The sequence below is a fragment of the Atractosteus spatula genome, chromosome 5 (genome assembly GCF_055471065.1).
Source record: "Atractosteus spatula isolate fAtrSpa1 chromosome 5, fAtrSpa1.hap1, whole genome shotgun sequence".
NCBI lineage: Eukaryota > Metazoa > Chordata > Actinopteri > Semionotiformes > Lepisosteidae > Atractosteus > Atractosteus spatula.
The window spans coordinates 4,501,600-4,572,770 of record NC_142710.1 but is presented as its reverse complement, the minus strand read 5'-3'; the positions used below and the strand labels follow the sequence as shown (position 1 = coordinate 4,572,770).

Here is a 71,171-nt window from a genome sequence, read left to right as displayed (position 1 = left end):
GTCTCTCTACTCCCGTCTCTCTCTCCGCCTAGCCCACAGGCCTGGATCTGTGACTCAGTGCAGCTGTTCTCCGCAGTGGGATTGTGAGGAACGGGAGCGGGGGGCGGGGGTGGGGGGCAGAGAGGAAGAAAGGAAGTCGGGAGCAGGAGAAGAAAGGAAGGCATCTGTGCGGCGGAGAGCTGGCGCCGTGACGAGAGAGAGGGGGCAGGAGAGGGCAAGGCTGCTGAGGGAAAGACGAGGACCAGCCCACGCACTTTCAGACTTCCTGCAGATCCTGCTCCCGCGTGCTGCACTGCTCTTTCTCCCTCTCTCCCATTACTGACGGACTGTCTCCTCTCTCTCACTGTGTCTCCTGTCCTGCTGTGTGTGGTTATTACTGAGGGCTTCTCTGTGATCTCCTCTCTCTCACTGTGTCTCCTGTCCTGCTGTGTGTATTACTGAGGGATTCTCTGTGCTCTCCTCTCTCTCACTCTGTCTCCTCTCCTGCTGTGTGTGGTTATTACTGAGGGATTCTCTGTGATCTCCTCTCTCTCACTGTGTCTCCTGTCCTGTTGTGTGTGTTTATTACTGAGGGATTCTCTGTGATCTCCTCTCTCTCTCACTGTGTCTCCTGTCCTCTTGTGTGTGTTTATTACTGAGGGATTCTCTGTGTTCTCCTCTCTCTCACCGTGTCTCCTGTCCTCTTGTGTGTGTTTATCACTGAGGGATTTCCTGCTGTCTCCTTTCTCTCAATTTGTCTCCTGTCCTGTCTTCATCCAGTGTCTGATTTGTGTTTATTTTGCTGTTCATGTCTTCATTTTAGGGTATTGTGCTATTTGTGAATGGTATTGAATCTGGTGGAACTACAGTATATGGTGGAAACGATTTCTGGTAACATTGTAAATTCCTCTTTCCTTTGGATTTCTCTGTCATTTCCCTTGCTTTTGTTTTGGTCTGATCTTGCTTTCGCTCTGCGCCAGATCTTGGCAGTATAGTGACTTATGAATGCCATTAACACATCGCCTAGGGCAGAAGTGCATAGTGAGAGCATGGTAAAGGGTTACCACAACAACGGAGGGGAATTCATGAGAAAGGCAGCAGGGAAATCATTGCATAAGTGTTTAAAGGAGGGCCTTGGAGTGGTGGTTAGTTCATCACACCAGGGGTTGCAGGTTTGCATCCTCCCTGTGGCACAGCGCTTGACCCGGACCGCTTTCAGACAAAGCCTGGCTGTGCAACAGCGAATGAGAATTTGTGCGCAATGGACTCATCTGGTTAAATCAGGGTTTAATATCTCAAGTGAAGGGAAAGAGCCTAATGGAAACGTGGAGAATGACTGACTGGACACCAGGGGGTACTGGCTCTGCGCCGAGCCTGGGGAAGAGGGAGGGAGTCACAGATGGCAGGGAATTGTGAGACAGAGACAGATTGCTGCATTTAAGCGCAGCGCTCTGGGGGGATCCTGCAAGCGGAGGAAAGAGAGAGCAGGCGAGGCAGGGGGAGGCCCATTATGGCTTATTAAGAGAGACTGCAGCAGTTCAGAGTTATTGACAGGACTAATACACACACGCACACACACACACAGCTCTGCAGTGAAGATGCACAGCTCTGCAGTACAATAATACACATCTACACTCTGGCGAGCAGACACACACTAAATCACAGACACGGTGTGCATACGCGATCACATACACAGGTTTGCAGTACAATAACACAGAAATACGAACCAGCAGGTAAACACAAATTATAGACACACTTCTGTGGTACAGTGTGCATACACAAGCACATCTGCAGCTCTTCAGCACACACACCATCACACATCTGCAATCTAGCATGTATACACACCATAAATCACACACACACTTCTACAATAGAGTGTGCTTACACAATCACAGACACACCAGCAGTACAAACACACAACTACACTCCAGCATGCATATACACAATTCACAGACACACCTCTGCAGTACAAACACACATTTACAATCCAGTCTGCATACACACAATCACAGACACACCTCTGAGATACAAACACACATCTACAATCCAGTCTGCATACACACAATCACAGACACACCTCTGCAGTACAAACACACATCTACAATCCAGCGTGCATACACACAATCACAGACACAGCTGCACTACAAACACACATCTACAATCCAGCGTGCATACACACAATCACAGACACACCTCTGCAGTACAAACACACATCTACAATCCAGTCTGCTTACACACAATCACAGACACACTTCTGCAATACACACATCTACAATCCAGCGTGCATACACATAATCACAGACACAACTGCAGTACAAACACACATCTACAATCCAGCGTGCGTACACACAATCACAGACACAACAGCAGTACAAACACACATCTACAATCCAGCGTGCATACACACAATCACAGACACAGCTGCACTACAAACACACATCTACAATCCAGCGTGCATACACACAATCACAGACACACCTCTGCAGTACAAACACACATCTACAATCCAGTCTGCATACACACAATCACAGACACACCTCTGCAGTACAAACACACATCTCCAATCCAGTCTGCATACACACAATCACAGACACAGCTGCACTACAAACACACATCTACAATCCAGCGTGCATACACACAATCACAGACACAGCTGCACTACAAACACACATCTACAATCCAGCGTGCATACACACAATCACAGACACACCTCTGCAGTACAAACACACATCTACAATCCAGCGTGCATACACACAATCACAGACACAACTGCAGTACAAACACACATCTACAATCTAGTGTGCATACTCACAATCACAGACACACCTCTGCAGTACAAACACACATCTACAATCCAGTCTGCATACACACAATCACAGACACAGCTGCACTACAAACACACATCTACAATCCAGCGTGCATACACACAATCACAGACACACCTCTGCAGTACAAACACACATCTACAATCCAGTCTGCATACACACAATCACAGACACAGCTGCACTACAAACACACATCTACAATCCAGCGTGCATACACACAATCACAGACACAACTGCAGTACAAACACACATCTACAATCCAGTCTGCATACACACAATCACAGACACACCTCTGCAGTACAAACACACATCTACAATCCAGTCTGCATACACACAATCACAGACACACTTCTGCAGTACACACATCTACAATCCAGCGTGCATACACACAATCACAGACACAACTGCAGTACAAACACACATCTACAATCCAGCGTGCGTACACACAATCAGACACAGCTGCACTACAAACACACATCTACAATCCAGCGTGCATACACACAATCACAGACACACCTCTGCAGTACAAACACACATCTACAATCCAGTCTGCATACACACAATCACAGACACACCTCTGCAGTACAAACACACATCTCCAATCCAGTCTGCATACACACAATCACAGACACAGCTGCACTACAAACACACATCTACAATCCAGCGTGCATACACACAATCACAGACACAGCTGCACTACAAACACACATCTACAATCCAGCGTGCATACACACAATCACAGACACACCTCTGCAGTACAAACACACATCTACAATCCAGTCTGCATACACACAATCACAGACACAGCTGCACTACAAACACACATCTACAATCCAGCGTGCATACACACAATCACAGACACAACTGCAGTACAAACACACATCTACAATCCAGTCTGCATACACACAATCACAGACACACTTCTGCAGTACAAACACACATCTACAATCCAGCGTGCATACACACAATCACAGACACACCTCTGCAGGACACACACTTCAGTAGTAAATTTATCGACAAGCGTACACAATAGAGTAGACAACATGCTCTCACACACACAGCTTTACAGACAGAAACACTCTAACACACAAGCACACCACCCCAAAGTGTGACCGCACACAGATCTGCATGGAAGCAGCCCCACAAACTCAGCATTCCAAATCCATCCTTCTTTTTCCAATCCAGGGTCCCAGGGGCGCTGGAGCCCGTCTGGGCAAGCAACGGGCACAAGATGGGGGTACACCCTGGACGGGACACCAGTCCATCACAGGGCACTCACAGACACACACACACTCACACCAGGGCCAAATTACCCAGAAACGAATTAACCTACCAGCCTGTCTTTGGATTGCGGGAGGGAGCCCACGCGAGCACAGGGGGAACATGCAAACTCCACACAGACAGCCCCCCCCCCAGGTCCAGACTTGAACCCAGGGCCCCAACACTGCAAAGCAGCCACTCCAACCACTGCCCAAACCATGCCGCCCAGCATTCGAAATCAATCCGTTAAATCAATCATGCGCATGAGAAAACCGCGACTTTAAAGTGCCGTGAAAGTTGTTTTCCAGCAAAATGTCAAGGGAGAGCTAATTACAGCCTGCAGCGCCCCGCCGGGTACCGCACGTTCTTCCTGTGGCTCACGTCACACACGTGCGGCTTTCTCCTTCCAGCTGGGTCCTCCACTGGCATATTGGCCCTTTCAGATTTTCAGGCACCATTCAACCACACTTATCAGTGGAGGGGTTACTCTCACTTTCATCTGGACGTAACACTGTAAGTTAGATCCTTGCCTTTTACACCAACAGATCACAAAGAGTGAGGGCAAACAGCCTTGTATCTGTCTTACAGATTGTTCTTCCACGGGGTCTCCTCCGAGCGGTGTGCCGTCCCCCATCTTATACATCTTCGACAGCTGGAGGACAGACGTATCATTACGTTTCCTGCTGACGCCGTCGTTGTCAGTCTCCGCCAAGGCACAGGCACTGATCATGGGACTGTAGTGGCTTATTTTGTTGATTGGTGTAACAACTCGTAATGTCACCGCGGCTTAATGCGCCAAAGACACGACCATTGATTAACGAACGGAAGCCCCCAGCTACAAAAGCAGCAGTCAGTGAGTGTCACGATCGTCACCCCTCCTCTTAAGGGCGCTCCGGCCCTTTCGGATTTTAGTTGATTATGTGCACCTGCCCCCTGTTTAGTCTGTCATTATTTAAGCCTGGCATTCCCGCTATTCCTGGCTCAGCATTGGGAGATGGACGCCCGGAAGCCCGCCTACCAGCAGGTCCAGGAGAGACCCGACGGCATCGGCTTCCTCACGGCGTCCTGACCAGCTGAGACCGGGGCTCGGAGCGCCTGGCCTCCTCATCCTCCTTTTATCTTCCTGCTTCCCTGTTCCTGTTCCGGATATTAACCTCATCTGTCTCGGATGGATCCCCCAGTTCCGGGACTCTGGACTGTACCCTGGATTGCCCCCCTTGGACTCTTTGGACTTGTTCACCTGCGCCACGCCCCCTCCTGAGCACTGGATCACCCTCGTCACGCCCCCCGGTCTGTCAACCCCCCCTGATCCTCTACGCCTTTTCCCTGTTCTCCTTCTCCACTTACTTCCGGATTGTACCGTCTGCACAGGGTCCTGAACTACGCTTCACGGGAGCCTGGACAGCGAGGAGCAAGAAATTGACATTCAACAGTTACAGATGTCCTGGCGCTGCTGTGGACTGCAAACTAACCTTTGCCATAAACCGAAATGCCACATGTAAGAACACCCAACGGCGATTGCTCTCCCTAAGGAAACTCCGCTCTTCGAATGTGTGCATTACAACAGGGACTTGATTCTACAGAGCTTTCATCAAATCTGTCCTGACATTCACTGCGGTAGCCTGGTTTGGTGACCTTAATACATGCAGTAGAAACAGCACAGTTATGGGTGATGAAACCACTACAGCTTTCAGACATCCTACGTCAAGCACAAAGCGCAGAAGGACAATGTAATCACTGACTCCCGGTATAATCGCCTCCTGCACGGCGAATTTGAGCTCCTTCCCTCTGGGCATCGATTGAGACCACCTAGATTCAAGAGCTACAGAACTAAGTCATCCTTAATTACTGCTGCAACAGACAAGTAAGTTCAGGATCCCGAGATGAAGTTGAAACAACTGAGTTTCTTGCATGCAAGGAACAATTAGATCAAAGCATTGTTCGGAATAGAGGTTCAAAACTCCCAGTAATACTTCAGCTGTTTCTGATGCAAACTGTTGCCACGGTAACGGGGGGAGGGCACCTGTGTCTGGTGGGCGTTCCCCAGACCTTGACCACTTGGAATGGCCGCTTTTATCTTTCCTTAGTTAGGGGGTCTCTATCCTGCACTTGGAATCTCTTATCAATTCACTCCCACCCCTGCCATAAGTCAAAAGTGCTTAAGCGTGGAATGTCTTGTGTCACAAGACGTCTTTGTGCAGAAGGAAATCCCTTAACCCCTTTTCCACATCTTATATCTTTCTTCATTACTTTCCGCGCAGGCTTGTGCCCCCCCGCCACCCGTTCTGTCCCGCGGCACCTGGAGCGTGAACCCGGGTCTCCGGCGTAACGCAACAGGGAACCAGCCGCCTGAGCTAAAGGAGACCTCCCCCAGCCCAGGCGGCTGAGGTCCCTGCTACACGGCACCGTGCCCAAACTAGCTCTGCTACACCTGCTGAACTTGGACGACTGTCTAGTTACTTTACAGATATGTATTTACTTTCTTTCTCTCGTGCTTGTCCACGGGTTCGTGTTGGGTTAAATCTATGACGTCTTGTGTACAGTCCTTTTTGAACCTGCCCGCCGGGCAAATTTCCCATCGAGGACAATAAGGCAAGCAAAAAACACACAAGACGCAGGGGCAGGGTACAGAGGTCATTCCCACAGTGGGGTAAGACAGTTAGGAGCTCTCTCACCTCCCCGCTAGCTAACTGGATTGTGATTTTTAAAAAGAAAAAACCCCAACCCAGGGTCGAAGCCCACACTCTGGGATGATCCCAGCAGAGGCTGGGCAAGTTTTGGGGGATGCGAGGGTCGGGGCGCGATCTCTTTCCTTCTGTCTGAGAATCCGACACCAGCCCCAGACCTGGGTGGAAACTGTGGCGGCGGCGCTGGGTTGGCCTGGGCTCCGCGCCGGCGGGTGACTCAGAGAGCCGCGGTCCAGACGCCGTCCTTCGTGGGCGCCGTCGGCCGTCCAGCTGTAGTGTGAATTCTGTCTGACGCCCTGACGGCGTGCCCACGCTGATCATAACGACTCGTCACTCAGATGCTCTCCGCCGCAGTCGCAGGCAGACTGGAGCGTGGGTTCTAACAGGGGGCTTGAACTGTAACATCATCAGCTGCTGCAGAGCCTCTGGCAGTGGGACCTGAGTTTGATATGGCGTGAGACGTAAAACCGAGGTCCTGAATCTCTGTGGAGGGCATTTCTCGAAAAGAGTAGGGGTGTTACCCTGGTGTCCTGGCCAAATTACCCCCTGGCATTAACCAATCATGGCTTCCTAATAACTCCCCTCTCTGAACTGGCTTCATCACTCTGCTCTCCTCCCCACTGAGATCTGGTGTGTGGTGAGAGTACTGGAGCATCATCCAGGTGGGGCTGCACACTGGTGGCGGTGGTGGGATTCCCCATTACCTGTAGAGCGTTTTGAGTGGTGTGTTACAAAAAGCGCTAGGTAAGTGTGAGGATTTACTCATTTCTAATCAGTTGCAGAGAAGACCAATGTGTTCACCAGCTTTATTGCAACAGTCATAGGCCACATTGGATGTAGGGTTATATATATCATCATTTATTATTATTATTATTGCTGTTGTTATAATTGTTATTACTATTAATCAGTGAAGGGAAGAGCAGGGTAGCACTAACCTGGAGCCAGATCTCATCATCCCACTATTTCTCCCATCTCACACTCTGCATTGACACATCTACCTCCCTCTCTCTTTCTCTCTGTCCTCAGCTCTCAGTCTTTATCTTGCCCGCTGAGCCTTCTCCCGTTCGCGCAGGTTTCTGCTCTCTCCTTCCCTGCCCAGGAGGGAGCTGCCAAATTTAATCTTTCCATTTGAAAAGCCATTTAAGAGCCTCCCCCCCCCGAGCTGCAGAAATGGTGCTCTTAATGGCTTTCAGACAGCTACAAAATCAGCAATTCGGAAAAATAACCCACGAACAAAATAGCAAGACATCAATTATAAAACATACTGACTGCTCAGCCATTTCTTACAGCCGTTTTCAAATAGGCTTCTACTCTGTATTAAAAAGCGTACTTGGATTGTGCTGTCAGAGGCTATAGAGTGCTAACCATCACCACTTTACTGCAATCTGACAATATCATGACTATACTGGACCACACTGTCACTGTGCTGTAATTATACTGGACCACACTGTCAGTAGACTGTATCAGCCATCACTACTGTACTGCACTGTCACTGTACTGTAATTATACTGGACCACACTGACACTGTGCTGTAATTATACTGGACCACACTGTCACTGTACTGGACCACACTGCCAGTAGACTGTATCAGCCATCACTACTGTACTGCACTGTCACTGTGCTGTAATTATACTGGACCACACTGTCACTGTGCTGTACTTATACTGGACCACACTGTCACTGTACTGTAATTATACTGGACCACACTGTCACTGTGCTGTAATTATACTGGGCCACACTGGCAGTAGACTGTATCAGCCATCACTACTGTACTGCACTGTCACTGTACTGTAATTATACTGGACCACACTGTCACTGTGCTGTAATTATACTGGACCACACTGACAGTAGGCTGTATCAGCCATCACTACTGTACTGCACTGTCACTGTGCTGTAATTATACTGGACCACACTGTCACTGTACTGGACCACACTGACAGTAGACTGTATCAGCCATCACTGCTGTACTGCACTGTCACTGTGCTGTAATTATACTGGACCACACTGTCACTGTACTGGACCACACTGCCAGTAGACTGTATCAGCCATCACTGCTGTACTGTTAGCTGGGAGTGTGTGTGCACATTTACGCCGTTCCTCTTTTTCGCCCATTATAGGGAGGGTGAATGCTCTGCCTGCCTTTATGCTTTCCTACTTTTATTCCGGATTTGGGTGGTTTTTTTTCTGTTTTCTCTCTCTCTCTCTCGCTCTCCTTGGCTGCGAGCGTGCCTTTCAAATGCAAATCGCTGCAGATCCCCTGCACTAATCCCGTTTAAAGGGACAGACAGGGCGGGAGGGGAGGTGGCGAGCCGGAGCAGTGGAGAGGGATGGAGCAAGTGAGGCAGAGGAGGAAGAGGAGGAGATCGCCCTGCCGCTGTCCCTCTCCCCCTTTCTCCCACCTCAGCTCCCTGTCTCTTGCGAAACAAACACAGCGTCAGCCGCTCATTAAGGTTTAACGATGTTCCCCTCGCTCCCGGCTCCCCGAGCTCGTTAGCAGCTAACGAAGAGCCATTTATAATTCACCGCACCCCCGCAGACAGCCCGCTCTCCCTCCAACTCTGCCGCACGATATTCCGGAGAGGGGTGGACAGGAAGAGAGAGAGGGGTAAATCTGGACCATCCCTCTGGGGGAGACCCGGAGAGGGACTCCCGACGGCACACCAACCTCACACACGCAGACCGACACCGTTACTCAGCTGCGCAAGACCCGAGAGTTTGTGTGAAGTACATTCAGATTAGCTCCTGTCCTGCTGTGTGTGTTTATCACTGAGGGATTCTGTTACCTCCTCTCTCTCACTGTCTCCTGTCCTGTTGTGTGTGTTTATTACTGAGGGGTTCTGTTTTCTCCTCTCTCTCACTGTGTCTCCTGTCCTGTCGTGTGTGTTTATCACGGAGGGATTCTGTTATCTCCTCTCTCTCTGTGTCTCCTGTCCTGTTGTGTGTGTCTATTACTGATGGATTCTCTGTGATCTCCTCTCTCTCACTGTGTCTCCTGTCCTGCTGTGTGTGGTTATTACTGAGGGATTCTCTGTGATCTCCTCTCTCTCACAGTGTGTCTCCTGTCCTGTTGTGTGTATTTATTACTGAGGGATTCTCTGTTATCTCCTCTCTCTCTCGTAGTGTGTCTCCTGTCCTGTTGTGTGTCTATCACTGAGGGATTCTCTGTGACCTCCTCTCTCTCACTGTGTCTCCTGTCCTGTTGTGTGTGTGTGTCACGCCCCACACTCTCCCTCGCAAATACCGTTGCATTCCCAAACCCACTGTTTCACAATCCCATTCCGAATTGAACCCGTCACATCCCCACAGGCACCAGATTCCACAGATCCTCACTCCCAAACAAATTATCCAACCACATCCCTTTCCTTTCAGTATTTAAACTTCCCTCGTGCTCACTATTGAGAAGCCTCTTGTAGAATTCTCTTGTGCGCGTTTCTAAGCCTTTCGACTGATCTCCCGGTACCTAATCTTTGCTCCTGCCTTTTGACCGCGCCTTTTGGATTTCGTGTTTGGATTGTCTTTTGGATTTCCCTCGTTACCGAACTCATTGCTTCCCTAATCAACCAAGCCCCTGGATTACGTGTTTTAGATTGTCCCTGTGCTACTCCGCATCCTGCAGGATTCACGGTTAGCATAAGGATCTTCCTATTCTGCCAGCTGGTTTCCTGACAGTGTTTCTTACTGAGAGATTCTCTGTGATCTCCTGTCTCCGTCCAGCACTGTATCACAAACACGGTAAAACAATGTCTCTCAGGTTGCTGTATATCATGCTGGAAATGCTTTTATTTTTCTCAGGGGGTTTAGGGGTTCAGGGGTCTCCACCTCTAGATGTCCCAGCGCCTCTACACCTCTGTCCCCTCGCAGCCCTCTCTCCTGAGTGCCTCCTCTCTCTCTCTCTCTGGTCCAGAGCGGATTCCCTCCTGACCCCTGCGGGTCTCCCAGTCTCTCACTGTCCCTGTGGCCATGCTGTTCCGAAGAAGAGCCGCATGCGCCGTTTGCAAAGCACAGCCACATGGGAGGCACGACCCCCTGGTCTTCGGGACAGTCGAGGAGCTTGTCTAAACCCCTGCCATAGTTCTGGTCTTGGTTTATTGGGAGGAGATTAACGGGATCGGGATTTTGTGGGGAAACACACAAGGATGCCGCGTTCAGGTGTAAACCGTGAGAGGAGGTTGAGAGAAGTGGTTTGGTTTGGTTTTTCTCTCTCTGGGTTTTTGAACTACCTGATCTTGGGGGCATAAAACTATTTGCCGAAAGACAAGGGCGGAGCGGTGGCTCTGCGGCTCAGGAGCTGTGCCTGTGGCTGGGAGGTTGCCGGTTCAAATCCTGTGGCTGGCAGAGGAGCTATGCCTGTGGCTGGAAGGTTGCCGGTTCAAATCCTGTGGCCGGCAGAGGAATCTGACGCCGTGGGGCCCCTGAGCAAGGCCCTTAACCCCAGCTGCTCCAGGGGTGCTGTATAAATGGCTGACCCTGCGCTCTGACCCCCAGCTTCTCTCTCTGTCTGTGTGTCTCATGGAGAGCAAGCTGGGGTCTGCGAAAAGACAAATTCCTTCCCGGTAATGTCTGCCTGTCGAGATTCCCGATTCATTCGGGGGGTTCCAAGGCTCCTGGGAACCCGTCCATCAAAGCTCGCCTGGTCCCCCGAATAACACCACCCAGGAACTAAGTGTCCTGAAAGGCTTAGGGAGTGTTCAGTGAAAATGTGGTTTAACCTGCTTGGCTGAGGGCAGAGGATGAGGGGGCTAAGAGACCCCCATGTAGAGAGAGGGGTGACCAGGGGGCAGCTGCAGAGGTGGAGGTGGGATGCAGAAAGATGTGAGCGAGGAAGAGAAGGGGATCGCGTGCAGTATTTATAGTGTTTTAGGAGAGGAAATGACATCAGGAGCGATTGCGAATGATTGAACCTGGTTGTCGTCATCCCTCCCGAACTTTCTTAACAAACTTTATTTTTCCTCCTCGGTGGGGATGGGCGGTGTGGAACTGGGTGTCTGAGGTTCAGGAGCTGAGGTAACGGAGAGGGATTGTTGCCAACGTCTCCCCTGTCCCCTTGGGTTTTGCGGAAATGAGTGCTTGTGCCCTGGGGCATTGTTCGGAAGTGATTAATGAGGAAGGCCTGCTCTGCTCTGCTGCTCTTTGGCTTGCGCCCTGAAAGGTGACCCCGCTCAGGGAGCGGAGGAAGAGAGGAGTCGTCTGGAGGATCACCGGATTTCACGATCACCTCCGTAACTTCAGCACCTTCCCTTGTCTCTTGTGGATTAATTAAGAGATCGGGTTTGTCATGGTCCTCTCCTTGGGTTTGTTTCTGCTCCTTCTATTGTTTGCAATCACGTTTGAATTAAAATTGGTCTCAATATTAACCCCCCTCTCTCGCTGTGTGTGTCAGAGTGGACACACTTTCTCAATATTAACCCCCCTCTCGCTGTGTGTGTCAGAGTGGACACACTTTCTCAATATTAACCCCCCTCTCGCTGTGTGTGTCAGAGTGGACACACTTTCTCAATATTAACCCCTCTCTCTCGCTGTGTGTGTCAGAGTGGACACACTTTCTCAATATTAACCCCCCTCTCTCGCTGTGTGTGTCAGAGTGGACACACTTTCTCAATATTAACCCCCCTCTCTCGCTGTGTGTGTCAGAGTGGACACACTTTCTCAATATTGACCCCTCTCTTTCTGTGGACTCCAGTGTCCTGACTGCCGATCAGTACAGACCCCAGAACACTGTCAGTAAGAGTAGGGGTGTCCTGATTGCTGGTCAGAACAGATCCCAGGACACTGTGTGTAAGACAAGAGGTGTTTACCTAGGTGTCCTAACTGGTCATTACAAACCCCAGCACACAGTTCTTAAGAGTAGAGGTTTTGGCTCTTCATGACATTCTAGTATCAAGCTGTTTGGTCATTACCGAACCCAGAACACTCTTTGTGAGAACAGGGGTGCTAACCTCGCTGTCCTGGCTGTGTCCCACTGGCTCTGGGGCTGGGGTACACACTGGCCTCCCTAAATTCCCCTCCTAAGTCACACCATCTCCCTGTTTCTGCAATGGATGAGAAGAAGGAACAGCAGCATCCTGAAACTATTATAGCTTCTTAAATATTGAAGGAGACATCAGAGAGCTGTGTGAATCTTGTTTTCTGCTGGTACTGCCCAGTCCACTCTAAGCAGGACTCCTGTACAGGCAGCCCTGTGTCTCTGGGCTGTCCACGGTTGTCTGGCTGTGTCTCAGAAGCGATTTGCCCTGCACTGAGCTGTGAGTTGTCAGTCTGTGTCTCAGGAGCAGCCTGTTCCGTACTGAGCTGTACTGAGCTGCGGGCAGGCCAGTGATCTGTCAGCGATTCGTCCTGCCCCGAGCTGTACGGAATTGCACCGAGACATCTGCGATCAGCTCTGTAACGAGCTGTACTGAGCTCTCCCTCACGATGGCTGGGAGAACAGAGAAATGTCAGCTGTAGCTGCAGGCGAAGCTGACATGAAAAGCGTTTCGGCAAAAGGCATCTGTCACTTCTCAGCGAGCGGCAAGCCCGCAATGCGATTGTGCCTCACAGGCTCTGCTCTGAAGCGGAGGCAATACTGCGCACACAGACCCGGGCCCACATCTCAGAACTAGCTGCGAGTCGCCAGTTCTGCACAGATCGTTAACGAGCAAACTCCGGGTCGGGAAAGACAAGCGAGACAGTCTGGTTACACATTGGTCATGGTTAGTGGGCTGCAAATGAATCAGCAATGGGTCATTATTGACCAACCTGTAACTATTATTATTATTATTAACAATAATAATAATTCTTCCTTACACTTATATAGCGCTTTTCTGGACACTCCACTCACAGCACTTTACAGGTCATAGGGAATCCCACTACCGCCACCAGTGTGCAGCCCCACCTGGATGATGCTCCAGTACTCTCACCACACACCAGCTCTCAGTGGGGAGGAGAGCGGAGTGATGAAGCCAGTTCAGAGAGGGGGATTATTAGGAGGCCATGACTGGTAAAGACCAGGGGAAATTTGGTCAGGACGCCTGGGTAACACCCCTACTCTTTTCGAGAAACACCCTGGGATTTATAATAAGTCAGGACCTCTATTTGATTCTCATCTGAAGGACGGCACCTTTTTACAGTACAGTGTCCCCGTCACTATACTGGGGCATTAGGACCCACACAGACCACAGGGTGAGCGCCCCCTACTGGCCCCACTAACACCTCTTCCAGCAGCAGCCTCAGCTTTCCCAGGAGTCTCCCATCCAAGTACTGACCAGGTTCACACCTGCTGAGCTCCAGTGGGGCTGCCAGCTGTGAGTTGAAGGTGACACGGCTGCCGTTCCTGATGACGTTATCCTGGCCTCTCGGCTGTCCCTGAGATGCCACGTGCAGCAACAGCAGGGATCTGTTTAAAATTCATCCACGCCAGGTCAGGAGTAAGAGACCCCAGGCCAGAGTCGGATGTCTGCACGCACATGAGGCGCACAGCGCGTCGCTGGCTGAGCCGGCGAAGCCCCCTGCAGCGATATCGACACGGCACTGCTCTGACAGCGGAGGGTGTGCTTTCAGGACAGGAGGGGCCTTGAGCGCCTGTTTCTGCCTGGATCTGCATCTAAAGGGATTTAGACCGAGCGCGTCAGGCAGATGCCAGATTTTTTTCTGCCGGTTGATTCTGTACCTCCTCCCACGGAAAATCCACAGCGAGCTGCCCTGAACTTGCAGATTAAACTCCGCAAGAGGCGTGCAAAATGGGGCACGTTGATTTAGTTCAGCCTGATGGCATGGTTAAGAGAGGTCAGGTTTGATTTCTGCAGATCAGATGATACAGCCTGTGGGGATTATAATGCATGTTGGGCTGTTCTGTTGTTTTTAGCTTTGAAGATATTTAAGCTGGATACAACAGCATTTCGTTTTGCACTTGTACTGTACTGTAGACACTACTAGTGTCACTGCTGTCCCTCTCCTCTCACACTCACCCTGAACTCACCAGCACACATACACTGTCACACCTGACTGTACTGTAGACACTACTAGTGTCACTACTGTCCCTCTCCTCTCACACTCACCCTGAGCTCACCATCACACACACACTGTCACACCTGAGTGTACTGTAGACACTACTAGTGTCACTGCTGTCCCTCTCCTCTCACACTCACCCTGAGCTCACCATCACACACACAGTCACACCTGACTGTACTGTAGACACTACTAGTGTCACTGCTGTCCCTGTACTCTCACACTCACCCTGAACTCACCAGCACACATACACTGTCACACCTGACTGTACTGTAGACACTACTAGTGTCACTACTGTCCCTCTCCTCTCACACTCACCCTGAGCTCACCATCACACACACACTGTCACACCTGACTGTACTGTAGACACTACTAGTGTCACTGCTGTCCCTCTCCTCTCACACTCACCCTGAACTCACCAGCACACACACACTGTCACACCTGACTGTACTGTAGACACTACTAGTGTCACTGCTGTCCCTCTCCTCTCACACTCACCCTGAACTCACCAGCACACACACACTGTCACACCTGACTGTACTGTAGACACTACTAGTGTCACTGCTGTCCCTCTCCTCTCACACTCACCCTGAACTCACCAGCACACACACACTGTCACACCTGACTGTACTGTAGACACTACTAGTGTCACTGCTGTCCCTGTACTCTCACTCTCACCCTGAGACACAGTCTTTTCTCTGTCTGCCCTCAGTGTGAACAGTCCCCAGGACCGGGCAGCCACTCTCTCTCAGCATGTCTGCCACAGGTAAAGCATTCCCGCACAGAGGAGAGAGAATAAGCCAAAAACATCTCTCTGTTTACTGCAAGTCAAATGTGATTTCATGGCAAAGCAAATACCCCACATGTTCAGCAGAAGCATAGCCCATTTAAATCAATGTAAAGGGTCACTCTAAGGATTGAGTTTGTCTGGGACTGGGGTCTTAGGCTGGGACAGGAGGCCTCAGGCTGGGACAGGGGGTCTCACACTGGCACAGGGGGTCAGGCTGAGACAGGGGGCCTCAGGCTGGGACAGGGGGTCTCACACTGCGACAGGAGACCTCAGGCTGGGACAGGGGGTCTCACACTGGCACAGGGGGTCTTAGGCTGGGACAGGAGGCCTCAGGCTGGGACAGGGGGTCTCACACTGGCACAGGGGGTCAGGCTGAGACAGGGGGCCTCAGGCTGGGACAGGGGGTCTCACACTGCGACAGGGAGTCAGGCTGAGACAGGAGGCCTCAGGCTGGGACAGGGGGTCTCACACTGGCACAGGGGGTCAGGCTGAGACAGGGGTCTCAGGCTGGGACAGGGGGTCTCACACTGCGACAGGGGGTCTCAGGCTGGGACAGTGGGTCTCTCACTGGGACAGGGGGTCTCACACTGCGACAGGGGGCCTCAGGCTGGGACAGGGGGTCTCACACTGGCACAGGGGGTCAGGCTGAGACAGGGGGTCTCAGGCTGGGACAGTGGGTCTCTCACTGGGACAGGGGGTCTCACACTGCGACAGGGGGCCTCAGGCTGGGACAGCGGGTCTCTCACTGGGACAGGGGGTCTCACACTGCGACAGGGGGTCTCAGGCTCGGCACCAAAGGAGTTTGTCCAGGTCTGCCTGAGCGCAAAATGGGAGAGAGATATTTTCAGAAAGACTGTGCCCCGTGCTTGAGCTTGTTACGTCCATCCATCCATTATCTAAACACGTCCGCTGATTTGGGGTCACGGGGGAGCCGGAGCCTATCCCTGCAGGCAACGGGCTCAAGGCAGGGTACACCCTGGACGGGACGCCAGTCCCTCACAGGACACACACACACACACTCACACTCAGGGCCAATTTTCCCTGAAGCCAATGAACCCACCAGCATGTCTTTGGACCTGGGGAGGAAACTGGAGCACCCAGAGGAAACCCATTTGAACACAGGGAGAACACGCAAACTCCACACAGACAGCACCCCGGAGGTCCCAGCACTGTGGGGCAGCAATGCCCTCCACTGTCCCTCCCGTTATTATTATTCCATTGCAGATAAAAGTGTCCCCACCCCTCCTGTCCAGAGATCACCTAGCCTGATTCCTCAGGGCAGCTGCTCCTGTGACTCCTGGAGGCTGTACTGGGAAGGGGTCTGTCTCCACTGGGCTCTCACTCTCTCCCAAAGGATCCCCGTCCTCCCCCCTCCCCCCTCTCTGAGCAGGAGGGGGGGGGGTTTCTGACACCACTGCAGGCTTGGCCTCCTGCTGCTCGGTTGTGCTGTCGTGCCCGCGAATGTGTGTGTGTCTGTGTGGCGTTTGGACGGTCTGTCAGTGCGCTAGCGCTGTTGCTAAGGAGAAAAATGCATTATAAATAAATGAGTAACCAGACAGAGTTTACAAAACGGGGTCGTCCCACAAGACCCCGCGCTTCCCCGGGGCAGGAGACTCGCGCTTCCAGATGACCGTTTTGCTGCGTGTTGAATTTCGGAAAGAGTTCGGGGGGTGTCAGGGTGGGCCGGATTAAAAAACAAAATGACTTTCCAAACTTCTTCAATCCAGGGCCTCGCTTAATGCGCAGTGTCTCAGATCGTGCGGGGCAGCAGGTGACACAACCCGCACCCGACCCAGAAGGAAACCTCAACAGGGGGTAGCCAGGGAGGGCGATATTGCTAGATCGCGGGCTCTGGAAGGGCTGGTCTCTGATTAGGACAGGAAAGAGGCAAGACGCGTGTTTCCAATACCTGCGGTTTTCGCAACAGTCACACTGCGCTTGAGCGCGTGTAATACTCTGGACAAGAGACCCGCACTTCCGCGCTTATGAGCGATTTTTAACCCGAGACCCGCACTTCAGCGCTTATGAATGATTTTTAACCTGAGACCCGCACTTCAGCGCTTATGAATGATTTTTAACCTGAGACCCGCACTTCCGCGCTTATGAATGATTTTTAACCTGAGACCCGCACTTCAGCGCTTATGAATGATGTTTAACCTCAGACCCACACTTGAGCGCTTGTAGTAAATCCGGGACAAGCGAAACTCGCTTCAGGGCTCGTCATGATCTGGGACGAGAGACCCGCAGTTCAGCGCTTGTCGCGATCTGAGCAGGAGGACCGCGCTCCAGCTCTTGTCGCGATCTGAGCGAGAGATGCTCACTTGAGCGCTCGGCGCGATCGGGACAAGAGAAACGCGCTGTAGCCCTTGTCAGGATCGGGGCTCCCTGAGGCTGAGCAAGCGGTCAACCGGTCCCGTTTGCAGTTCAGCCCGCTCACGGGGCAAAAGAGGGGCACTCAGCCCAGACGCGGCTCTCTGACAAGCGCCGCTGCACGGCAGACAGACAGCCGGGCGGGCCGGAGCCCCCTCCGCGGTTCCCTGCCCGGCTCTGGCCGGACAGTCCGCCAGCCCGGAGGAGCGGAGCCTCCGACCTCCGCCGATGATGCGCTTTTCGCTTCCCCACCCCGGCACCCTCTTCCCCGCGTTTAACTGGAAGGCAAACCGGGTGTCCTACCTCACTCATTCTGAACTGAAGGCTCGACTCCCTTGCCCGTGATGTGCGATTCTCCGACCGCAGCGGCTGGCTGGCTGGCTGGCTGGCTGGGCGACTTTGTGTTCTTGCTGCCGGGGTGTCTCTGGCAGGGGTCCCGGCGTGTAGCTCTCGCCTCTTTCTTCTTCTCCTCCTTCTTCTTTTTTCTTCTTATTTTGAAACACCTCGACGCCCCGCTCGCCGGCAGGCAGTCCAACCCAGCTCTGGGCGATGATACGACGAGCCCTGATCCTCACGGTCAGTGCTTGGCTGACTCGTCCGCTTCTCTCGCGTGTCCGCCCCACGGCGCTGCCGCACTTGTGTTAATGTGGAATACAGCGGCACAGAGCGAGTAAAAAAAAAAAAAAACCTCTCTCGACTCGCCGACCCGAGCGGAGCTGTGCTGAACTGCAATAGGCTCGCTCGCCCGCCCTCTCTCTCTCTCTTTCTCTCTCCGGTCTTCACACGAAATCGCTATCTGGCGCGTCTTTTCTCTTCACAGCTCCTTCAAAAACGTCAGTGCATCTCTATCATGTACCTGCGCGCCCAAAGCGTGGGTCCAAGGACCGCAGCGCCCGCGCTGTGGAATATATCGATGAGTGCTGTTTGGGATCGTGTGGGGATTGTCGCGTCAGACATGTCATTTGATGCACACCGTTAGATACTGTCCCCGATATTGCCCTTGCTGTGTCAGGGCGTGTGTCGGTGCGGGAGCCGGCCAGGGCACTGGGGGGAGAACGGGGCATCCTGAAACGGGTCGGGACTTGCCTGTCGCGACGCCGGGACTTTCCCGCACCGTGGGGAAGGAAGTGCGCGAGGCGGACGCTCCGGCGTGTGCCGGCGTGCCGGCAGATCGCGCGCAGAGTGCAGTGCGCGAGCCCGGGGCCGCAGCGCTGCGACAGTTCGCCGCCTGCCAGCCCGCGCGCCCGCTCGGCTCTTTTTCTCCCTCCAGCTGCAGGGCAACAGCTCTGTCGGGGTGCCCCACGCATTACACTGCCGGCATTCACAGATGTGCTGTACAACGGTAAGGCGGGATCGCTTTGAGAGTCCCTCAGGCAGCGACGGGAGATCACGTACTCGGCTGCGGCTTCATTGAGTTTCCGGCCCCCAGTAGGAGAGTACGATTCTGGGATATGAATGGTTATTTTAAGGATGGAAAGTCTAATCCCAGAGTATTTCTCACAGGGCAGCAGAAAATGCATCTCTCCCGCTGGCAGTGCACAGCTTGTCCTCTCTGGATAGTCAGGTCTGCTTGTGTCCAGTTTGTATGGCCAGGCTGTGGTCACTGAGTCTGTCCTCTCTGGATAGTCAGGTCTGCTTGTGTCCAGTTTGTATGGCCAGGCTGTGGTCACTGAGCCTGTCCTCTCTGGATAGTCAGGTCTGCTTGTGTCCAGTTTGTATGGCCAAGGCTGTGGTCACTGAGCCTGTCCTTTGTGGACATTCAGGGCTGTGTCTAATTTCTATGTCCAGGTTCTGGTCACCGATCCAGTTGAGGTCAGGAGAGCCTAGCTAATAATAATAATCCTTGCATTTATATACACAGTATAGTGCTTTTCTGGACACTCCACTGAAAGAGCTGTACAGGTCATGGGGACTCCCCCTCCACAACCACCAGTGTGCAGCCCCACCTGGATGATGCTCCAGTACTCTCACCACACACCAGCTCTCAGTGGGGAGGAGAGCAGAGTGATGAAGCCAGTTCAGAGAGGGGGATTATTAGGAGGCCATGATTGGTAAAGACCAGGGGGAAATTTGGTCAGGACACTGGGGTAACACCCCTACTCTTTTCGAGAAATGCCCTGGGATTTTTAATGACCACAGAGAGTCAGGACCTCGGTTTTACATCTCATCTGAAGGACGGTGCCTGTTTACAGTCTAGTGTCCCCGTCACTGTACTGGGGCATTAGGACCCCCACAGACCGCAGGGTGAGCGCCCCCTACTGGTCCCACTAACACCTCTCCCAGCAGCAACCTTAGCTTTCCCAGGAGTCTCCCATCCAGGTACTGACCAGGCTCACACCTGCTGAGCTCCTGTGGGGCTGCCAGCTGGGAGCTGCAGGGGGATAGAGCTGCTGGCAAAGAAGCTATAGTTGATCCTTCTATCAATTTAACAGGTGCTGCTGCTCCAGAGAAACCTTGTAGTCACACCCCCTCCACAGGCCCGGGACTGGACACCCGGACAAGACAAGCCACTCCAGACCACCACACTAGGTGCTCCTCACCAATTCTGGTACAGAGTCATGTACCAGGATGGTCGCGGATAGTGTGTGTGTTCCTTTACTCCATCCTTCCATCTTCTAACTGCGTCCAACAGTACAGGGGCACAGAGGAGCTGGAGCCTATCCCAGCAAGCAATGGGTGCAGGGCAGGGTACACCCTGCACACCAGGATAAGGCAGGTCGTCACAGGACACACACACAAACACACACACATACATACACTGTACTCGCAACAGGGCAATCCACCCACCAGCAAGCCTTGGGACAGTGGGAGGAAACCCACACCTACACAGAGAGAACATGCAAACTCCACACAGACAGCAGCCCAGCTGAGATGCTCACCAGTGCGCCACCTGCGTTTCTTTAAATCTCAGTATTAAAAATCTATTGAAAACTAAACGTGAAGCAGACAGATATATATATATAGTATATGCTGTGTATAACGAACTAGAAATACGCCTAATCTGTTTAAGACCATTTCTTCACCCACCCAGTAACGTTTTAAGCTGTAGTAGTGATCAATGATATCACTTTTACGTGTGTTATATAAAAATAAATAAAAAATAACCGGCGATCTATTTAGACCTAAGCTCAGCTGGCGCGTGGGTTACTATGACAGTGGGCACGGAAACGGACTTCCGGTGTATCCGCGCACGCATTTGGCTGCTACGCAACGGCCGCTCGAAAAGCTTTTATTGTTTAGAAAAATTGCGACCCTCCCCCCCCCACTTCATCCCCAGCGGTCTGGAAAATAGCCTCATTAAAATCCGGCCATGTACACCAGAAAATGCGTATCTATCAGTAGATTTTACTACTCCCCATTACCTAGTTAGTAATCCTTTGACATTATGGCACGGATTATTCATATGGTCATAAAATTGTCTGGTTTTTTATTGTTGTTGTTGGATAACGACCTGAGTGGATGCACAACTAATATATTCTCAGCGATAATGTTAGTTTCTCTTTCACGCTTTCCCTAAACTAGCTGAGATAGCAATTGCTTGTAGCTTGCAGTTCATTGAGAAAGAAGACCGGATTGCAAATCTAAAAGTGGTACATAACATATTCCAGCTCAACCTACATCGGCGATGAGCGATGAGGGCAGACTGTTCCCTTTCTGATGAGAGTGTGCACTCCGTCGAACAAGTTGTTTATTGCTGCACTGGCTTTGCGGTAAATTAAAATAATTTAAAAAACAACAACGTCCTAATATTTAACGCTGAACTGAAACAAAATCCTCAGCGACATCTTTTTTTCACAATGGGCGTTGCCTACTTCAGGAGAAAGCGTCGTTTCCGTGCGAGTTATAATTTTATTTCAGCGATGCAAGTATCAGGACGAGTTTATCAATCTGTGGTGGTGTTGCGGCGAGGCTCATACTGTAGTTTTGCGCCGTCACAGCTCGACGTTATGAAGACGGCGATCACTAGAGGGAGCAGATGAGCCCTGGAAATGCGCTTAAACCTACACCACAGCACATCAAAAGTAAAACATACGCTCTCAATTAACACAGCAAAATTATGATGTTGTACTGTACAATACTACACCATAAGCCGTTCCGATGTACATTTTGAACGCGTTTAGGTGTTGTACTTAATATAGGGGATATGTTTAATATTTTAAGTTTTATTTAAAGAGGTAAAGAGAAGTAAAATGCACGCATGAAGTGTTAAGCGTAGATAATGATAAAATGATACAAGAATAACCGTAGCAGTAGTTTTCACGGCAATATACGGCAACCAAAAACTTCATCCTCCATTTTGGCTCTATAATTCCCATAGTTGAAAATACACTGGAACTCCGCTGTGGAGCCGCAATGACACGAGTTTCCTTAATTTTAACCACTTAAAAGGGTCCCGGCCTGCATCTCAAAACTACAATACCCAGGATCCACCGCGGGTAGGCTGGTCCCAGGTTGACAGGATCTTTCGCGTGTATTAAAGTTTTGTTTGTTTGTGTTTTTTTTTCTCCAAAGAGTTATTTCCGGAAAGATTCACCTCCGGAAGAGAAATTTCGGTACGGGGATTAAAAACAGCAACGGTGGCAGCGCAACTAAGAAGGCGACTAAGGCAATCATAACAAAAGCAGCGTGAGGCAGTCGCTGCTCGGGTTTCTTTGGGAAGTCCGGGCGGTGCGGGAGCGGAGACCGAGCTCATGCCGTGCGGGGGGCCCTGAGCGGCGGGTCAGAGCCCAAATCGACCCCGGGGATTAAATCGGGTCGCGGCTGCGGCCTGTGGCTCCCGTTCGTTAAAACCGAGCCGAGGCACGGCGACTTTCCCTCGGCGAGTGAAATTCCTACCCTTCGGGCACAAATAATGTAACCCGGGCTTAGAGATTGAGGTTTAAGTAAAGCGGAAATTCACCACACACAGACGCGCAAGAGAGCAACAGGGATCAGAGGGGCCGCCGGAGGAATCACCTGCGTGGGTCTATTGTGGTAACGAAACACTTCAGATACTCGATTTGCATGATCGTGTTTTGCTTGTCAGTCAGTTGCACGCTTGTTTTAGTAAGAGGCCGTGCTGTTCAAGCTTTAGTTTTAAAGCATTCGTGTGTGTATATATATATATGTGCGTGTGTGCAGGATTTTGGCTAGGATTTTGGGTTGTGTGTGTGCAAGTGGACTTAACTGCGCAGAAATAGAGCTAATTACCCCCACTCCGGTGGTGGTTGTGCTCTCGGGGGGTCACGACTGTGAATGTTTTTTTTGGGGGGGTGGACCCCCAGGGGGTTGTTGATCAGCTAAAAGGAATTATTTCTGTGTCTTCAGGGTTTAAATATAGACGCCGCTGGGTCATGCCAGTTGACGGCGATCGTGTAGACGGTGGGGGGAGGTGTTAAATGGGATTATTATACACGCAGCGGCCTCGTGGGGTCGTCAGCCTTGTTACTGACACACACACACAAACACACGCGTTTGTGTTTCCGTGGAAAGAGGTCTCGCTGACTCTCACTGTGGTGAGACTCGCATGCTCCCGGCTGTTCCTCCTGCAAAACCGACCGCTTGGGCACGTCTGAGTTTTAAAGAAGGCTGCAGTGCTTTTATATATACACCTGTAAAACCATTCACCGAAGCGGCATTTCTGGGGGAGCTCTTGTCTTCTGATTTGTCTTCGCATTGATACTAACGCCTCCGCAGAGAGAGAGAGAGACAGAATTAGCTCGCAGACAAAGTTTGGAAATCCGACATAAAAGCTGCAAACATCAAACGCGACTGCATTTCAGGAGTGACGACTGCTGTTTGTGTTACTATACGAAAACCTTAGCGATACTGACAGCTTCTCTTCCTCCTGCAATAATGATTACTGCTCCTACCACAATACTGCCCTACTGTAGAGCTCACTGCTACCCCTGATATACTGTAGCTCTGCTGCCTGGAGTGTCTTTGATTCTTTCATTTCTACTATCTAGTTTTAGATACTGTAGCTGTTTCTGTTCCTAGGTGTTGTACTCCCTATGTTTTGTTCTGCTGCGTGAAGTATTAGTTTTTATTTTCCAGTAGTCACTGTCTTTCTGATACAATAGTGAAGGTCATTGTCTCTATATTTACTCTCTCTCAGGCTTCCTTCTTCCAGAGGGAGACAAGGCTGTGCGACAGAATGGCCGATAAGGAGGGGAAGAGCAGTCGCTCAAATGGTATGGTGTCTCTAGAGAAAGAGATGAAAGGGTGGAAAGGAATGAGAATGGTGGTGTTGGGAGATCCCCGATCCAGTCAGTCCGGGGGGGTCTCGGGGCCAGGGCCTGGGAGATTCCCGATCCAGTCGGTCCGGGGGGGTCTCGGGGCCAGGTCCTGGGAGATCCCTGATCCCCGATCCAGCCGGTCCGGGGGGGTCTTGGGGCCAGGTCCTGGGAGATCCCCGATCCAGCCGGTCCGGGGGGGTCTTGGGGCCAGGTCCTAGGAGATCCCAGATCCAATCAGTCCTGGGGGGTCTCGGGGCCAGGAAATTCCCAATCCAGTCGGTCCGGGGGTGTCTCGTGGCCAGGAGATCCCCGATCCAGTCGGTCCGAGGGGGTCTCGGGGCCAGGTCCTGGGAGATCCCCGATCCAGTCGGTTTTACAAAAATTGTTTTATAATGTGTGTAATCTCTTGAAGGGGGGAAGAGAGGTCCATAGTGCTTGCATGAAGTACTTCAATCCTTCCATCTCCTTCCTCTCTCTCCCTTCCATGTGGACAGTGCTGCTGCCGAGCTCCACCTCTCTCTTAACCCCCGTCTCTCTTAACTTTTCCCCTTCTCTCGCTAGGCGGCGCAGAGTCTGGGAGGGAAAGCGGGGAGCAGGGTGAGTCCTTACCCCTCCCAAACAGTGAGGGGGGCGGCTCCATTGCCCCTGGACCCAGTCCCAGTCCCGAAACGGGACAAGAAACGGACCCCAGCGCAGGTAACCCACTTCTCGTTTCCCGTCCCTGGCCGGTTTTATAAAACACCGGCCCAAACTGTGGCCACGGGTGACCTCCACCAGGTCACACGCCTTGGCTTTTCTCTCCGCAGCGGCCAAGGAGGCGCGGAACGAGGCGGAGGAGGAAGAAGAGGGAGGTAGGGGCACAAGAGATGGAGGAGAAGCGGGGAGGGAGAACGAAAGAGAGGTAGGGAACGAGGAAGAGGAAGAGGACACGGACAGCATGGACGGCACTGGCCACTACTCCGTGACGGAGGAAGGGGACAGAGAGAGCGAGGGGGGTGGCGGCGGGGAAGGAGGAGGAGGAGGCGGCGGCGTGAGAGGCCGAGGAAGAGAGGGGCGCCGCGTCCGGGTGGCCAGGAAGAGACGCCGAGGCGGGAGCGACAGGGACCGGGACCGGGATAGCGTGATTGGGCGGCTCCTCAACAGAAGCGGGCTTGGGGGGGGAGGAGGAGGAGGAGGAGGTGGAGGAGGAGGAGGAGGAGGAGGAATAGGGGCGGGCCACCATAGCTCCAGCTCGGAGGAGGAGGATGAGGACGACGACGAGAACGAAGAGAATGAGGAGGACGACGAGGAGGAGGAGGAGGAAGAAGAGGAAGAGGGCGACGAGGAGGACGAGCAGGCCCTGGAGGAATGGCTGGGGGCCGACTTGAGAGACCTGGGCGCCCCCGACTGGAGGTCCGTGCCGGCGCTGCAGGCCAGGGAGATCGGACGCGGGGCCGGCTTCACCCGGCGGGTGTGCGGCGCCCGGGGGCTGGTCCAGCGGTTCCAGCTGCAGGGCCGCCTGGAGCGCCACGCCGGCTGCGTCAACACCCTGCACTTCAACCCCAGCGGCACCCGCCTGGCCTCGGGCAGCGACGACCTGCGGGTCATCATCTGGGACTGGGCCCGGCAGCGGGTGGAGCTGGAGTTCGACAGCGGCCACAAGAGCAACGTCTTCCAGGTGAGAGAGTCTCAGAGGAGGAGGGAGGGCTGGGGTGACGGGGAATTGCAGGGCTCTTCGCCTGGGGATCTCCCACATCCTGCTCCCGCTCGCTAGGGGAGAGAGAGAGGGGATACACAGGTCTGAGACTGCAGTAATCTGATAGATCTGCTTTAATTTGCCGGGTGATGTGGTCAAGGTGTAGCCAGAAGACGTTACCACTGCGGTTGCCATGTGCCTTGGGTCAGGGGTTCCCAATCCTGGCCCTGGAGGCCAAACACCCCATTGATCTGTTTTTCCCTGCCCAGCTCTATTACACAGTCGAGCCCTTGATCAGATTAATGATGGGGGGGGCGGTAAATCTGAACTTGTTGACTTTTTTCCAGCTCTCAGACATGCGGGAGGTTGCCTTAACCGGACGAACACGTTGGGGAGGTTATTTTACACGCTTCCTCTAATGGCGTTTTTATTTTTCAGGGTTAGAAAGAATGGGCACCGATGATTGCATTTCAAACTGCAATGAAAGTAAAATGAGCACAGTAGCTTGTAAAACCTCCCATTTACTTCACAAAGTAGATGGAATTTCCAGGTGTGAGCAGCACCGTAATCTGCGATTTAGGATGAGGTAACAAAACTTCTGGTGAGGCCTTATTACATTGTAAACGAGCGGGCTTCTGAATACGTCTCTTTTCGTCCAATAGGAATATCGCTCTCGACTTCGAGACGTTTCTGCCGATAAAAGGAACGTATTTGTTAACTTACTCTGCACGCGGATCACATTGGAACATTTCCTGGGGTGAAATGTCCGCTGCACGACTTGCACTCATTCACTTGTACGTCACGTTGCGTTAGTCATTGCGGAGACTAGTGAGCGGGAAGGGCCCGCAGCGCGCCCCGATTCGCGGGAACTCTCGCTCCCGCCCGTGACGAGAGCAGGGGTTTAGGACAACGTGGCGACATGCAGTCCTTTCACGAAACACATGATTTTGCGCTTTGATTCAAAATGTATGTATTTTTTTTTCTATACCGTCAATGAATTTCTGTTGTTACCGCAATTTAGGAACGGCCCAAGAAATCGAGGCTGCAGTTCCCCGTTTTAAGAAATGCCCCTCGCCTGTAACGTGTGGGGGAAACCAGGTTCACTGGTGCTCGGTGTCCGTTCTGCCCAGTGGCTGAGTGCTCAGCAGCTGATGGCCCTTCTGGGTGTTCGATCGCTCCAGTTAATCTCTTAATTAGGTTACTAAGAGCAGAGGGAACTGGAAAAGTGTCTTTTTTTCCCCTGCTTTGGGTGTTGCGTAGCCCAAACCCAGCTTGAGTGGGCAGAGCCCGGTTCGGTGAGGTCCGTCCTGCTCCGGCTGAGTGCGACAATTGCGGATTACGTTGCATATCAGTCTTATATTCTCCCTTGATTGCTCTCCCCCCCCCCCCCCCCAGATTCAGTGTCAGTGTGTGTGGGTTGACTCCTCTCTCTTTCTCTCTCTCTCCCTCTCCTCCCCCCCCCCCCCAGGCTAAATTTCTCCCCCACAGCGGGGACTCGACCCTGGCCATGTGTGCCCGCGACGGGCAGATCCGGGTGGCGGAGCTGTCAGCCACGCAGCGCTGCAAGAACACCAAGAGGGTGGCCCAGCACAAGGGCGCCGCACACAAGGTACCAGGGCGTGCAGGTGCGGCGGCACTTGGGGGGCAACCCAACCCCCCTCAGTCCCCCCCCCACTCCCCAACTCTGTCATCTGCATTATTCTGCGGAGCATCGGCTTCATTCCAAGGCAGTAAAGGGGGAGATTGGTTCAGGTCCAGGCTTGCCCATTTCCAGCCCTGTAGCCTGCAGGTCTCACTTTTCAAATCTGACCTATGTTGTCTATAACAAGAGTTCTGTCCTGATCCCGAGAATCCACACTCCTGGTTCTCATTCCTACCCAGCTCACAGGTCCAGGCATCCCAGTCCTTCCAGTGGAGATCCACACTCCTGGTTTATATTCCAGCCCCACTCTGTTACTCTGTAACTGACCCCTTTATTCAGTCCATAGCAGGACTGATTTGAACTGCATGGCTCTTAAATGTGCCGGAGGTCACCTTTTAACTTAACTTGCACTTCGTATTGAAAGTAAAACTTTGCAGGAAGAAAAAAAAGAAAGCAGTTTGCAAATCTGCAGTTGAAAAGATTGGTCGGTTCAATTAAAGCTTTAACTTGGCAGCGCACTGGAATGAGAACTGGAGGCGCCTGGTCAAACAGAGCCAAACTAACAGGATGGCAGAACCCACTCGAGTATCAAAGGGCTTGTAACCATTAGATGACTGGATTAACAGTTAACCAAACGGATGCCTACGGCAGTATGAGAGCATCTGTCGAATGAGTCAGTGATTTTTTTTAAGACAGATGGGCTATCTTCCTCAATAACTAGGTCTTCCAGGAAACAGACGGGTTGGTGTTTAAGATTTCACTTTGCAATAATCTGATGAACTAAAAGCCAGGCAGCGGCCTCCTGTTGTCCTGCAGTATTGAGGAACGAAACCAGGGACACATTGTGGAAATTGAGGGGCATGTAGGCCTGAGGATAGGAAGGTCTTTACACCAAGGGAGGAGGGTGGGTGCCTGGAACAGGCTGCTCATCTGTGCTTTTGGAGACGATTCCTTCGGGTCTTGAAAGAAACGGGCCGCTGCGGTTAGTGCCTAATGAGCCAGGAGGGCAGCATGGCCTCTTCTCCCCTCTTAATCTTCAGTTCTTGTGTTCTTAGTGAGTATGTAGGGCAGGAAAACAGAAACGCCAAGATCCAGCTCGCTCATTCCCAGCCCCCCCCCCCACTTCCTCCCTACCCTACCTCTGTCTCCCTCTCAGCTAGCCCTGGAGCCGGATTCTCCCTGCTCCTTCCTGTCGGCCGGAGAGGACGCCGTGGTCTTCGGGATCGACCTGCGACAGGACCGGCCCGCTACGTGAGTCCAAGCCGCGTGCTCCCGCCGTCTTGACAGTCTGGCCGCGTGCCTGCTGGCCCAGCCCCGAGGCCTTAAGCGGCCAAGCCAGTAGGGAGACAGTAGCCGATTATATCTCGATGAAGACCCAAACCGAAGAGGTACCGTAGGACGTACGGAAGCACGTTGCTGCCACCAAGGGAAAAATAAAATCGCGATAATTACGTCGGTGTATGTACATCCTGTTACGTTGTGCATTGAACGCCTGTAGAAGCTAACCATAATCCTGGCTGGCCCTTTCGGTTTTAATGATCGTGTCAGTGTCCAGCGCTGCAGAATTTATCCAGGTTTACTTTCGACTGGGGTTTAGTCGTAATGAAATCTTGCCATTTTTAGCAAATCGGAACAGATTCATTGTAAGTATGAGGACCAGTTTTGTGGGGTTTAGAGATCAAAGCAATGATGGTTCCCTTATGAACAGTTATACGGGCAGTCAGTTCCACTGCCTAAAACCGCAAGTCCGCATGTAGCGAGATAGGCATCATATGACAATTGTGCTATCGCGCGATCACATAAAGTCCGCGAGAATTACCATCTCGGAATTCCGAGATGGGGGGGGCAAATTTTTTTTTTCCTTGGTGGCAGCAATGCGCTTCCGTAAGGCTGGAGCAGCTGGGGTTAAGGGCCTTGCTCAGGGGCCCAACGGAGAAGGATTCCTATGCCGGCCGCAGGATTCGAACCGGCAACCTTCTAGCCACAGTGCCGCCGCTCTGCCCTTAATGAACCGGAAGGCGGAAGCGGTCTGTGTTTCTGATCGAAGCGGGGGGCCTTGTTCCGCCTCTGAAGCTCCTGTTGAAGTCGGTTCTCGGCGAGTCTTGTCTGCGCTCCGGCCCGTTCTCTCGGGGGGTGAAGAGGTTAACCTCCCGTTACACCCCCACCTCTCTCTCTCTCAGGAAACTGGTGCTGGTGAAGGAGAGCGACAAGAAGGTGGGCCTGTACACCATATTCGTCAACCCCGCCAACACCCACCAGTTTGCGGTGGGGGGCCGAGACCAGTACGTCAGGTGAGACGGCCCTGCGCTGGCCTCATCCCAGTCGCAGCTTCTCCAGTGCCCTACCGACTTTTCTGCTGAGGCAGGAGGACGAGTTCCGGTTCCTACAGTTAATACTGGGACAGTTTTCCAACACTCTTTGGGAAAATGTTGGAAAATATATCACCCTGCAGCTCAGAGCTGGCAGCCCCACTGGAGTTCAGCGAGTGTGAGTCTGGTCAGTACCTGGATGGGAGACTCCTGGGAAAGCTCAGGTTGCTGCTGGAAGAGGTGTGAGTGGGGCCAGTAGGGGGCACTCACCCTGCGGTCTGTGTGGGTCCTTATGCCCCAGTACAGTGACGGGGGCACTATACTGTTAAAAAGGCGCTTGGATGAGACGTAAAACCAAGGTCCTGACTCTCTGTGGACTTAAAAATCCCAGGGTATTTCTTGAGAACAGTAGAGGTGTTACCCTGGTGTCCTGGCCAAATTTCCCTCTGTCCTTTACCCATCATGGCCTCCTAATAATCCCCCTCTCTGAACTGGCTTCATCACTCTTCTCTTCTCCCCTCTGAGAGCTGGTGTGTGATGAGAGTACTGGAGCATCATCCAGGTGGGGCTGTTATTGTAATTACATCCCAAAGTGCCCCACCCTATTCCTGCATTTGTCCCTAATCCTAATACTTGCCAAAATCTGGCTCCTAACTAGTGTTTCTTTCTAACCTAACTGTAAATCAAACTTTCATCCTAACAAAATGTCTCTTCCTCTCTCCTGGCTCAAGCTGCAACACCAACATGTACATCTAGCCCTGCCTGCAGTCCTCATGCCAATCCTACCTGTATGTTCACCTCTTCACTTGTTCTCTTGGTCTGTCCAGGATCTATGACCAGAGAAAGATCAGTGAGAATGAGAATAACGGGGTTCTGAAGAAGTTCTGTCCCTCTCACCTGGTGTCCAGTGAATCCAAGACCAACATCACCTGTTTGGTTTACAGCCATGATGGAGCAGGTGAACTCCCAGTCTGTAACCTGAGAATAAATGTACTGGAGTGTCCAGTCAGTGTGTCTGTATGAACCCCTCTCTCTCAGTGCAGTGTTAATGTACTGGAGTGTCCAGTCAGTGTGTCTGTATGAACCCCTCTCTCTCAGTGCAGTGTTAATGTACTGGAGTGTCCAGTCAGTCAGTGTGTCTGTATTAACCCCTCTCTCTCAGTGCAGTGTTAATGTACTGGAGTGTCCAGTCAGTCAGTGTGTCTGTATTAATCCCTCTCTCTCAGTGTAGTGTTAATGTACTGGAGTGTCCAGTCAGTCAGTGTGTCTGTATTAACCCCTCTCTCTCAGTGCAGTGTTAATGGACTGGAGTGTCCAGTCAGTCAGTGTGTCTGTATTAACCCCTCTCTCTCAGTGCAGTGTTAATGTACTGGAGTGTCCAGTCAGTCAGTGTGTCTGTATGAACCCCTCTCTCTCACTGCAGTGTTAATGGACTGGAGTGTCCAGTCAGTCAGTGTGTCTGTATGAACCCCTCTCTCTCAGTGCAGTGTTAATGGACTGTAGTGTCCAGTCAGTGTGTCTGTATTAACCCCTCTCTCTCAGTGTAGTGTTAATGGACTGTAGTGTCCGTATTAACCCCCCTTTCTTCTCCCCTGCAGAGTTGTTGGCTAGCTACAATGATGAGGATATCTACCTGTTTGACACAAATCACAGTGATGGAGCTGACTACTGCCGCAGATATAAAGGTCACCGTAACAACGCCACAGGTTAGAAGGGATGAGGTTGAGGGAGCTAAAGAGAACTTATACACCTGTGTGCTGATAATGTCCGTGTGTCTGCATTAACCTGCTCTTTCTTGCCCCTCAGTGAAGGGGGTCAATTTCTACGGCCCGCACAGCGAGTTTGTTGTGAGCGGCAGTGATTGTGGCCACATCTACCTGTGGGACAAGACCTCTGCACAGATCATCCAGTTCATGGAGGGGGACAAGGGGGGCGTGGTGAGTGACTGGCCCAGGAGAGTGACTAACTGTAGGCGGGACTCCAAGCGCTCTAAAGGCACAGTGGAAAGTGTGTGTATTTGGAGTGGGTGGCTTGGCAGAGGGTGGTTGGGTAGCTTTCTTGACTGTATATCAGTGGGGTATGATCTCGGAGCTCTTCTTTCCTGCTTCCCCTGTCTTCCACCTCCATCTTTCTCACTCTCCTCTTGTCTCTCTGCGTCTCCCATCTCTCTCCAGGTGAACTGTTTGGAGCCCCACCCTCACCTCCCGGTCCTGGCCACTAGTGGGCTGGACCATGATGTTAAGATTTGGGCACCCACCGCTGAGACCCCCACTGGGCTGAAGGGGCTGAAAGAGGTACTGGGCGTTACAAGGCGGTCTTGGTCTACACCAGGGGTGTCCCCTCCCGGTCTTGGAGCATCAGTGTGTCTGCAGGTTTTTCCATCCCAGCTCGGCTCTTCGCAGGCTGGTCACTGGCCTGGTGCTTCTGCTTTGAAGGACCTCCGAAGGTCTGCAGACACTGTGACCCTCCAGGACCGGGATTGGACTTCCCGATCTTGGCTGGGGGCGGTTTGAGGGATTCTCATTCTTGGTGGGGTTTAATTCAATTCAATTCAACTTTATTGTCATTATACATACACAGGTGCATAGTATAATGAAAAGTGTTTCTCATTAGTCACTCAGGTTTAGTATATAAATAGGACAGAAGATAAGACAATAGACTAACACAGTAACAATAACAATTAAAACCGTGCAAAATCCGCAAACAGAGAAAATATAACAGGACTAAAACGGTGCAAGGTAATTCAGGGAACAGTGCAAGAATAGTATGGTGATTAATAAATATTACAAATAATACAGTTTTACTGAGCTATCGGAGGGACAGTACAATTTCGGTTTACATGTTGTGGTGTTGGAGTACAGTCTTTGTGGGTATAGGAAGAAGTTTATTTGTATAAATTGTGTATAAATTGAAATGCACGGCTGTAAGTACGTCCTTCGCGGCCGAGTGTGATGGCCGGCGTGCTCCTCCGTGTCGTGGTGCAGGTGATGAAGAAGAACAAGCGGGAGAGGGACGAGGACAGCATCCGGCACGGCGACCAGTACGACACGCAGCTGCTGTGGTTCCTCATGAGACACATGAGGAACAGGCGACCCCAGAGGGTGAGTGTCTCCGCGTCTTGTTCGTGACCCAGGCTCGCGTCAGCTCAGCGATCACTCTCTCTCTCTCCCCATCCCTGGTTTGCTTGACCATTTTCTTTCCCCACTGTGCGCTGCGATCTTGGCGTTTCTTGCGTCCCCAAGGTAAAAAACCACTCCGCAACGGTAGCGATGCAAGAGGTTGCGGGAGGGGGTCAGGGAAGATTTGAAGCAACACGATCGCGGACGGCCATCCGCAGAGCCAATTGTTGTTTTTTTTGCTTCTCCACACTTGTGTCTCTCTCAGGCCCGACGGGGTGAGGCTGGGGCGGGCGACGGCGATTCGGACGAATCGTGGAGCTCGGCGGACTCCTCTGACGAAGACTCCACGGGTCCCGATCACGTCCAGTGCATGTCCTCCTGAGAGTGACCGACCGCCTGACCGACACCCCTCTGACCCAGAGACTGACGGACAGGCTGTAGCGCACACACACACACACACACACACGCACCGTCTGACTGGCTCGCACACACCACACGTACGCACACGTTTTTCTGTCTCGGTGGCATCTTCCTATCGACTCCTTTTTATTTGCTTCGCTCTGCTGAAATCAAACTTGACGTGGGGTGAGAGGAGGCAGAGACCCATAGCAAACAGCTTTGGCACTTTAAGATTTAAAAGAGGAGCACCCCATGGCTCATCAGATCCTTTCCGTTGTTGGAACTCTTTTTTTTTGTTGTTTTTTTCAGGGGTTACTGTCTCGGGGGTGTGGGGGGCGTTTTTCTGGGATTTGTTCCCTGATTGGTGATTAACTGACTGCCTGTCTGATACACTGACTGCATGGTCGACATACTAGAGTGACACCCTGCCTGTGCCTGCTTGTCACATCAGACGGGCTAACCACACACACACACACACACACACACACACAGGACAGATGTTCCGGATTCGCTGCCTGACCCAAGACTGCTGACATGACGCCGGGAGAGGAGCAGAGGAAGGGGAGAGGAAAGGAAGACTGTTTTTCGTGCCCACAACCAGCACCCTTCTCTCTGCCTGTAGCTGCTCGCGCCCTCCATCTCTCAAACTGTCTTTCTCTGCCGCTCTGGTTGTGCTTGGAGGAGTTACGCGTAAGTGATTGGCGCTTGTCGTAGAAGAGACTTGCCACCCCCACCCCCCCCATAAAACCTCAGCCCATTGGATGGCTGGAAATTCGGGCAACGCTGTCCGTCCGTTCATCGATTCTGGACCTGGCTGGCTTGTTGCCTTCTTATTTGCTGTTGTTTTTTTAAGTCCCAACTTCTTGACCCCTTTTCAGTTTTGCTTCTCAGTCACCCCTTCCCCCGTCTTCTCCGGGGCTTGACTCTCGTTCGAGGGCTGCTTTAGGCCTCTGGCTCTGCAGAGGGGTCCGTCGCCTTGCCACCTGGGTTTCAACCCCCTGAACATGCCCTGTGGAACAGGATGCCTGCCACCACTCTCCCCGAAACGCAGGGACTTATTTTCAGCGGGAGAGAGCAACTGTGGCGTGGCCGCCCAGAGACCCTGCAGGCTCTGGGGTGCGGGCAAGTGGACCCTCTCTCTGTGCCTGCGCCGTGACGGCCAGAATGCAGTCCGTTGACGGCGTTCGTTTCGAACCTGCGTGGGGTGGGCGGTGGGGGGGTCTTGGCCGCAATTCTGCCTGTGCCACGCCGGCCTGAAAAGGATGGGAGCGCTCGGACTTGATGTGGCGGCAGAGCTCGACCGCTTTGCTGAACCCATGATGCCAGCATTAATTTTTTTGTTTTTGTGAAGTTGTGGATGAGCTGTACTGCCTTGCTTTCGAAAATTTTACAGACGTGATGACAGCGCTTATTTTGAGGTGACAGGTGAGTGTTGGATGGGTTTCTCGGTTTTCTTTCTTTCTGTTGCCTCAGTTCTTTACGGGAGTGTGATTTTGAATGTCTGGACGAGCCAGTTTCGCTGCAGTATTCTGATGGATCTGACAGTTAACTATTGTTGAATTTGAACCTAAATATGACCTAGACTGAGTTTCTTTTCAATATTCTGTGGATCCATAATGTTCATCGGACATGACAGTAATTCCTCTCGGTACCAATCTGCTGACCTGGGCGGTTTTGATTTCAGGTTAACTTAGAGAGCACAGACCCAGTTCAAAAAGTTGAAGAAGTTGAGGATATCAGGGCTGAATTCACCAGCACACACATGGCACCCCTGACTTCTGTAAATATTGTCAGTGCCATTGAATTCACTCCCTCCACGATTGGCCCTGAATTCACCAGCACCCACACTGTGCCCATCTGACTGATGTAGATACTGCTAATATTGCCATCTTTCTCCTTTCACAATCTACTGGACTGACCAGCGCGCACACTAACTATGGCCGATACTGCTAATTCTTTTGCCCATCTCTCTCTTTTCAGCCCTGAACTCACCAGCACACACACACCGTCACACCTGACTGTACTGTAGATACTACTTAGCGCCTTGCTCTCCCAGTCGTATCATTGCCCAGTGCTGTTTCAGATGGTGGACACTCAGGAACCTTTAAGGAGCACTTGAAGAAACTCAGCCTAGTGCCGTAGCTACTGTTGGAAACTAACACTGAGACCATCGTCTGGTAGTTCTGCCTATATACAGCATATGCTTTTTTTCAGGCTTCCGCGGTTTTGATTGAATGAGACCTTCTGAATACACAGGAACCTGAAATTTGTCAGGAGAGGAGGGCCAAAAGGGGAATAGTGAGGTCGATTTGCTTATGAAGTTTTGTTTCTTCTTTTTTTGGGGGGGAGGGTGGGAGGGGGTTTGGAAAAACCTTTTGTACAATAAAACAACAGAAAAATATATATACATGTAAAAAAAAAGACTTTACCTAATGATGTTTGTCATTTAAAGATAAAATTCATCACAGATTGATATTAATGTATAAAAAGGAAAAGTTTATATTATATATAAGGAACAAAGTGAGTTTTAAATGAAAACAAAATACATATACCTTTGATATGGCTCTCTGACCATTTTGATGCATCCACCTAAATAGTTAATTCAACTTTTATTTTTCTTTAAGCGTTTGATTTTCACGATGGCTCCATTCAGATCTCACTTTCTTTCCTACAATTTATTTAAGCTGCTTAATTCTGTGTTCTATCCTTTCCGTTTGAAACATTGTACTTCTCGCTCAATAAACAGGAGAGAACATGCCGTGTGCTTCTGGGAGTGTTTTTATTCCGATCCCTCGGTGAAAGGGGGTTTTCTTGGAAGCGGAGGCAACAGCGGGACAGGAGACGAAAGCGAAAGGTGGTGATGGAGAGGGCAGGAGACGCAGAGGCAGAGGCAGAGAAGCGTTGTGGAGAGGCAGGGGGTCTGGTGTTGAGACTTCACGGTGGACATCTGTCCTTCCCTGCAGAACAAGAGCCAGGTCAGGTAGAAATTCAGCTCCGTAGCAAGATGTCATTGAATTATTTAATTTTTTTTACTGCTGGGATGTTTATAAATTTGCTTGCAGCTCCTTAAAAGGTCAAATGGTAACCGATCTCAACCCTGTAGCAGTTTCTGAGCTTCAGCACTCTACCCTCACGCAGCAGAGACTGAAATGATGCATTTCTCCTTTCCTTTGCCTATTTCCTTATTGTATCCTTTGTCGGTATGACTGGGGCGGAGCAGTGACACTGTGGCTAAGGATCTGCACCTGTGGCTGGAAGGTTGCCGGTTCAAATCCCGCAGCCGGCAGAGGAATCCTACTCCGTGGGGCCCCTGAGTGAGGCCCTTAACCCCAGCTGCTCCGGGGGTGCTGTATAAATGGCTGACCCTGCGCTCTGACCCCCAGCTTCTCTCCCTGTCTGTGTGTCGCATGGAGAGCAAGCTGGGGTCTGTGAAAAGACAAATTCCTTATGCAAGAAATTGTAAATGGCCAATAAAGTGATCTATCTAGTATATAGACAATTTTCCATCTGCTAGTGTTTCTTGTTCCTAGTAGAGGGCAGTATTGCAGGGGCCTTAGGTTTTCACCCTTACCTTTTGCTCCTATTCAATGATAGTCATCTCTCCACAGATGCTGTGCTTCATTATCTGCGGATACACAGAGATTGTAATACATTTTCCACCAAAGTTTCCTGCATTAGAAAATGCTTAGTATATATTGAAATAATAGCTATACTTCAATATGCTGGAGGAGCACTTTTTTTTGTCCCCCCCCCCCGTGTGCCGTAAGTCTCTGTCAGGGACTTAAGGTAGAGAAGAGGACCCCCTGCACAGCAGAGCAGTTGAACTAAGGGGGGAACTTTAAGGAGACCTGGGGTGGCACGGTGACGCAGTGGTTGGCATTGCGGCCTTGCAGGCTGGGGCCCCAGGTTCAGTTCAGTTCCTGGAGCGTGTTAGTTCTCCCCATGTTTGTGTGGGTTTTTCCTCTGGCTGCTCTGCTTTCCTCCCACAGACCAGAGACAGGCTGGTAGGTTCACTGGCTTCTAGGCAAATTCCCCCTAGTGAGAGTGTGTGTTTGCCCTGCAATAGACGGGTGTTCTGCCCGGGGTGTACCCTGCCTTGTGCCGTTTGTTTGCTGGGATGGGCTCTGGCTCCCTCTCACCCCTGCACTGGATGAAGCAATTTAAAAAAAATGGATGGATGGAGAAACAAAAAAGTCCCGTTGGTGTTCGGTGGGCACTAGTCTTTTCTTCACCCCCGTCACCTCAAATGAAGTCAATCCCATTGAGGTAGGTTATGACATGGATCGTATGAACAAGATCGTTTTAGCTGTTTACACACTTTCTTCCAAAACACACTTTTCTTGGAGCCTTTCAGGATGTGCTGTAGTGTGCGATTCTCACTGCCTTAAGCGAGGGCTTGGTGGAGTGTCGACAGGGCTGTGCACCGCACCAGAGGGGAGTTCTAACCTCCTTGCGTTCCGTTTTATCTTGGGTCACATGCAGACACCACAGCATCTTGGTCAGAGCAGCTTCGGGGGTGATGTCAAATCCAGACAGGACACCTGCCTTCTCCAGACCCTGAGAGAAAGAAACAGAGGGACTAATAGGGACACGGACACTTGGACAAAGAGAAACAGGGGGACTGATAGGGACACTGACACACAGTAATGAGAAACGGGGACCAATGTGGGTGTGGACACATGGAGAAAGAGAAATGGCGGGACCAATAGGGAGATGGACACATGGATAAAGAGGAAGTGGACTTACTACAGACATACTGAAAGTGAAATCTTGTACATGCAGAATTAGTGAGACAGAAGCAGTTAGAAGGGGTTACGCCAAAGACACCAAGAGGCAGCTGGGAGTCGTACCGTTCCAGTCTCGTAGATGGGGCGCACGGAGCCCTTGTAGACCTGCGTGCAGTTGAGGATGAGGACCCCTCTGTCCGTCGCTGCTTTCAGGGCGTCAATGAACCAGTCATCGTCTGGGGCGTTCCCGCTACCGTAAGTCTCCAGAATCACCCCTCCGTCGCCAGCCAGAACACTTTTCACCTGCAAGACAGGCTGACTTACTTTACACCATAAATATACAATTCTGCGATTGTCACATTGCACAACCCAAAGACAGGTCTCCAGTACATTATAAGAGGGCATTACTGCTCCTCAAAGGGGAACCCAATTTCTCAGACCGGTTTTAAACATTTTAAACATGTAGCAAACATTTCACCGCAGAAATGATCGTATGTGATCTGCATGCAGAGTTATCAAGTAATTATGCAGTTTTTGTCGGCACGAGCAGCACAGAGTTTAGAGCAATACTTCTATTGGATTAAAAGAGATGTATTCACAAGCCTGCTTATTTACAATGTAATAAAGACTGCAACGCGTCACCAGAAGTTTTGTTGTTCTGCCATGTTCTGAATGGCAGAACATGGCACTGCGCATTTCTGGAGGTTTTGTCTATTTTGTGACGTAAATTGGAGGTTTAACAAGTTTCTGTTTTAGTTTTATGTTTATTGTGGTTTGAAAAGCACTTACCATTTCTGATACTTTAGAATCCAGAAATATAAAAGTAGCATCGCAGTTCTCTTTTAAACTTTGCTACTGCAGACTGTGAACTTTGCCCAACGATGCAGTAACTCTGGCCTGTTGTGCAACATTCTGAATGTGTAAAGGAACAAATAAGAGTTTATTCCCTGCTGAAAAGAGAAGAAAAGTAACACAACGTTTTGGCTGTGGAGTCTTCTTCAGGTGTGTCTCCACAGCCAAAACGTTGTTTCTTTTCTTCTCTTTTCAGCAGGGAATAAACCGTTCCTCTGCAGCTCCCTACGCGAGCTAATTCTGAAAGTGTATCTGTACTAGGGGCAGAAGGAAACAAGGGCTGGCCGAAAAGTGGCAAAGAGGTTAGGTATATGGATGTCCATCACTCTGTCAAAAAATGTGCATCTACACTCACGTAATTCTCAGTGATCCCAGGGAAAAGACGCAAGATCCGAACATCTGGAAGTGATTCCCAGTCACAAATGGGCAGCCAATTGTTCGAATCTGGGAAGGGCTTGGCATTCACTGCAACACAGACAGGCAGCCAGTTGGGAGAGGTTGTGGTTGTGGAATAAAACCATTCTAGGATATTATTATTGATATCCTGGATATTGCAGAAAAAAACAAATCCGTTTGATGGGTTAGAGGGAACCTCAGGCAGAGTCCGAATAGATTCAGGAACTAATGTTGCTCCTCCACTCTATGTCTTGCACAGACAGTCCTTCCCCCAATGTGACCTTTGTTGAAGAAAAGATCAAATTGACAAATCAAATCCTAAAAAGTGTTGAGAAAGCAAACCCAGCAAACTATTTCACCATCAATAATGAGACAAAGAATCTAATATGAGCTTGGAAATGAAGAGGAAGTTAATTTAAGACTGAAGTAATTCTTTAGACAAAGGGCAGCTGATGTCTATAATAAGCTGTAAAACACGCTGTTGGAAAAACTGAGAGATCAAGAGATGGATGAATGAGACAAATTAACTTAATTGGCCTAAGTGTAGAATTTCTTCTTGCCATTTGCAACTTTTTCACTTGTTATGTTCCAACTCTTATTGGTCAAAAGTAGTATTTCAAACCCTTAATGGCACTGGTATCCATCCAGTCTCTAACCATTTCTTCCAATTCAGGGTCATGGGGGTGGCCAGAACCTATCCCAATAAGCAACAGGCACAAATCAGGTTACACCCTGGATGTGGTGCCAGTCCAGAGCAGGGCAGCCACAGATACAAACACAGTCACACCAGGGCCCATTTTCCCAGAAGCCAATTTAATCTACAAGTATGTCTTTGGACTGTGGGAGGAAAGTGAAGAAAATCCATACAGAGAGAACCTGCAATCTCCACTCAAATAGCCCTCCAGGTCTGGCATTAAGCCCAGGGCCCCAGCACTGCCAGCCACTGTGCCAACGACCTAGTCAACCCAATGACCCTCTTCAGACTCAGCAGTGAAAAACACGTCAGATCCAGAAAAGGCATATGCAGTATGTATCTATATTGTCTCATATAATAGTATGGTTTGGGGCAGAAAAAAATAAATTTGTGATTAAATGGACGTTCAGCAATAACAGACACTCTTTCCACCCATTAGTCGGTTAAACAGAGGGGTTGCTGTATGTGACGCTCCATTACTCGAGGCAGAGCTGGAAAACGCCTCTGCCAAGATGCTGTGTGAACTAAGGGGTTCAGCCCGCGTCACCCGCCACACAGGGGCCTTGGTAACTCTCACCCTTGATGGTGACCCCCATCTCCACCAGCGGCTCCACGTTGGGGGAGTTGAAGGCGTCAAAGGCGTCGCAGTCGTACTTGGTCACGCGATTCCCTTGGTAGAGCCGGTTGTTGAAGAACACGGACACCTGTAGGGGAGGGAAAACGGATTCAACAAACACCTTTCCCTACGTCTCCTTTGTGTATGAAATGTGTCTGACAGGAAAGTGCAGCGGCTCCTCTTTCTAAACACGCGGGCGCAGGGGGATGCAGCCCAGCCCTACGGCAGAGTCTTAAACTTCTGCCAATTCCAAACTGGGTGGGGGGGTATGTTGAGAATCAATAATCGTGCCCAGAAGGAGAGAAAGATGGAGCTCCAAAGGGCAGAAAGTGCCAGTGGAAGTCTGGGAAGGAAGAGAAATAAAGAGAAGAGTGTGGAGGAGAGACACCGTTCCTCTCACCAGCTGTAGTGCGGGGTCACGGCAGTATCCGCCTGCGATCAACAGCGCCCCCAGGATGTTCTCGACGGCATCGCTGCGGGGCTCGAACAGGGACCTCTGCCCGGATTTACGGGTACAAGCACACGGGAGAAACAGCAGGTGAGCTGGACATACTCGTCTGCCTCTTCTGAATGACTGACCTCATGTCATGGTCCTGTCACAGCCACACACAATCAGACACAAGCCCCTTCTCATTCCCGCAGGCGCAGATGAATGAACAAATCATCCAATCAGTCACCACCGCGCCAGAGTACTTTCACACCATCTCGGTGCTCAGTATTGGCTTCCCCACTGAAGCTCCCTGCTTTAGAGATTCCTTGCTTCCTGTCGGCATTTTGCTTCCTGATCCTCCGGCTTACTGACTCGAGTTTTCTACGGCTACGACTTTGGATACTCCCTTTGAATAAGTACACCTGGCTTTCATTAAAAACCTGTTCCTCAGGTTAAACCGATCACCGCAGAGGGTCCAACCATAATTTTGGCTTTCGCAACGTAACAGGTCCTGAACTAACCCCAGACCTGAACTGAGCCCCAGAACACCTGCAGAATGGTTTTCTCACCACGTGACAGCGACAGTATTGCCAACAAAGTGCTTGTGAAAGTTAATAATGAGGAATATAAAGTGGTAATCCTCTGCCATCATTTTCTTTTCATTTTATAGGCAGAACAAGGGGTTTATAATTTCCATTCTCAAGTGCCAGGTGGGGGAAGCGGGAGGGGAGTCTTGTGGTATCCCTTCCAAACACATTCATTGCTCGGTTTATGCCAGTGAAGGCCCATCTCTAGCCCTCAGGCAGGTAGGGAATTTTCAGACACATATGAATTCTGATGGACTGTGACCCCAAACTGAGGTTTCTTACCTGGGCTCCTGTCACCACCACCGGCTTCTTCAGCCCCCACAGCAGGAAGGACAGAGCGGAGGAGGTGTAGGCTAGCGTGTCCGTGCCGTGGAGGAGGACAAACCCATCATACTCCTCTGCATTTTCCTGCAGGAGAGATGACACCGGCAGGGGCAGAGGTCAAGGGACCTGGAGAATCTGGCTACATAAGTCCATAGTCTGACACCTGCTAAACTACAGTGCAGGACTACACAGGACAGGGACAGCAGTGACACTAGTAGTGTCTACAGTACAGTCAGGTGTGAGAGTGTCTATGTTCTGACGTGTTTAGGGCTGACTGATCTACCAGGTAGATAAAAGTGTAGGAAATTTCAGTTTACTAGCTGTAGTACCATCATTGGTTCTACAAATCACTCATTGCACAGATCTTCCAGACAACACTCTCGGAGTACATTCTGAAAAGTTTGAACTGTTTTTAGGGGTCAGTAAAGCAATAAAGACATACCTGAAGGCATGGAAGTAGTGTGTGTGTATTTGGGAGTAGAGGGTGACAGGAGGGTATTAGAATGGGGTTACCTTGATTTTATTGGCAAAATAAACCCAGAGCTTGGGAGTCATCTTGGAAGAATCAATGGGGTTGTCTTCCTCTTCCACTTTATAAGAAATCTGCAGTTTTGCAGGACAGTCATCTGTGGCGAAAGGACTGTAACGAGAAGGAGAAAAAATGATAATGAACATCGCTAATGGCCATTCCATGTGACTACCAGTAACAAAGATAACATTGATCATCATGATGATGTAATCATATTACTGCAATAAACTGTAGTACCATTGTAGGACAAGGGCCTGCAATGCTATTTAAAGGATAACCACAGTCCCAATATCTCAGACGAGTTATTAAATCTTTGCAACAACATGAACAAATTGTGACATAATGAGGCCCTTCCTGCTCACTAGTGACTATAATGACTATTATACTGCGATGTATGAGCAAATAAGTACAAGTTGTGCAGCAGAAATCTCACCACAGAAATGATACAATGTGACCTGCATTGGGTTAACAAATAAGTAATACCTGTTGGTTAAACCGTCTTGAAGTCGAGAGCAATAATTCTATTGGATTAAAAGAGATGGATTCGTAATCCTGCTTCATAATTCCGCTTCGCCTCACCAGAAGTGTTGTTGCCTCATTCTGAATCGCAAAACATATTGCTGCTCACACCTGGAAATTTCATCTATTTGTTTATGTAAACTGGAGGTTTTACACAACACATTTTAACTTTTATTGTGGTTTGAAATGCACTCATCAATGCTGACTCTTTCCAGCCCCCAAAATATAAAAATAGCCTTGCATTTAATTTAGCTTGATATCAGTAATAGAGAATAAGCAATTGTATCCTTGTTAGGGAGCTGTAAACTCTAACAGTATTATTGTAATGTTAACAATGTCTTACGGCAGCAGAAACCAGTGTCCATCCTTCTTGTTGAAGAGCTCGGGATGTCTGCGGAGCTCCTTGGTGAAATCGCCCTTCTTGGCTGGATGTTCCCCTGGGACACAGGAGACAGGAGCACTGGCCTGTAACCCCAGCCTGGTCTGACGCCAGCGACAGTGGGGTTGGGGTTCGCCCTGGGAGTCGTTTTCCACCCAGCTGCGCTCTCGGTTCCACAAATGAACCCTGATCTGACCCAACAGCAGACAGATTTCACCCTCTACAACCATCTTCAGATATGAAATATCGTTAAACCTTTAACCACTCTTAACCACTTTTTTAACCCCGGCAATGCAGTGATGTAGCACTCACATGCCCAACTTTCCAGTAGACAGCAAATAACTTGCAAAAGGTTCTTAAAGAAGCAACTCTATTCCAGCTAAGTAAAGAACTCAACCTGGTGTGTCCGTGCCTACATGTCTACTGAGCTCCCAGCAATGTTCCTCCTAGACAGCTGCTCAGCACAGCAATGGCAGCAAATTACTGTGAATGGCTGAGCTTTTACACTCCTCGCTGGGGATCCAGTCCCACCTGCACAACATCACCAGGGCTTCCCCTCATCCTGCAGCTTTTCCTGGACCTGACAAGTACCCATAACATTATCCCTGGGAAAAGGGCGAAATTAGCCAATTAAGATCTAACGAGACCCGTTTAACTCTCGAGCATTTGATGATTTGAACCACTTGAACCACTAACCATTTGTTAGACCACAAGCTAACATGCTGGCAACACAGATCCCCTGCCTGAAGACCAGAACTCTGAACCTACAACATCAGGTAGCTGCTGTAGAAATCTGGATCATTACTCCCAGACGTGGCTTGAGTGCTCTCTAAGCAGGCACCTGCTGTATGTGACAGGTCAGAAATAACTGAAATGGAGAAGTAACATTTTCAGGAACAGCCACTGGGCCATAAGTGGAAGTATGTTCTATGAGTCCAGTACGATTGGTAATGGTCTCTCATAAACCCCCATTCATGGTAATAACATGGGGTGAGCATGGCTGTAGTTGGACTATAGAACTCTCTGTAACACTGTTGGAGTTCAGGACACTGTGGGGGATATACCTTGTGTGTGTCTTCTCTCAGTGTTCTCCTGTAATGGACTATTGTGTCACAAATCAAAATTCATCTCCGATCTTCACTGACCTGCACTGTGATTTCTTGCAGCTCTACATTTTGGCGTAGACAGCAGGATACATCCGTGTGATTTTGGTTGCTTGTCCGATTCCTATTCCCAGTGGAGGGTAAGTAGACATTTCTGTCACAGATTAAATACTACCCTCTCATAGGCCTAGTGGAGGCTGGAATTAATACTAAGAACTGGTAGGTTTATCTCAGAACTATACGGATGATGTCCCTGTGTATTTCAGTGCTGCTTCGAAAAGAGGCAGCCAAACAATAAATAAAAGAACAAGTAATAGGTTTATTCCCTGCTGAAAAGAAAAGAAAGAAAACACAACGTTTTGGCTGTGGAGCCTTCTTTAGATGCCACACTTGGCTCCTCAGCACAATACTGTTTCTCATTAAAAGAATCCTGTTTCTTGTAAAGAGTAGGGGTGTTACCCCAGTGTCCTGGCAAAATTTCCCCCTGGTCTTTACCAATCATGGCCTCCTAATAATCCCCCTCTCTGAACTGGCTTCATCACTCTGCTCTCCTCCCCACTGAGAGCTGGTGTGTGGTGAGAGTACTGGAGCATCATCCAGGTGGGGCTGCACACTGGTGGTGGTAGTGGGATTCCCCATGACCTGTAAAGTGCTCTGAGTGGAGTGTCCAGAAAAGCTCTATATAAGTGTACGGAAATATTATTATAACACATATCATGAATTGAAACAGGCAGAAATACAATCCTTAGTAGGAGAGATAAGAGAAGATGTTGAGGATTTGTAAACAAAGAATATATGGAAGATGAGGTGCTGTACATGGAAATGAGATTGTGTACAGTGGATTGTGAAGAAATAGAAAAATAGAGAAAGGACAAATGTCCCGCTACAAATCAGGCATGACTGCTGAGGAAAGGTGAAGTCAAGTTATAGATCCGACAGTTTCAAGTAAAAAGGGAATTAGGCAATATAAGACCTAGTAGTTCTGGTGGGTAGCCTGAAGAAGGCTCCACGGCCGAAACGTTGTGTTTTCTTTCTTCTTTTTTTCAGCATGGAATAAACCTATTACTGTTCCTTTGCAATATAAGACCTAGGCAATCTTCAACTACATGCTGGGCAAAAGCTGATCAATTAAAAGCATTATAGCCTGACTTCCAGAGATGGGTGTATACCGGTTTAAGACGTTCAGGGCAAACCGAACAAACAGCATTTAAAACTGCTGTATATAATATAGTCTCCAAAGGGCAGTTGGTGCTAAACTGGGCAGGAGGACATTTTAAAACATAAAAAAATTAAGGAAATAAGAAATGGCCCAATAAAATGATAGAAAAATCATTCAAATATTAAAAAGGTTTAGATATGGGATCACAATGTGTATGATCAGGTCAGTGAGAGGACCTGCAAAAGGCAAAAACCTCGAAGCGACAAAAACAATGATATGAGTAGTTATGTTTGTGTGCGCAAAATAATGTAAGCAGGACAACCAAGGAGAAATAGATGTGTTAGCTGTGTCCAAGTAAGATACTGAAAGAGGCATAATAACTTTAAGAATTAGGGAAAGAGCAACAGGATTTGTGGAAGAGTAAAAAAAAAATAAAAATGGAGTAGGTAAAGTTATTGTATTAAGATTAACAAATACATTTGTTCACTAAGGATGGGATTACCTCATTTATAAATCATACTGCAGGTCATGAATCTGTTTCAATTAAAGTAAAACCAACTTTAAAGGTACACAAATAATGTGTATGTGGATCCAGAGCTCTGGTGTCTGGCATTTGTGTCTATTTATCTTGTGTGTTAGAACGGGGCTGAATATGTTTAGCTGGCAAAATATCAGTTCCGTTTCACCAAACAAAGACGTTTAAGAAAGTTTTGTCTCGTAAATAATAAGACATTAAGGAAGTATACAGTTGACAGACTTAGTAAAAAGGTAGTTGAGTAATAAGTAGAGGGAGAATTATTAGATATGCAAGACTTCAATTGGGAAATTACAAACTTGCAGATAAAAATAGTAGTGCATAGAGTAATATATTGATATCAAAGACAAAGTGCACAGGAAAGGAAGGACCCTGTGGGTGATACACCTTGTGTGTGTCTTCTTCAGTGTTAATCCTGAAATAGCCTTTTTGTCACAAATTAAAACTCATCTCCAACCTTCACTGTGACTTCGTGCATCTCTGCACTGCTCCTTCCCTAATTTGCTATTGGCTTGCTGAATACTGCCAGTGGAGAAAAGGAAATGCTCATTAGTCCATTTCTAATGCAATAGCTGTAGCAATTGCAATAGCAGGCTTTGCTGTGCTGTCAGGGCCTGACACCAGCAGAGTAGAGTCCTGGAGCTCCGAGTGAAGCCTCCCGCTCAGGGGTAGCGGTGCTCACTGTTGCAGGATTGGAACCCAACAAGCTCGCAGCAAGTAGGTGACAATACTATTACAACAAGAATAACAGTCAACACAACAAGAGACATCACATCAAGGAAAAGAAACACTTAGAAAACAGTGCAAAACGACAAAAAAATCATGGAAGGGACGACAATAAAAAGAGAAAGAAACTCCGAAGTCAAAGAGAATGACAAAAAGAACAGCAATAGAAACAGAAACAACCACAAAAACAACATTAGGAAACAGGACAACAACAGAAATCAGATCAAGAAAAATAAGAACTATCCCAAAGAAACAGTATGAAACCACAAAACAAGAAAAATTGAAACCATTACAAAAAAACCCAAGGTCAACGGAAAGAAGCACAATAAAAATAGAAAGGGTTACCAAATAAACAACAAGAACAGCAGAAAGTTGGAGAATTACAAAAAAATAACAAAAAGCAGTGAGAACAGCAGTGACAAACAAGAACAAGCAGAAACACAACGACAAGACTGGTAAGAACGCAAACAACGATATCAACGAAACAACGAAAATGACTATAACAAACAAGAACAAAAACACAGCTTAGGAACAAGGTCAAGTTGTCGTTAGTGCGGTACACAAGACTGAAGCAGAGATGTGCGCCCTCTTACCATCTGGCCCTGGTACCATGCCAACAGTCCCGCCGGTGTAATAGACAAACACTTTGGCCATCTCTGCGTCTTTCTCTCTCCGGTTGGCGGTGGTGGCGGCCGGGTGGATATCACAAGTTGTGACAGTGTGTTTCTCCTCTGCATCGTGGTGGCTTTATAGGAGATCTCCCGGCCCACTCTCTCACTCACCCATTTCCATAAATGTGTTTTCTGAGAAGTGTGTCATGCGGAGGAGGCATGTTCTAGAGAATTCAGGTGTGAGGCGTGCTGGTTCTGCATCGCTTTTAGCTCCACGCACGAGGACTGCGTCTGCAGGCTCCCTTTTGAGTGACTCACCATGAGCGTGTAGAAAATGCACACTCTCAGTCAGGTTCACTGCGAGAAAGGCACAGTGAATTTCTTATGTACGCAAACAGGAATTGTAGGCCACAGGAGCCGGAGTCAATTCAAACTACAAGCTGGGACTTTCCCCTTCATATAGTCAAGCATTTACACAAAAAACAAGCACAGAGGAGGAAGCGTTTCTTGCCACTCCAAGGGAATAGTTAACATACTTGTGCAGTAAGGCATTAAGCAGAGGTATTGCAGAACTAAGACAGCTTATTTACAACTCCAGATATCCACCCCCCACCAGTCCTTCAACATTATTTTTAAGTCCGGCGCAATTTCAGCTCCGCAAATCTTATCTGATAGCTTCTGTTACTCCTCAGGCAGTTTCTCTGCCCAACTACAGCTAAGAGCTCCAATATGCTCTTAACCCTTTCCTTCAAGTGGTTGAACCATTAACTTGAACCAAGACCTAGCAGAAACCAGATTCTGTTCCCCAAATGTTTGTGTGTTCGTGGACACTGGACGGCTACAGCTGGACATTTTACTGGAGCTTTCTATAGGGTGAAGGGCCCTGCTCAGGGGTACAACGGCAATGCCCCAGCTGGGATTCGAACATACTGGCTTCCTGCTCGGAGGTCAGAGTTCAACAACGGTACCAAAAGCCAGGAAGTATAATAACAGCTATAACAATAACAAAGAAAAACAGTAGCAATGAAACATATTAGATGTATTGTATGTGGTTTAGAGTGTCTAATCACCTTTCCATAATAGGAGGTCTGTTGCTAGGGCAATTCTGGACTGGAGGTGTCTTAATAAGTGAATGTCCAGTCCTGTGAGGTCCAGATTGGCGTGTATGGTCTAAGAAAACTTATATTAATGTCAGTGGCAGGAAGGTCCCAAAGCAAGGATTCCCAATGCTGGAGATCTATAGGTTTTTGATCCAGGTGGGCTTGTAGTGACCCAAATCAGATAATTATTGACCTAACTATTGACAAGCCAGCAGCCATATCACCCTGCAGCTCACAACCAACAACCCCACTGAAGCTCAGCAGGTGTGAGCCAGATCAGTACCTTGATGGGAGACTCCTGGGAAAGCTAAGGTTGCTGCTGGAAGAGGTGTTAGTGGGGCCAATAGGGGGTGCTCATTCTGCGGCCTGTGTGGGTCCTAATGCCCCAGTATAGTGACGGGGACACTGTACTGTAAACAGGCGCCGTCGTTTGGATGAGACGTCAAACGGAGGTCCTGACTCTCTGTGGTCATTAAAATTCCCAGAGTGTTTCTCGAAAAGATTAGGGGTGTTTTTGGTGTCCTGGCCAAGTTTCTCCCTGGTCTTTACTGATCATGACCTCCTAATAATCCCCCTCTCTGAACTGGCTTCATCACTCTGTTCTCCTCCCCACTGAGAGCTGGTGTGTGGTGAGAGTACTGGAGCATCATCCAGGTGGGGCTGCACACCAGTGGTGGTGATGGAGGGGATCCCAGTTACCTGTAAGGCTATTTGAGTGGAGTGTCCAGGAAAGAGCTATTTGACAGCTGTTCCACCACCTGGTCAGGTTGCCTACTCCTGGTCTAGGGTCAAGCCGGTCTCTCTTGCCTTTCTCCCTCGGGACCACAGGGGGTCTCACTCTGGTGAGTGTTCACAAGTACACAGAGCCCAGGCACCTGCTCTTCAGACTAGGTCTCATGGCCTGGAACAGTACCGTGACATTTGGTCACGGAAGAGGCTCCACCAGATCTCCAGGCAAAGCGCACTGTGTTTCTGCAGATAGAGGAGGGAAGATTTTCTTCCTGTTTAGCTTGACCTTTTCTCCGAGACGCATTAGCTGAAGTCAAGCGAAACGAAGCTCCGGACTGCGTGTCGTGGTGGAGAGCAGGCTGTTCTTGCTATTGGGAAGCCGATACTTGTGTTACCTTCAGTGGCAGGAAAGTTGAGGGCAGACTTGAACTTTAGCAAGAGTGTGGCTTCTGGGCCCAGTCCCCTTAGTGTAAAGAAACAGACACTTGTCCAAACACTCCATTGCATCGGTGGCTATCAGGATGTCGCAAGCTCTGACTGTCATCCTGGTGGGTATTTCATGGTTCATGGTTCAGCCAAACCCTAGTTAAGGCAGAGAAGAGGTGTGAATCCCATACTGAGCTTTATTTGGGAAAAGGCCTGGCTAAGGAGAACTGCACCAACCCACAGGACAGGGGAGGCCAGAACATTTCTTCTAACGAAGGATAAGTCAGGGAGCTGCAAAGATGCAGCAAAGGCGGGGTTGTGGAAATGAGATGTGCAAGCCAGCACATCTGACCTCCCTCTGAGCTTTTGTTTGATTCTCCAAATAGAGGAGAAGACCACATCCTCATAGACTCACTAATTTCTCGGAATTTGTTTCGTAAGAAATGTTTGTCACTAAAAATATGCGTGTGACATACTGTTTCTCAATTACTTTTAGTTCTTTGTCAACGGGTGTCATGTATACAGTACAGGTTCTAGGAAGAGTGACTAACCACGATCATCAGTTAGGATTGCGTCACTACCGAATTCCGTTGTTTCTTTGTTTTATTACTTCTGACTAAAAAACAACAAAAATGAAAGGAGAATAGTGGGAAGTAAACAGGGAAGAAAAACAGGAATTTCTACATAGCTGGCCAAAGAGAAGACGATTCCTCAGCCAAAAAACTGCATACAAGATGCAGTGAGACCCAGAGGGAGTCACTCCCCACTCAGCACCAAGGACACAGCAGTGGAAACTGTCGGCTGCTCCAGGTTCCTCGGCCTGCAGATCTCCACCGACCTGGCTTGGACTCACAACACTGTAGCCAGTCTGAGAAAGGCACAACAGCACTTGTACTTTCTGCGGTGCTTCAGGAAATACGGATGGGGAAGCAGTTCCTCATGAACTTTTACCGCAGCACCATAGAAAGTGTCCTCCCTAGTGGCATCACTGTGTGGTACAGCAGTGCTACCAGGCATGACAGAGATGCACTACAGAGGGCTGTGGCTCAGCGGCTCAGAGGATTATAGGATGTAATTTACCATCAATCAGTGAGATCCACACCATCCGCTATCACAATAAAGCCCTGATCCATCATTCAGGATCCCAACCACCCCGGACACAAACTGTTCTCTCCCCTGCCCTCTGGCAAGCGGTATTGCACTGTTAAAGCCCAGACCACTAGATTCAAGAACAGCTTCTATCCCACTGCAGTGCACATCCTCAACAGCTAACTGCAGGGCCTTAATACACGTCTGCACTCTGCACTTTTTACATAGTCTAACATTTTTGTTCTTTTGATCTCACTACTACATATTTATCTATACTTATTGTTCCTGACGTCTACATTGTGTGGTGTTGTCTTTTGTACTGTGTACTGTATGTCCCGATAGATCAGCACAATCAAGAATTCCAAGGTATGTCCACATATGGCAATAAACTACTCTCCTAAACACACCTTTCACGAGAGGGAAAGGAGACATAGTGAGATAGAAGGTGGAGTCCCTCAGGAGTCAGCGCAGAATAGAGGCAGGGAGAGAGATTGGAGAGGACGAGCAAGGAACAGTTGACACAAACAACCCGTCTCTCTCGTGATCGGATGGCCTTCGCCTTCTGTTGCTTCAGAAATTTGGACACCAGCGACAGCAGTGATGGCATTCAATGCCCAGTCACTCCACCCTGGTCCAGCAAAAGCCATCTTTGGCTCTTGGGAAAGAGTGCTTTCAGCAAATAGCACAAGCATCATCCATCATCATGGGGCTCATGACAAGGAGGTCTGAATCTAAGAAAGACTGTCCAGAATGTGGCTCTGGGAGGTGCCCTGTGATAGATTGACATCCTGTCTAAAACATATCCAGCTTTGCCCCCATCGCTTGTCAGGATAGACTCCGGGTCCCCCTGCAAGCCTTCCTGTACTGGATAAAGCAATGAGAAATTAAATGGATGGATGTCCAGCAACTGAAGAATTGATCTGATGGTATTAGCAGCAGGGTTCATTTTTCAAATGTCTGTGTGGTATATTAAAAGCTATATTAAAATGGGATTCTATGGTGGCTGAAGACAAAAAGAGTCTTATTGGTTAGCATTTTCTGTAGACCTGTCCCTTCGGGGGCTGTTGGCTAACGTTCTCATGAGCTCTTGGCTAGCTAGAGTGGTTCTCTGCAGCCTCTCCACTTACTGGACACACCCAGGAACAGGGAAAAAAGAGACAGAGCTCAGCTGAGTCTGCTGCAGTCAGGCTTTATTGAGATTCTTGCGGTGGTGGGGCGTATTAGCTTGGACAGGAAATGAGAGACTGGGGCATGTGAGTGGGGACAGGAAGAGAGGTTCAGGGATGCAGTGGGGTTGCTGGTGTGGTTCGGAAAGAGATCTCCAGAGCGGACGGCTTGTCACTCCTAGAGGGAGAAAGAGATTGTGATGAGAGAGTTGCAGCTGTCCCCATGCTTGTCTGTGGATATTCAAATTGGGGTGATGTAATTTGTGGAGTACAGCAGGGCTCTGTTTTAGGACGCTCCTTATTTACATCAGTCTCTCACCCGGGTATCACGTGTTACTCGATGACGGTCATCTCTCCACAGATGTTCTCCTTTATGATCTACAGAGAAAGAGAGATGGGGCTCATGAATAGGGGCTCACAGAACTCACAGCTCTACACTCATTAAGCTGTTTCCACTAACAGCTTTGGACTCGTGCTAATGTGGGTTCAGATTATTCTTGAAGATGATCTCAGCAGATATTTCTACATCTCCCACCCTTTCCCCCTTGTTAGTTCCTCTCTCTGACCGCACGAGTGTGTGGACGTTGGGTGCTCTCTATAAAATGGGGGGCCATGGCAGCTGGGGGGGGTGTAATCACATGGCTGGGACAGCTGGGGCAGTGGTGCCGACCTTCTTGCGGTCCTCTGGTTTCTCGAAGTCGTGCAGGCACCACAGCATCTTGGTCAGCGCGGCTTCGGGGGTGATTTCAAAGCCAGACAGCACCCCGGCATCCCTCAGACCCTGAGACAGAGAGAGAGAAGGAGTCACAGACACTGATCTCACTTTACCATTGTGTGATAGAGGACCAGCATCTTTAACACAGACACACAAAGAGACAGAGAGCCCCGCAGGGGTAAGGAAAAGATCAGTACGCAGAAAAGTGGACAGTAATGGGCCAAGACACTGCATATGCCCGTAAACATGGGTGTAGATACTGCTTAAAGCAGCACATGCGCACAGCTTGTGAGGCATAGTGGTCCTTTTCTACTCCTGAAATCCCAGTAGTTGCCACTAGAGCACACAGGAGAACCAAAAACCACGTCCCACTTCCAGTACTTTGACAGTCTTGTGCGAATCCAGCAGTAGTGAGATTACCGGCAGCTGCGCCTCTGGATAGAGGCTGCTATAAAAGATGCTCACACGGGCACTTCAGTGTTCACTATAGAACCACACCTAGAGGTAGAGCCAGAGACAGGTGGAATTCTCCTTTTTCTCGCTCGCTCGGGCCGGAAGATACTGCCCGGCAAATTATTGAAAACCACCTTAAAACAAGCGCAAGAAGATCCCTGACTCGGTTGTCTATCTCTAAGCAGAGGTATCGAAAGAAGACTGTTAAGGGTGCAGCCCTGTCTTCTCCCCAGTCGAATGGTGTTCTGGTGTTCTGTCCATAGAAAGAAGGTGAACACAGCCCTTGTACAGAGGCTGTTTGACACGAACAGACACTTGTCCAAACACTCCATTGCATTGGTGGCTATCAGGATGTCACAAGTTCTGACTGTCATCCTGGTGGGTATTTCATGGTTCATGGTTCAGCCAAACCCTAGTTAAGGCAGAGAAGAGGTGTGAATCCCATAGTGAGCTTTATTTGGGAAAAGGCCTGGCTAAGGAGAACTGCACCAACCCACAGGACAGGGGAGGCCAGAACATTCCTTCTAACGAAGGATAAGTCAGGGAGCTGCAAAGATGCAGCAAAGGCGGGGTTGTGGTAATGAGATGTGCAAGCCAGCACATCTGACCTCCCTCTGAGCTTTTGTTTGATTCTCCAAATAGAGGAGAAGACCACATCCTCATAGACTCACTAATTTCTCGGAATTTGTTTCGTAAGAAATGTTTGTCACTAAAAATGTGCATGTGACACACTGTACTGTTTCTCAATTACTTTTAGTTCCTTGTCAACGGGTGTCATGTACAGTATACAGGTTCTGTCAGCTGCTCCAGGTTCCTTGGCCTGCAGATCTCCACTGACCTGGAGGTAGAGCCAGAGACAGGTGGAATTCTCCTTTTTCTCGCTCGCTCGGGCCGTAAGATACTGCCCGGCAAATTATTGAAAACCACCTTAAAACAAGCGCAAGAAGATCCCTGATTCGGTTGTCTATCTCTAAGCAGAGGTATCGAAAGAAGACTGTTAAGGGTGCAGCCCTGTCTTCTCCCCAGTCGAACGGTGTTCTGGTGTTCTGTCCATAGAAAGAAGGTGAACACAGCCCTTGTACAGAGGCTGTTTGACAGAGTACATGAGAGAGAGCCTTTTTGGGCCAAACAAGTGCATCAGGTAACAGAAAATAACATAAGAGGGGTGTGTAGAGAAAGAAGAGTAACAAATGCTTCCCAGGTAGTGGGGCTGCTACGTCCTTCTTCCCCTTCAGGGGCGACACACACCTCTGTTTAAAGGGGAACTGCGATGCTATTTTTCTGGGGAGATGAAGTGGCCTTATTACATTGTAAACAACCAAACTCGTGAATGCATCTCTTTTAATCCAAGAGAAATCTTGTTCTGAGCTTCGAGACAGTTTTGCCGAGAAATACTACTTTCTTGTTAGCTCTGCATGCAAATCACGTTTGGATCATTTCTGTGGTGAAAAGTCTGCCGCGCAACCTGTTCTTCTACTTCACTACACCAGTGCACTGCATTACATTAGTCATTACAGTGACTTTTCTCTGTTTGTGTATTTGTGCACAGTTTTTGACAATTTTGCACTGGCACCACATTGTTGTTTACACTGTTATTGTTATTGTATTACTCTCGCCCGGGGCAGGACCAGAGGTTTACAACAACAATGGCAACGATACAGTACTTTTGCAAAGTTCACAATTTTGTGCTTTGTAAAATGTTTCTATACCATCGATGAATTTATTTTGTCATCGATGATGGATTTGAGAACCGGTCTGAGAAATTGGGACTGTAGTTCTCCTTCTATGCCTTTGTAGGTAAACTGCAGAGCTAACAGGAAGAGGGATCGCTGAGCCCAGCAGGAACAGAGAGACCAGGTAGAGCAATGCTAATGGAGTCACCTGTCTACACAATGACACCTCTCCCAGCAGAGGGAGGAAGTTATCAGAGGGAAGAGAGAGAGGAGAATGAGGGATAGCTGGATACAAGACGATGAGACAGAGGCACAGCGAGGTTGAGGTGTCGTACCACTCCAGCCTTGTAGATGGGGCGCACGGAGCCCTTGTAGACCTGCGTGCAGTTGAGGATGAGGACCCCTCTGGTTGTCGCTGCTTTCAGGGTGTTGATGAACCAGTCATCGTCGGGGGCGTTCTCATTGCCGTAAGTCTCCAGATTCACCCCCCCGTCGCCAGCCAGCACACTGTCCACCTGCGCAACACACTGATGGTTACTTTACATCAGGCTCACCTACTGCACTGCCCAGGTACTGGATAACACACTGATTCCTCATGACACACTGACTGCATTACTGTGTGTCACATGTATACTTTATGTAATGAGAGTGCTCTGTATTAAAATGACTCCCATCCTTGAGATGAGATGTAAACCCAAAGTCCTGATTCTCCGTGGACATTAAAAATCCCAGGGCGTTTTTTGAAAGGATTAGGGCTGTCCTGGTCAAATTTTCCCCCGGTCTTTACCAATCGCGGCCTCCTAATAACCCCCCTCTCTGAACTGGCTTCATCACTCTGCTCTCCTCCCCACTGGGAGCTGGTGTGTGGTGAGAGTACTGGAGCATCATCCGGGTGGGGGCTGCACACTGGTGGTGGTAGTGGGATTCCCCATTACCTATACAGTGCTTTGAGTGGAGTGTCCAGAAAAGCACTATATAAGTGTAAGGATTCATTATTAAAAGGCACTTTTAATAATATATTAAAATAATAAAACTGATTGAAAGATAGATACTGCACAACACAGAGCTGTATTTTCATCTATCACCCTGACTAACTGACTGAGGGGCTCTGTCTGCCTTCTGGAGCTGACATTCCAGGCCCGGAGAAAAGAGGGGAGACTGCAAAAGGCAAAGGAGAGTGTTTTGAAGAGGACAACACTGGGCTCGTCCCGCCAATAGCACAGATCCTGTGCCGACACTTACCTAGGCCTCCTGGATCCCGGGGAAGAGTCACGCAGGAGCCTGACATCGGAGCACATGAGTTTCTTGGCGCAGGGGGGCGTCTCCTGCGGGGGGCGCAGCAGAGCCTGGAAGGCTGGCTTGGCTGGGGGGATTGTGGGCACCTTGGTGTTCACTGCAAGAAAGAGACAGGCCAAGCAATACAATATTACAATATTAGTTTCAGCTGCCCCGCCACTAGAGGGCGTTAGGCCTGTGCTGTGTGTAAATAGGTTCAAATATAGAGCAGTAATTGATTCATTTGACATTATCACGTGAGTTTGATTTAGATCAGCATATTAGTATATACCAGGGGTTTGTGAGATTGTGATGGAAACGTCAATGTCAAATTAAATAGTCCTATTTATAAATAGCAGTGGAATAAGAAGAATCAGAAAAACAACAGCAGTGATATTATTATTTTACAAAGTGAAAAGAAGCATGTTAAGAGGGTTGCTGTAGAATTTATCTACATTTATCGAAAGGTTTGATTTAGTTAAAATCTCAAGGGGTTACTTGAGGCAAATCATTTAGGTTGAAGGGGTTCAGCTGACAAAAAAAGGTTGGGAACCCCTGGAATATACAGATACTGCTATTTGTATATATTAAAAACATGGTGGGAATACACTCTCCTTGCACAGTATCTCTGCATCCCATTGTGTGTGTCCGTGTGTTCAGGCCTCACGAGCCAGCTGCTGAGAGGTGGGTCTGTCACATGGGGCATGAGTCCTGGGTGGTGGACCACTACATCTTCATGAACCCCTGAGCCCTAGCTTCACAGCAGCGCACTGCTGAACCCCTGCACCCCAACGTCCCAGCACGCTGCTGAATTCCTAAGCCTCGAATTCACAGCTGAAACCCTGAACCCCAACTTTTACAGGCGCACCCTGCTGAACCCCTGAACCCGACCTTCACAGCACCCTGTTGAACTCCTAACTTCCCACCTTCACAGCACCCTGCTGAACCTCTAAGCCTCAAATTCACAGCAGCACACTCCTGAACCCCTGAACCTCATGTTCACAGCACCCAGCTGAACCCCTGACCCCCCACTTTCACGGTACCCTGCTGAACCCCTAGAACCTCACATTCACAGCACCTGGGTGAACCCCTGATCCCATATTTTAAACCCTGCTGAACCCCTGAACCTCACCTTCACAGCTGTCTACTGAACCCCTGACCACCCCTGTAAGCCTTCAACTGAAGTGCTAGTCCTGCAGTCACTCGTCTCCTGATCTGGATGGTATCGAAGGACGTTGCACACACGAGGACTCTCCCCCTACTTCACCTGCCTCACCGAAGGACATGCAGCTCCTCTGCCTCTCCTTCCTGTACTGTAGTTCTGCGATCCTGATCTCTTAAAGACAAGTCCCCTCGTTCTTTACTGTTCCCTGACCAGTCCTCTCTCTCCTTGCCGCCCCAAAATATGTTTCCTTCATGAATCTGCAGTATTGGCTGCGTGGCACATTGTCCTATCGAAGATTACAGCTTACCACTGGGCCCCGGCACCATGCCCACAGTGCCTCCAGTGTAGTAGACAAACACCTTGGTCTTGGTCCCTGCCATCGCTCGGTCTCTCGGTCTCTGAATGACTGGCGCTGGAGATGTGCGACTCTGTTCTCGGCTTCTCACTCCACGCAGCTTTTGAAAGGATCGGGGCAGCGTCCATCCAATGGTTTACACACACACACACACACACAAACACACACTACACACACACACACACACACTGCCCCCTCCCCTGGTTTTCTCAGCATTTTATTTCTTTCTGTCTTAAAACCGATTTCCTCAGAGCTACCAGAAAGCGTCGGAACACGTGCGTGCTGGGTTTTTTTGTCATTTTTTAATTGACCACGTAGCAAAGCGAGACAAGTGACTGAAAACAGTCACAAACACAGAATAAACTTAATTCTTCCAGTGAGTAGAGTTTTGATCCATGCATTATCAGAAAGCCCACTAATCCTGTTAGAAATCACAGCTACTGTATGTGGAAAATTAACTTGGAATGACACGGAGTGAGGTAGGGCGATGTCACAGATGGATGCCATTTTATCGTAGGATGCGTGCAATTTAGAGACCCCAGTTCACCTATTTCACATGTCTTCTGTGCTGCCTGCTGTAACTGCATCTGACTGCATTGTCTGATTGTGTGTGGTGAGTCAGAATACTTCCTTCAGGTACCTGCTGATGCGAACAGACTGTTCCAGGCTCCCAGACAGATCACTTGAGGTGAAGGCTCCTGCCCTGATGCAGATTGAGCTCTGTGATCCAACCTGACGTCTCTGGCTACAGCAGAGAACTGGCAGGCCACACTGTCAAGCTGCAAACTGGAGCTCAGTGCCTCTTGAGATTCTGGTTTGTGTTCGGGTGGTTTGGGATGGGTCAGACAAGGTCCTTCAGGCAGCACAACAACCTCTCAGCCAACTGGAGACGAACCTGCTTCTCAGGGTTGGGAAGTCTGTGATGGGCTACAAGATGACCAGACAGACGTTGGGTGGGTAGGAGGAGTCTGTACACTTCCCAGGGTTTGAGTAAAGGTAGCATGAATTATCCTTGACAGGATAGCACCAGAAGCCTATCTCCACTTCCCCCTCTGTAACAGCCTTCAGACCTGTGACTGGTAGACCTCCTTGATCCTTGATTTTACACTGTCCATGATGCTTTGGACCATAATGCCCTGGCTTTAAACCTGCTATGTTTCCAATCACAGGTGCTGGACTGCCTTTACCTGCAGAACTCTCTGCCTGTTCCCCCAGCCTGCAATGAACCTCAAGTATGCTACCTGCTCAGCCTCCCTGTGTGTGCAATTCCTGCCATTTCTCGGATTCTCTCAGCTGTCTCGCCCAGCATGTGGATTCACCTTCCAAAAACATGCCACTGTTTATTCCCCCACAAGCAGCTGGATACAACATCACCTCGGAGGCCTTCTTGACATGTTGCTGGTTCTTACGTCTGATCCAAGATGACGTGAAAAACCAGGCGTGATGGCTGATTCCAAATCCAACAGGAACATAGGGAATAATAGGGAAACAATCAGTTAGAAAAACAATTCAGACTGCGTTCTACTGTATCCTTTTTGCTCAGGACACTCATGGACACTGTGGTCCATTAAAATTTGACCGCTCCCAACAGTGTGAGCATCAGGTAGTATTGCTCATCGTCACACCTACTCCAGATACCGAGCAACTTGGTTAAGCTGAGGGGGGAGATTTAGGGAGATTTCAAGGAGTTGCATCCTTTGATACACTATGCACTCTAAAAAGGCGCTACAACTACTTAATGCCCTGCATCGGATGTCACATCAAGTTCAAGTTCAAGTTTATTGTCATTACACTCATATACATGGTATATGGTATAACGAAATGCTATTTAGCTAGCTCTCGGACATAAGTAGTACAAAGAGAAAAAAAAACAAAAAACAACAACAACAATACAATTGTGTAGCAAAAGAAAGACAGAGACAACAGGCAGTGTGCAAAAAACAACAACAGACGATGTGCAAAAAAACAACAACAGGCAATGTGCAAAACAACAAAAAGGTAACAGGTTATGTGCAAAAATATGCATCAACAGAATAAAATAAAGGGATAGAAATTATGGGGAGTGAGCTTTTGACATGTATGGTAGAGGTAGATTTTCAATGTGTGTTTGGGTTTTTGGTAAGAAAGAAAGAAAGGAAGAAGGAAGAAGGCACTGTGAGGTTCAGATCATAGGTGAGAGGTGAGGTGAGAGTGAGAGAGGCTGGGAATTTAACAGTTTGATAGCGCAGGGGTAAAAACTGTCTCTGAGTCTGGTAGTCCGAGCCCGAATGCTCCGGTACAGTTTTCTAGATGGTAGCGGATCATAAAGTCTGTAGCTGGGGTGTGTGGGGTCTTTGATTATGCTTAGAGCTTTCCTCAAGCACCGTCTGTCATAAATGTCCTGTATAGATGGGAGGGTAACCCCAGTGATGGACTGGGCAGTTTTCACCACCCGCTGTAGGGCTTTGCGGTCAGCAGCACTGCAGTTGCCATACCACACTGTGATGCAGCCTGTCAGTGTGCTTTCTGTAGTGCATCTGTAAAAGTTAGTGAGGATCTGGGGACATGTCTTAGCCTTCTTCAACCGTCTTAGGAAGTACAGGCGCTGTTGCGCTTTCTTGATCAGACAGGTGGTGTTGAGAGACCATGTGAGGTCCTCGGTGATATGGACGCCAAGGAATTTAAAGTTACTGACCCTTTCCACTTCAGTCCCGTTGATGTGGATAGGGGCATGTCCGGTTTGCAGTTTCCTGAAATCAACGATCAGCTCCTTGGTTTTGCTGACGTTGAGGGTGAGGTTGTTGTCATCACACCATGTTGTAAGGAGATTGACCTCCTCCCTGTAGGCCCTCTCATCATTGTCTGTGATCAGACCTACAGCTGTGGTGTCATCGGCAAACTTGATGATGGAGTTGGTGTTGTGTTTGGCCTTACAGTCGTGGGTATAGAGGGAGTAGAGCAATGGACTAAGCACACACCCCTGGGGGACCCCAGTGTTCAGAGTTAGTGTGCCGGAGGTGTGGTTTCCAAGCCTGACAGCCTGAGGTCTGCCTGTCAGAAAGTCCTGAATCCAGTTGCAGAGGGTGGTGTTGAGACCCAGTGCACTGAGTTTCTTGACTAGTTTCTCTGGGATGATAGTGTTAAAAGCTGAGCTGAAGTCGATGAACAGTAGTCTTGTGTATGTGTTCTTTTTGTCCAGATGGGATAGGGCCGTGTGTGTGGCAATGGAGATTGCGTCATCTGTGGATCTGTTGGACATTATGAACCAACCAGCGTTTTGGTAGCTGTCTCCGATCTCCGACTGCTGCTGTGCTTTTCCAATCACACCATCAGCAGGACAACTCTCTGCCCCATTTCCAGAGTAGCCCCAGCACAAGATGAACTCTATCCAAGGAAAGCTGTCTCATCAAAACACTGTCAGTGTCTAAAATAGATGCAGGTGGTGACGTTGTGCTTCCCTTTTCCTGCTTAAACAACAATCAGGTGCTATTTGCTTTGCTAAGCATTGGTTAGACTCCCTCCCTTGCGGCACATCGATAACGATGTTAGCCCAAAGAATGGGGAGAGTCCCAGATACTTGCCGGGGTGAAAACGGGACAACGAAATGTCTAAACGCCACATGAAAAATTGTGCTGAAGCAAAGTCTATCAACACACATTCAAGTAGACACACTATCACAACTGACTGTATTGTAGACACTACTAGTGTCACTGCTGTCCATCTCCTCTCACACTCACCCTGAGCTCACCAGCACACACTCTGTAACACCTGACTGGCCTGTAGACACTACTAGTGTCCCTGCTGTCCCTCTCCTCTCACACTCACCCTGAACTCGCCCACACACACTGTTGATTAACACTGTTAGTACACAATATACACACAGTTAGTGTTAGTGCTGCTGGTCATCTTCTCCTCTATGGATCTGAAATGAGCACACTCACATTGTGCACACCTGAACTTGAAACACGTGATGGACAATTGCACGTAGCCCTGTCAACAATAAAGCTGATGGCAGTGGTTGTGCATGTTTCTGGGATGTTTCTGGGATGAAGCGTGTTATATGAATGCAATCATTTTTATTAACAACAGTGATGTAACGCAGACCATGGCACTCAATCACCAATCAACAGATGTGCTTAAATCAGCCATTTTTGGAAAGTCGGGTGTACCTAACCAGACGGTTAATACCGTTTCTGAGCAATCTGTTGTCGTTAGTTTGCGATTCCCTGTGGTAGGGCTCAAATCGATTGACAAGACAAACGAGGTGACACATGAATCACACCAATCTTGGTATTATGGGATTGTGTTTTCCGAAGGTGAGGTTAAACACAAGGATGAGTTAAGCTAAGATATAACCTTAATGTCCATCCAAAAGGGTGGAACTTTGTCTTTGGCATCATCGCACAAAACTAAAAAAAACACAAATAACACTCAACATAAAATAAATATAAATTCAAAACCAACACAATTGCACATTATGCAACCATGCATACACACACGCCTCACTCTGCTCATATTGAGCTAACATTACAAGGATAGCTTCATATAGGAAACACTCACTTAGCTGTGTTGAATATACCCACTGCACAGGGAACAGAAGATCTCTTGAAGACATTTTTCTTGGCCACAGGCTTTCTAAAATACCTCCCTGATGGTAGCAGTTGAAAATGGGAATGAGGAGGGTGGGAGGCATCATCAACGGTAAGCTGACCTTTCCCTTGAACTGCAGTATAATACAGCTCTTTAAGCTGTTTCTGTGACTGACCGATTATTTTACTTGCAGTATTAACAATTCTGGCCAATTTCCCCTTAGTCTTAATACTCACACCCACACGACCGGGGAGAACATGCAAACTCCATGCAGACAGACCTGGAATTTTCACCCAACTACTGTGCCACTGTGCCACTCTGGGTTAAGCATATGAAGAAAAACACATCAAGAGGGCATGGTGTCAAGAGCATGCCGCAGACCAGCACATTCAGCTATAATTTAACGGAAGCAGTCTGAAGCAGTGGTTGGGGCTCTGGGTTTATACCTGGAAGGTCATGTGTTCAAATCTCAGGTGAGACATGGACTACTCTGGCTGTGTAAATGGATGCAAACAGAACTTGCTTTGGATAAGAGCATCATCCCTGTAGGTTAGTGATAATCCGCTCTCATATACTGAAATGATGTATGGAAGTGCAGAGGAAGAAGTCATGATGGGTGTCACGATTATAGTCCCTCCTCCTTAAGGGTGCTCCGGCCCTTTCACTTCAGACTTGATTATGTGCCCCTGTCCCCTGTTCCCAGTCCACCTTAAAAGCCAGGCGCTGACGTTCATCCGAGCTCTGCATCTGATTTCCGTATCGTGCGAGCCCGGGTCCGGATGAGTCTGGCTCCGTCATGGTTTTAAGTCTTTGTTCCTGTTCCCCTTGCCGGTTCCGACCCGGTTCCTGATTTTATCTCCTGTTTCGGATGGATCGCCTGGCCATGGACTCTAGCTTGTTTTTGGATTCCCTGTCTGGATAACTTTTGGATTGTTTCCCTCGGCCACACCTCCCCCGTGCACCAGCGCACTTTGGACACGCCCCCCCTGTTTTCATCCCCGTATTCCTGCCAGACTTTTTCCCCAGTGTTTCCTCACTATTTCGGATTGTGTCGTCCGCATAGGGTCCGGAAAGAACTGTTCCGTTACAATGGGAGACTTCAATTTTCCTCACGCGCATTAAGAAGAACCATCAGAGTTGTTAGCAGCCGAGACCGAAATTCTCCACACGGCTTTCAGCTGTTCCCTCACTCAGTCTGTCAGAGCCCCTGAAGGAGGGAATGAGGTGAAGGAGTGTGATGAAGAAGGGAGATCACAAAGGCCAAGGGACAGGATGGAAGCTTGCCATAATACTGCAATGGAAGCTACAATATATGCAATAATATATGCAATATATAGCTACAGTATTTATATGAGACCTAATACTTCTTACTGATGTTTCATTTAACAAGCTGTTTTTTGCTCTTGCAAGCTGGGCCCTTGTAAAGCATCGCAGAGATTCTTCCTTTGCCTGATGACGACTTTACTTTTATTTATCACTATTTTTATTACACTTCAACTTTTTTATAACACTTGGCTGCTGTGTGTAAACTGCATACGGTAAGGGGCTAGTACCTCATGTTTATGCATTCACTTCCGACTGTAAGGGTGTAACCACTGCACTGTAAATGAGCAGTAGGGTGATTGTTTTCCTACCTTTTGTTTATGCATCTGCTAATGACCTTAAGCACTGGAATAATGAGCCAGGGATGTTACTGTTTTCAGACTGAGGTTCCATGCTGCACTGTATTAAGATGAAGTGTGGATGCTTAAGGGAATGAGTCTGATTTTTTTAATTATTTTTTTTAGTTCTGGCACCAATCACGGATGATAACGCGAGAGGTGATGAGACCTAATTCTCTTTCTAAGAGTTTTCCTGCAATGCATGACATAACGAGCGATCACTGTATTGCTGCATTGAAGGAACACGAAAGGGTGAAGTCAAGTATTTCAGAAAGAAAAATGTGCAATTCTAAATAATGAAAAGGAAATAAATAATGCCCTTATTATGCGGTATATTTTCTTTTTAACCAAGAAAGAAATCAACAACAGGCCAAAGAAAGACAAAGGTCTGTATTAAGTTGTATTAGCAAAGAAAGGAATGCATACAAAACTATAGTTTTAAATCTGTTATACAGATAGACAGAGTCATTGGTTTAATAACTAATGGTTTTGTCCCCACTGAGGGCAGGAAAACCAGCAAGAATGAAATAGGGAATTTTTCTTCCTGGTGAGAAAAGCTACAGCTCACTGTACAGTAGTAAAAACCCAGCAGACTCACACAGTGGAGAGACAAACATTTAAGAGAAATGCAGACAAACGTCTGTAGAGCACTCGCATTCGTCAGTCTGAAGCCGTTTTTCTGAGGACTAAGCACATGATAATAGGATGGGAGATCACAGAATGTCCTTTAATATTAAATTAAGAAAAGAATAGGGGACACACTGAGGGAAGACAACAGTGTGGGAGATTTTGCTGGCTTTGGGAGACAGGCGTTGACAGGGAATCTGATGATAATGAACAGACACAACAGGGCAGGAGGGAGAAGGTGACATGATCAATCCAGACTGCACTAGGCCAGTTCGTTGGAAACGTTAACGACAGCCGGTGCTCTTCGGGCAGACTCTGCTGGGGTGTGTTGCGAGAGGTGCCGATCTGAAGTAAAAGGCAGTGGTGTGTTATTCTGGGACACAGCTGAGCATCTTTTCCCACAGGAGGCAGGCGGTGGGGAGGTCCTCTGGGCTTGCTACTACACATCGGTCAGCGGTGGGGTCCTGCAGAGAAAGAGGAGGGCGAAGCTCAGGGGAAGAAAACGAGCTCACATTCAGTAGAAACATCCTGAACCGCGGGCCTCAAGCTTTGGGCTTGGGGGGGGGGAGCTCCTCCTCTGTCAGATTCCCCAGGCGTTGTCCAATCAGCGGTTCAACTTACTTCTTAATTACAAGGGTGTGATTGAAAGCAGTTGATATAAGTAAGCTCTATCGGGGATTGAGTGAGAAATGGATCTAGGGCTTCAGAGGATCCAGGTGGAAGATGTGTTGTCCTCTGTGTCTGTGAGGCTCTGGCAGAGGGGAATCTGACCTTTTTTATTTTATTTCTGGGGGGAAAAAAAAACAATGTTAACAATTTCAGACAGTACAACCACTTGGCACTTGGGTGACAATTAGGAAGTGTTAATAAACATGACCAGCTGAGCTGAGTCTGCCCCCGTGTCCTCATGTCAGTGTCAAAGACCCTTTACAAAGCACCATAGGCAGAAATCAGGTGGCATGGTAGCGCAGTGGTTAACATTGCTGCCTTGCAATTCTGGACTCTGGGGGTGGACTTTTGTGTGGAGTTTGCATGTTCTCCCCTTGTTCACATGGGTTACCTCCCACAAACCAAAGCCATGCTGGAGGGTTAATTGGCTTCTGGGAAAGCTGGCCCTGGTGCGAGTGTGAGTGTGTCTGTGCCTATACTCGTGTCTGTCTGCCATGTGATGTACTGGTGTCTCACACAGGGTGTACCCTGCCTTGTGCCTGTTGCTTGCTGGGATAGACTCTGGCTCCCCCCTGACCCTGAGCTGGAAGAAATGATTAAAAACTGGATGGATGTACATTGAAATCAGTTCATTTACAGCAGTGTAAGAAAACAGACTTGACTGTCTGCGGACGTGTTTTGAATGTTTTTCGTTATTCCCATTTTGTTTTGTTTTTTTGTTTCCTGTAGTGGATTGTTTTTTTTGTCCGTAATGTGTGCAGGCAATTCCCCGTCTGCCAATCTTTCCTATCCCCTATAGGGGGCGCTGTTGACAGAGCCTTGGCTTTCTCTCACCTTTTGCTCACTGACAGTCATCTCTCCACAGATACTCTTCTGCATTATCTGGAAAGAAACACGCACATTGCACAGTGATCTGCAGACGGCAAGGCGAGCAGTGCCTGAAGCACAGAGATCAGAGTGGTGCTGCTCTTCTCTCTGGTCCTGCTCAAGCTCACAAGGCAATGCACTGGGCCAAGATCAGATGAGTGCCATGGTCAGCCAGCAGCTCTATCGGCCTGGCTAACAGATCTCCTGGGAAAGCTAAGGGCGCTCATTCTGTGGTCTGTGTGGGTGCAAGGGCCCCTGTATAGTGATGGGGACACGTTGATGTAAAACAGAAACAGCACTGTCCTTCAGATGACACATAAGACCGAGGTCCTGACTCTTTGTGGGTGAAAAATCCCAGGGTGTTTCTCGAAAAGAGTAGGGGTGTTACCCCGGCGTCCTGGCCAGATTTCCCCCCTGGTCTTTACCAATCATGGCCTCCAAATAATCCCCCTCTCTGAACTGGCTTCATCACTCTGCTCTCCTCCCCACTGATAGCTGGTGTGTGGTGAGAGTACTGGCGCACTAAGGCTGCCGTAGTCATTCAGGTGGGGCTGCACACTGGTGGTGGTGTTGGGGAGTCCCCATTACCTGTAAAACATTTTGAGTGGAGTGTCCAGAAAAGTGTTATGTAAGTGTAAGGAATTATTATTGTAACGCATACGGTTGTGCGAGCCGGCTTGCCAGCACGGTGACGTCACCGACCTACCCTGTGAGTAGCAGGGACCTCAGCCGTCAGGCTGACAGGAGATCTCCCTTTAGCTCAACTGGCTGGGTCCCTATTGAGTGATACTGGAGGCCTGGGTTTGAGTCCCCCGCTGAGGCGGCAGCGGCGAGGGGGCATACCCACGTGAACCCAAAAGCGCTATGGTATTATTATTATTATTATTATTGCTGTTACTGTTGTTGTGGATAAGAGAACAAGTCGGTGTCTTTGGCAAATGCTCTGGCCTGAGTCAGAAACAGACTGACTGCTGTGACCACCTCTGGCTCTCCCTGCTGGTTTGACCTGAAACTCCATTTGAGCCCAGGCAGAGTCTGTACCCTCATGCAATATGGCCAGCAATAACAAGGAAGGCAGATGAAGTAACAACAGCAGTACAAAGGAAACACAGGTGAGTATTAAGCTTGCTTGTGTGGATGTGTGATGGTGTGTGTGAATGAGGTGTGGCTTCTCGAGAGGTCCTGAGATGATCGCATAGAACTGTAAGACCATAGCAAAGCGAATACAGAGGCCAGGATTTACAGTTAACAATACAGCATCAAAGACCAAAATGACCAAGTTCTCTTACCACAGTAAACTTTCCATTCACAAACGGGTGACAGCGGTGACAGTACTGACCTTCTTGCGCTCCTCTGGACTTTTGGTCACTTGCAGGCACCACAGCATCTTGGTTAGCGCAGCTTCGGGGGTGATGTCAAACCCAGACAGTACACCTGCCTTCTCCAGACCCTGAGGGATAGAAACAGAGGGGTGGACACAGGGACTGAGAGGGAGAATGTCACGATTGTAGTCCCTCCCCCTTGAGGGCACTCCGGCTCTTTCACCAAGGGGGGGATGGATAAAGACACAGGGACAGTGGAAGTCTGGACACTGGGACAGGGACAGTGAGAGAGAAGGGTTGGCATGGAAGCTGGTGAGAGACAGCTGGGAGTCGTACCGTTCCAGTCTCGTAGATGGGGCGCACGGAGCCCTTGTAGACCTGCGTGCAGTTGAGGATGAGGACCCCTCTGTCCGTCGCTGCTTTCAGGGCGTCGATGAACCAGTCATCGTCCGGGGCGTTCCCGCTGCCGTAAGTCTCCAGAATCACCCCTCCATTTCCTGCCAGGACACACTTCACCTGCAAGACAGGCTGACTTACTCTACAGCACCTGGACTGTCCTACACTACAGTACACCCGTTCATCTAAACCCGCTGTTAAAGATCTGTGTGAACTCGGGCTAAAGCAAGCAGAAATTATGGTTGATGACTCCTCTCATCCAGGTTGCTATTTGTTTTAAAAATTCACCTTGGGAAGATGCTACTGGTTGAGCAAAACAAAACCAGAACAGCTTCTTCCCCTTGACCCTGCTTAAGCAGAACACACGAACATGGGTGAGGTGTGTGTACAGTATATAACTGTGGGCCTGTGCATGTTCTTCGAGTGAAGTGGTACATATATTATTGAAGTCTGTCAATAATACAGGACACATACACATACAAGTGGTTTCCTGGATGAGAGGAGTCATCGACAATAATTTCTGCTCTCTTCTTTGGGAATTATTTAATATTATTGAAGTCGTTCGAGCAGGGAGCTGCCTAAGCAGCAAAGGAACAGGTAAAGGTTTATTCCATGTTGAAAGGAAAAGAAACGAAACACAACGTTTCAGCAAGGAATAAACCATCACCTATTTATAATTATTATTTGCTGTTTTATAATGTACTGTGTACATTTTGTACTGTTCACAACCCAAGAGAACAGCACAAACTAGTATCCCAACGTAGATGTACGTAAGGCCAATAAACTCCTCTCTCTCTCTCTCTCTCTCTCTCTCTCTACGTTTTTGCACCAAAACACCAGACCAAATCCCCCGTGCATGTAGTGTGCTTGACAAATAAAGTGATTCTGAGGCTGACATTGTTCCACTCATGCCCAGTATTACTGTACAACACTGGCGTGTGGTACAGTACTGGCTTAACACTAACGTCTTGCCCTCTAAACTGTGACACACCCACCTTCCAGCGCAACGACCCCAGAAAGTGACAGGAACGGGATGGCTCGTTATGTCCTCCATGTCATATAAACAGGGAATTGCATCTTCGATGGCACATGGGGAGTTATTTTCAGTATCGGGAGACAAATCCCAAACCGGAGTGCAACATCTGGACAGCAGGGACAGAGGGAGGAAGCAGAGGGAATAACTTCTGGAAGAGGGACATCAGTGTGGGACCCGAGCTCTGACACTCACATAGGACTTCTGGATCCCGGGGAACAGACGCAGGACCCTGACGTCGAAACTCTTGACCTTCAGAGGGCTGAGTGGCTGAGAAGATTCCCCGCAGTCCAATGGGGGTTTGGCATTTACTGTAACGCAGACACAAGAGCCCAGAGGGAGGAGACCAGGGGTTGCCAGTGGAAGCACTCAGCTGCTGGTATAAGACAGCGTCGACCTGCACAGACCCTCGCTGATATCCCCCCATCCATTTTCTAACCTCTTCTAACAATTCAATGACTGGGGGGTCGCTGGAGCCTATCCTGGCCAGCCACAGGCACAAGACAGGGTTCACCCTGGACAGGACGCTAGTCCAGCACAGGGCACACACACACAAAGACTCACACTCTCACACCAGGGCCAGTTTTCCCAAAAGCCAATTAACCCACCAGCCTGTCTTTGGACTGGGGGAGGAAATCGGGGCAGTTGGAGGAAACCCACATGAACACGGGGAGAACACACAAACTCCACACAGACAGCTCCCCAGGTCTGGCATTGAACCTGGGGCCCCAGCACTAAGAGGCAGCAATGCCAACTGCTGTGCCCTTCGCTGATACTCCCCGAGGAAACGGACGATCTCTTTTCCCGGGAGCATGGGGAGAGCAGTTTTGGAAACCCTTCTCATGCTGCCTGGATAAACGTCGCCACGACACCCCTGGTGTCTACTTCCTCAGTTTGTAAAGTAACTTATAAATGCCAAAAACACCACTTCCACCACAAACTCCAAAATGCTGATCTATTTGGCCGGACTAGACGGTACCCACTAGACCCTGAAGCAAACAGACAAGTACACCTGCAAAGGAACAGATAAAAGGTTATTCCACGCTGAATAGAAAAGAGCTGTGGAGCCTTCTTCAGGTGTGAGGGAGAGAAGAAAACCGTCAGTAGATAAAGCAGGGGAGAACAGAAGCTGGGAGTGGAGAGGAGGCAGGAGCACAAGAGGAGCAGAATCAACACAGACAGGGGGTGTGAAGTCGCGAGAGAGTTGAAGAGAGGAGTGAAGTCAAAACCTAATCCCCTCTCTGAACTGGCTTCATCACTCTGTTCTCCTCCCCACTGAGAGCTGGCATGTGATGAGAGCACTGGTGCATCATCCAGGTGGGGGCTGCACACTGGTGGTGGTAGTGGGATTCCCCATTACCTGTAAAGTGCTTTGAGTGGAGTGTCCAGAAAAGCGCTATATAAGTGTAAGCAATTATTAATTATTATTAATTAAAAACCTGCAGATGAATAGAGAGGATTAGAAGGAAACGAGCCTGTCGTGGAGAGAAGGGGGAAGGTGTCGTCCTAGTTTCAGGATCATTTTGGTTTTTCCAAAAGCCACACACCGGCAGGAGGAAACGGCCGCAGCAGGTAACGGGCGAGCTCACCCTTGATGGTGACCCCCATCTCCACCAGGGGCTCGGCGTTTGGGGAGCTGAAGGCGTCGAAGGAATCACAGTCGTACTTGGTCACACGGTTCCCTCTGAAGAGCTTGTGGTTGAACAACACGGACACCTGGGATCGGGCAGGGAAACCCATCTTGCCGACATCAATCAATCAAGGTTTATTTATCAAGGCACAAACAGAACAGCATACAGCAGTGTTGTTGGCAATGAAATGCTTTATCCGCAAGCTCGTTAAGAGGGACAGAAGAGTAGAAGGACAGACGTTTATAGGGATTAGGTTAAGATTAGGATACAATAAATTATACAATTGTAATTTACAATCCATTTTACAGATTGTGCGAAAGTAAAACAAGGAGATATGGTAGGATAGGAGGTATTTAGCGCTGTTCATATGTGTTCTGAGATTGCAAAGTGACAGGAGGGCGGTATTCAAGTATTCAAGGTATTCAAGTACTGTAGGTTGCTATTCGCTGTTTGGGTAACTGCAGGTGTCTGCTGTGGTCGGCTGTTTAGCTGTCTTATTGCCTGGGGGAAGAAGCTGTTTCGAAACCTGTTGGTCTTGGTCTGTATACTTCAGTATAATTTTCCGGATGGTAGTGGAGAGAACAAGGTCCCTGAGGACAGACCTGGCCTTCTTGTTGGGTTCATCTAACAGAGTAGATATCCTTGATGTTCGGTAGCGCAGCCGGTAGTGTTTTGAGGCAGTTTCACCCCCCTCTGGAGTGCCTTATGCTCTTGGGCAGAGCAGTGACCATACCAGGCAGTGATGCAGCCGGTTAGGATGCTTTCAGTGGTGCACCTGTAGAAGTTGGAAAGGATGTGTGACCGCTG

At 49.2% G+C, this 71,171-nt stretch overlaps 2 protein-coding genes across 4 annotated transcripts; one reads left to right on the top strand and one right to left on the bottom strand.

The window, feature by feature from the left end:
- Positions 1 to 22,359: 22,359 nt before the first annotated feature.
- dcaf8 (DDB1 and CUL4 associated factor 8) lies at positions 22,360 to 36,014 on the top strand. Of its 3 annotated transcripts, XR_016091049.1 has the most exons (14): positions 22,360 to 22,868; positions 23,992 to 24,067; positions 24,674 to 24,808; positions 24,919 to 25,769; positions 27,256 to 27,396; positions 28,586 to 28,680; positions 29,610 to 29,720; positions 30,566 to 30,696; positions 31,337 to 31,444; positions 31,545 to 31,675; positions 31,913 to 32,032; positions 32,723 to 32,839; positions 33,123 to 34,681; positions 35,237 to 36,014. XR_016091049.1 is itself a non-coding variant. In XM_088915852.1 (13 exons), exons 2-13 carry the CDS (start codon positions 24,031 to 24,033, stop codon positions 35,240 to 35,242), a joined length of 1,983 nt encoding a protein of 660 aa, XP_088771978.1. In that variant the 5' UTR covers positions 22,360 to 22,868; positions 23,992 to 24,030; the 3' UTR covers positions 35,243 to 36,014. The 3 variants fall into 3 exon arrangements, 2 of the variants coding, with proteins under 2 accessions (XP_088771978.1, XP_088771977.1); XM_088915852.1 differs by lacking the exon at positions 33,123 to 34,681; XM_088915851.1 differs by having other exon boundaries at positions 33,123 to 36,014.
- Positions 36,015 to 36,019: 5 nt separating this feature from the next.
- On the bottom strand, positions 36,020 to 47,549 carry LOC148833615 (uncharacterized). The gene is made up of 11 exons (XM_088915853.1): positions 47,426 to 47,549; positions 43,274 to 43,367; positions 42,396 to 42,522; positions 41,841 to 41,966; positions 40,942 to 41,037; positions 40,503 to 40,629; positions 39,191 to 39,300; positions 38,107 to 38,286; positions 37,703 to 37,813; positions 36,828 to 36,881; positions 36,020 to 36,213 (listed from the first exon to the last, which is right to left on the bottom strand). Exons 1-10 carry the CDS (start codon positions 47,484 to 47,486, stop codon positions 36,837 to 36,839), a joined length of 1,077 nt encoding a protein of 358 aa, XP_088771979.1. The 5' UTR covers positions 47,487 to 47,549; the 3' UTR covers positions 36,020 to 36,213; positions 36,828 to 36,836.
- Positions 47,550 to 71,171: the final 23,622 nt, after the last annotated feature.

Excerpts from the sequence above, each read along its gene's own strand:
- dcaf8 (XM_088915851.1), top strand. The coding sequence starts at position 24,031 with ATGGCCGATAAGGAGGGGAAGAGCAGTCGCTCAAATG. Across the intron at positions 27,397-28,585 it reads ACAAGGGCGCCGCACACAAG|CTAGCCCTGGAGCCGGATTC; the intron begins GTACCAGGGCGT and ends TCTCCCTCTCAG. Across the intron at positions 32,840-33,122 it reads GGAACAGGCGACCCCAGAGG|GCCCGACGGGGTGAGGCTGG; the intron begins GTGAGTGTCTCC and ends TGTCTCTCTCAG.
- LOC148833615 (XM_088915853.1), bottom strand. The coding sequence starts at position 47,486 with ATGGCCAAAGTGTTTGTCTATTACACCGGCGGGACTGTTGGCATGGTA. Across the intron at positions 40,630-40,941 it reads GTGACCCCGCACTACAGCTG|GTGTCCGTGTTCTTCAACAA; the intron begins GTGAGAGGAACG and ends CCTCCCCTACAG. Across the intron at positions 38,287-39,190 it reads CTGGGATCACTGAGAATTAC|GTGAAAAGTGTTCTGGCTGG; the intron begins GTGAGTGTAGAT and ends CCTGTCTTGCAG.